The sequence below is a fragment of the Pleurodeles waltl genome, chromosome 8 (genome assembly GCF_031143425.1).
Source record: "Pleurodeles waltl isolate 20211129_DDA chromosome 8, aPleWal1.hap1.20221129, whole genome shotgun sequence".
Classification (NCBI taxonomy): domain Eukaryota; kingdom Metazoa; phylum Chordata; class Amphibia; order Caudata; family Salamandridae; genus Pleurodeles; species Pleurodeles waltl.
In genome coordinates, this window is record NC_090447.1 from 124,982,198 (window position 1) to 125,054,286 (window position 72,089).

Sequence of the window (72,089 nt, forward strand, 5' to 3'; positions counted from 1 at the left end):
TGGGATAGCAAAGTACACATCAGTACCCCGGTTTAGGCATGCCGCCAAAATACTTATTGACACAGGGTGCCATGACCTTAAGCAAAATCTAGAGCTTATGATGAAAGCCAGCAGTCAGCTAATCAAGGGCCAATAATGAGCCTTTATCCAGACGAGAGACCTAAGTAAAAGAAGTCACCTACTGCTGCAATTTTTGGAAATAAAAAAAAAAAACAATTATGAACTTATCTTGATCATATTTTTCTAGGGGGAAAAGGTAATTGTAGTTGTAATTTAGAACAGGTAACCTTCCTGTACTGGTCTATACTAACTCCTGACATAAGGATCGAGTTTGCTCCGACCTGAAACAAGTGTGCATGTTATGCTCCTTTGTGAAGTCTGTCTCTGTGTGAGGCGACTCTTTCTCCAGTCACCGTTCATAGTCATAACATCAGGCGCTGCAGGGAGGCCCTGCCACTTTCAGACACAAAAGCCATCATCTTTCCTGTAGCTGCCTTGATTTACGCAGCCTGGCAGGTCACAAGACTGATCGGACACGTTCAGCAGGAAGGCCGAATAAAGATGCCCTTTGGTTCTGTTTGCACTTTTGATCAATGCACTAAGGCGCTAGTTGCACTTTTGAAAATGCATTTTGATGTTGCACAGCCACGACGATGTACTGTCATTATAAAGATATTGCAATGTGAGGAGATTCTACCTGCAAACTATAACATTAGACACTGCACGGAGGCCCTTCCAGTTTGCCACTAATCTGGCTGAAAGGCTATCTTTCTATCTGCAGCTGCTCACATACATGCAGGATGGAAGGTTGTTAGAAACGAGGTTTCTGGTTGGCTAGGTTATGCACTTATGCCAGGCAGAACCCACCACTCTTGTTAGAGCAAGTACACACCAAAGATAACCTGTGCTCACCCCCTGGTAGCTTGGGGCAGAGCAGTCAGGCTTATACCCGTAGGTCATGTGTTAAGAGTTACGCAACACACACACATCAGTGGCACAATAAATACACCACAAGCAACTCGCTACAGGAATATATATAAAAACAATGTTTCTATATTATATCTATCTATCATAGACCAAAAGAGCAGAAATCATAAACATTGCGCATGTGAAGCAATCACTCCCATGGAACTTAGTAGGATGGCAATGCAAGTACCAACACAATCTGTATCCTGCAATCTAGAAATGCTGAGGTCCTGAAATTTCCTCAGTGCAACACATGAATCACCACATGGCATCATAAATAATATAAATCATAATTATTGCGAATACTACACCAACTCTGAGGTAAGACTTCTTTTCCCACACATGGCAGGACCAAGATCACCATCCATCACTTTTATATCATTTGCTGTCCTGTGCAAGGCAAGGACTCACAATATATACCAGTGAGTATTTAAGGCGTGTAACGTAAATCTGACTACAAAGAAAGGTATACATGAATGACCACCTTATTGCGAGTAGGGCAACCAATCATGAACCAGCACATCACATATATAAACCACTGTAAAGCTGTAGGGCACAGCGCACATACACTCCCCCACAAAGTGTTATGGTAATCAGCCCAAAAATGTAGGTCCATATGCACCTGGGCACCTACAACGTACAGTGCAGTAATGCAGTGGACCCCGTAGGCCACAGGAACCCCTGTGCACCTATTATGCGGATAAAGCAGTTTCCTGGAGCGCTGAGCTCCAGCCAAATCAACTTTATGAATAATGCGGCCGTTACAGGACTGCAGGGGGAGCTCAATGGTTGCGCTCTGCAGGAAACCTCAGCATTGAACACAGGTGGGCAAGCCACTGGGAAGGGAGCTGCCAACACTGGCCCTGGTCACTTTAGGGGAAGCATAAATCTCTCCACGTGCACTGATGTAGAAGAAGCTCTCACCTCGCACTAGACAAGGTAAAGAGGGGAAGCACTTTCCATACACTGTTCTGAAAAGTGGCTGCGGGTTGAACTCAGAGTCCTACGGTCAATTCTGGGGCAGTCAGTCCCAGGAGAACACTTGGGGGCCCCAAGGAGCAGGCAGGTCAGCACATAGAAGCAATGGTGGTGGTTCACCCTGGCAGTGCCTGGTGAACCCAGACTCAAGGACCATGCACTAAAAAAGATTTGCAATAGGAAAAAAATACTACATTTGTATTTGCAACAGTGACGACACAAATTAATCACTGAAAATACAATAAATCATTTCTTAGAACATATTTATTATAATTCAGACTCACGCAGTAGCCTACTGCTTAATTTACCTAGTACCTGAAATATGAAAACATTGTTTGTCCTTATGACTAATCACATACATCAGAAAACTCAAAGACAAACCAACACCGTACTAACCAATTTATCAATCAATGTAGCAGCATTTTCAAAATAATCCTATTGGTACAGTTCCTCCTGATGTGGAGGAGTTGTCCATAAGGTAAGTTCTCTTTCACGGTTCTGGGATGGCCACTCGAAAAATGCAATAAGCTATTGCTATCTGTGGGTTTGGTGTATAAGCGGACTTCTAACCTTCCTTCATTAGCTATTATCCATGAATCTAGGAAATTGATTCTTTTAGTATTGCAATGCATGGTAAATTTCAAATCAGGTGTACGCTGATTAAGCCACTCATGGAAAGCTTTCAAGATAGACTTTTCATCTTCTCTAATCATGAGAATATCACTGATGTATCAACACCACTGTACAATATTTGTTGTAAAAGGATGTAAATTGTTATAAATCCATTTTGTTTCAAAATAGTCCATGACCAAGTTATCTACCTTCGGAGAAAAGCTGCAACCCATAACCGCCCCTTTGATTTGTAAATATAGATTTTCCGTGAACCTAAAGAAATTACTCTTCAAACAAAAGTTGGCTAGGGCTACTAGGAAATCAGTGGGGACATTATGAGGTAAAGGCCTAGACTCCAAGGTTTCTCTGATCACTTCAATCGCCTCATCCTGTGGGATGTTGGTATACAGGACTTTTATGTCAAAGGCTACCAGATATTGTTTTTGTTTGTTGAAGGAGGACCCTTTTATTTTATTAACAATGTCCATAGTGTCTCAAATTTATGCTTGTGTATTAATATTAAACAGCTTGAGAAAAACATCCACGTATTGGGTGATTGGTTCCAATACGGAGCTGCACACAAAAATGATCGGTCTTCTAGGAGGGGCTTTCAGGCCTTTATGATTTTTGGGAAGCACACAGCTGAGTGATATCCTACCCTCTAAGTTAATTAGGAAATTGAAAGCTTTCTTACAGATCCACCCATTTTCTATTGCCTCTGTGGTAAATTCATTAATTTTCCCACATAGATACTGAGTGGGATTTTCCTTAATGAAACTGTAATGTTCTTGGTTATTAAACTGTCTCATAACTTCCTGTTCATATTTAGTCTTGTCCCATACAACTCTCCCACCCCCTTGGTCTGCTGGCTTAATGATAATGGATTTATTGTTAGCCAGGTTGCATATAGCTTCAATTTCTTTTGTAGTGCAATTTTGTCTGAACAATATTTGTTTTTTATTGTTAAGTTGATCTGTTTCACCTAGTACAGTTTCCTCAACCACAAGTACTTCTGGAGGCATGGTGGTTTTATCTGGGCAAAAAGTGGACGTGTGCCTTAAACCATTGACATTCTCCTCTCCGTCATCTGAGCCCCCAGAAAAGAAAACTTAAAATCTAATCTTGCATAAAAATTCAAGTATTTCTGCTTTAGTTGCCTCCGGGCTCAGAACTTTGAGAAGTACAAAGATAAACCTTTGCTTAATACTTGATTCTCCAATACAGTAAGGGCTTAGGTAGACAAGTTGCAAATAGTGATCAGGTCTTTAGAGACTGCCATGGTTTTGTCTACTGTCTGTATGTCCTTCTCCTGGTGTGCAAATCACCCTGTTCTTGATATTGGCCTCTTCCACCTCTCCTTCTGCGGCCACCTGTGCCAAAAAACAGGTTGGGCCCCTGGGTGTTGGTAACTGGGGGTTGATTGACCTGATAAATCTTGAACAAAATCTGATGATGTGTCCGACATCTAATAAACCTTCTATGTGATCTTGCCTAGTATTGTAAATTTAGATTACCTGGATTAGTATTTTTATAAAAATCTTCTCTGAGGAAGGGATAGATGTTCTCAAGTTTAATGTTTTTGATGTCCCTTGAGACTTTATTGGTTTTCTGGTTAACCGTATGGATTTTGCAATCGGCAGTAGTTTTATCAACACTTTCCAGTATTTGCTTTGAGTCTTGAATAGTTGCGTCATTGGCTAATTCCCTTTCTAGAGCTTCAATTTCTTTCAGTTCTGCTTCACTAATACTCATGCCATTTCTGTAGATAATGCCAACCAGTCTCTAGTGCACTTTGGGCCGACTCCACTAAATTGTGTCAAGTATCTCTTGTCAAAGATAAAAATCAGGGGTATATTCTTAACCTGCAATCGAATAGGGATTGTATTGTTCTTCAGATGTTCTAGTAATACCGGAGTGTGAAGTTATGTACATATATTTTGATTTTTCAATTGTTTCAGCCTCTCTACTGTATCTAAATTAGAAGAAACTGGGGTGACCTGGTCTCCACTTAACAATGAAGGGTGTTCCATCAATCGTGTAAGTTGAGCATCTGTATAACTGACCATATGGGGTTCTGACATGTCTAGGGTCTCTGTAACAGGCTATTTCGTGAAGTCCTCTCTTGATACTTTCAAATTTAGTAACTAATATTATGTCACTGAAAAGAACCCACGCACCTCACAAGGTGCAATCCATATTGTCAACAACAGGGGTGTACCTAAGTGACCCTATTACAACCGGGTACATCAACAGAGCATGCACTAATAAAGATTTATAATAGGAAGAAATACTACATTCGTAGTTGCAGCAGTGACTATATAAATTAGTCACTGAAAATACAATAAATCATTTCTTACAACATAATTATTATTGTTAGAACTGGGGTCTCTAGTTGGCAGAGGTATACACCCTTGTCCAAGTAGGGACCACAGTTCTAGTCAGGGTAAGACACACAATCCAAATTATCCTGTACCCACCCTCTGGTAGCTTGGCACTGAGCAGTCAGGCTTAGCTTAGACATCAATGTGTAAAGTATTTTTTCAATAAATCATACAGTAGCACAGTGAATACACCGCAAAAATACACCACACAGGTTTAGAAAAATAGATAATATGTATCTGGAGAAAATAAGGTTAAAACAACAAAGACTCAATAAGCACAAGTTGAAATATCACTTTTGCAACTTTTAAAAGTCTTAAATCCTAGAAATCAACAGTTGTCTCTTGGTTACACTAAGTACTTGGTTTACGTCGAAATAACACACACACAGAGACCGCAGAGGAGGAGATGCATGGAAAAATAGTGTGTGCGTTTGATTTTTCGGTGCGGCACAGATGATGCGTCGCTTCTTTCCACACTACAAGGGGCTTTGTGTCATTTTTCAGTGTGCAGTCTTGGTGCCTCACTGTGATGCAGGGATCTTTTTGATGCCCAGGGACGATGCGGGGAAATCATGGGTATGCGGGAAGAAGTCACAGGCGTTGCGTTGATCCGGTGTGGCGATGCATCAAATTTTCTGTGGCACGGCAGGCGCTGCATTGACTTTCTATTCGGGGAATCACTGCGTCATTCCAGTTCAGCTCTGCATCGGGCCGGTAGGGCTGTGGATCGAATTTCTGGTCACAAGACAGGTGCTGAGTCAAATCTTCACTCTGGAAGTTGGGCTGCATCGTTCCGGCTTGGCTGTGCGGTGATTTCTCGGTCGAACAACGACTGTGCGTCGTTTCCGGCAGGCTGTGCATAGATTTTCGGCGCACAAGGAGTTTCCTGAAGAGATTTCGTTTTTTTTGGCCCCGAGACTTAAGGAAACAGGAGGCAAGCTCAATCCAAGCCCTTGGAGAGCACTTCTCAGTAAAGTCAAAGGGCAGCAGGGCAGCAGTCCTTCTCAGCAAAGCAGTCCATATGCGTCCTTTGGGCAGCCAGGCAGTTCCCCTTGACAGTTTGCAGGTTCAAGTCCAGAAGTGTCTGAGTTGGTGGGGTCAGGGACCCAGTTTATATACCCAAAAATGTACTTGAAGTGGAGGAGACGTCAAAGAGTTGTTTTGACATGCACAAGTTCCCCTTTCAGTACAGGCCTGTCTGCCAGGGTCCCAGTAGGGGGTTTGACAGTCCATTGTGTGAGGGCAGGCCACTGTCCTTTGAAATGTAGGTGTCAGGCCCTCCACCCTTCCAGCCCAGGAAGACCCATTTAATATGCAGATGAGTGCAGGTGTGACTGAGTGTCCTGCGTTTGTCTGGGTGAAATGCACAAAGAATCTGTCAACCAGCCCAGCCAGACGTTGATTGGACACTGGCTGTAAGACATATATGGATTTTAAGTGCAGAGAAATGCTCACTTTCCAAAAGTGGCATTTCTAAAATAGTAATGTAAAATCCGACCTCACCAATAAGAAGGATTTTCTATTACCATTCTGGTTCATGCTCAGACCATATAACTCCTATTACCATTCTGGCCATACTAAATATTACCTATTTACCCTTTTCAGATCAGAATCTACCACTCAAACAGTATATGAGGGTAGTCCTAATGCTATCCTATGAAAGGAGCAGGCCTCACAGTAGTGGAAAACACATTTAGGAGTCTTCCACTACCAGGACATATAAAACACACATGTACATGTCCTGCCTCTTACCTGCATAGCACCTTGCCCTATGGGTTACCCACATGTCCTGCCTCTTACCTGCATAGCACCCTGCCCTATGGGTTACCTAGGGCCTACCTTAAGGGTGACTTATATGTAGAAAAAGGAGGGGGGTTTAAGGCTTGGCAAGTACTTTTAAATGCCAAGTCGAAGTGGCAGTGAAACTGCACACAAGGGACTTGCAGTGGCAGGCCTTGGACATGGTTATGGGCTACTTATGTGGGTGGCACAATCAGTGCTGCAGGCCCACTAGTAGCATTCAATCTACAGGCTCTGGCCACAGGTAGTGTACTTTACTAGGGACTTACAAGTAAATCAAATATGCCAATTGGGAATGAACCAATGTTACCATGTTTAAGGGAGAGAGCATATGCACTTTGGCACTGGATAAAGTGCACAGAGTTGTAAAACCAGCAAAAACAGTGTCAGAAAAGTGGAAGGAGGCATGCAAAAAGTTGGGGGATGACCACCCTAAGGCTGTCAGGTCTAACAACTGGGACTCTTGCAGCTACCAAGGCTTGTTTGTTCCTCCTCCAAGGGATCTTCCGCCTCCGTGTAACCCCAGCCTCCAGCACTCTTCCCTGCAAAGCAGTTTACTACCTGCTGCTCCAGCGACGTGGGACTCCTGTCCAGGTATGCTGAGTGGGCCTCAATGCGACTCCTGTGACTGCTGCCTGTGGGTCTCCTGTGGGGGCTGCCTCCTCTTCTTGTGACTCTCCCAGCTACTGGGTGTCACCTCAGACTCCCCTTCTTGGGTCGAGTCCCCTGGGCCTTGCTGGTCCTCTTCAGCCTTGCAAAACCTTCCCCTCCGACTCTTGCATTTGCCAAGGCTTGTTGGTGGTTTTCCAGCACCACTGACTGACAGCATCATGACCGCTGATGTGGGACATTACTTGATTCACTTCTGGAACTCTTCTCTTGTTCCTGAGTTGCACTGCTGACTTTCTTCATCCACTGTCGACCTGGTCCAGTATCCACAGAAGGGTGGGTAATGACGCCCCGGTACGATGAGGGAAAATCCTGGCCAGGGTGCCACAATTGCTTTACAAGAATTTGAAGTCATACTTAGATATTTTGCAGTAGTCCACTAAATATTTACCATTTACTCTTACCTGTAATGGGAGGAACGGACCGTCTAGACACTGAATTCAATATAAAATATTGTTGCAAGACAAATTTCTAGACCCAAGCCCAAAAAGAAATGGCTTCATCAATTATTTTTAAAGCTTTTGTTACCAGTTGGCCAGCAGGTGCTGGGCAGCCTGATCTTTGTGTGCATACATTCGTGAACATTTTGCAGCTGATTCAATATTGTTTGCACTGTGCAGGCTTGAACTCGCCAAACATGGGTAATAAATTAGCTGTTCCAAGCAGACGGACTCAAAATAGGTCTTTCCTTGGAGAACAAATGCAAAGCCAATTCTGAATACCTAGGTAGATCTCACAGGACCGACTCTACAAAACTGACAGGATAAACAAGTTCAAGTTAATTACACAAACCATGAAACTTGTTGGCTTATACAATAAATCAGAGAATCAATATGTTTTAAAATTGTCCCCATATTACCTTCTGGTGTACATATTTCACTGCAGGCCCCTAGATAAAAACAAAACTTGGACTTTCCATCTGAGACCCAGAGTGTGAAAATGACTCTAAGAGCCTAGTGTTTGCTCAAGGGCATATATATGCATGGGACAGAGCATCATGTTTGCCATCACCTTTTTCATTTGTTCTAGTCATCTCTCATTCACAGCTCTCAGCTAGCGAGAGGACTTGCGTGAGATTAAAAACCAAACTCTGGCAGATTTCTCATCTGACCAGCAATAGAATAAAAATTGTTGATTATCTTGCGATATGAATGTGTTTGCCATGGAGAATCCAAGTAATACCTGACTGAGACCGATACCTTTTTCAAGGATAAAGGATATACGTTTACTCGCCTCATTCTAGACTTCCAGTAGACCTGGGCACTTTGGATACATGTTAATGTTATCTGCATCCAATACATCACATTTTGGACAAAGAGCTCTTGTACCTCACCTGAACGTGGAGAGCTCCTCAGGTGTCCAGGAGATCTTGTGCAGAAGGTAAGTGTGTTCCTGTGTGTGGCCGACGTCACAATGGAGTGCAGCGTGCTCATCGATACTTGCCAGTTAAAGTAAGCACAATGCTGGACACTATGTCATCATGTTGTTTGTTTGACTGTTGCGTTCTTAGCTCTTGCCTCCCAACCTACCTCTGTAAGCAGCCTGGGGCTGCTCTTACCCACTACCCAGAGAGGCAAGTACTGAAGGGATGTACTTGGCCCAGTTTGCAAAACCAGAGTAGGGTGGACCCCAAGACACCAGTAGCAAACAACCTCAACTACTGTGTGGCCCAGGAGTCCTTGTCCACCCTTTGCCCCCACCCCCAGATGGTTTGATACTTGGCACCATTATATTTTTCCATTCATGTAATTTGTAATTTATTCCTTTTCTTGATTAGAATTGAACGTTTTAACTTTATTTTCTTTATATTTAATTAAAATTGTAACTGCACTATATTTTCTGTCATGAAGATTGAGTTAAAAAAGTGATTAAATAGAGCTTAATCTACTTCAATATCACTACATTATTGGGTTCTGTTGTGTGGTTGTTTTGACTATTAATTTCAGTTAGGAAACAGACCGAGATAAAGCACAGATAAAAATAAACCTGCTAGAGAGAGAGACCGTGTATGGTGGTGAAAAAAGAGACATGCTATGGGAACAAGCCGAGACAGTTTTGGTATTCTATTATTCTGCCGTGTGTCAGTGTCATTGTCAGGCTCAGAAGAAACACTTTAAGATCGTTCACTTATTTATTTTTTTCCAGTTAAGCACTGGACACAAACTACAAGCGGCTAATTTCGTCAAAGCACTTCAAACCCTAGACAACGGCTTCAGGGGAGGCCGCATAACTCAAGGGGAGGGGCGATGGAGGAGGGGGAACGGAGACAAGGTAAAAGTAAATAAAATAAAAAAAATAACTTACCTTGCCTCCATCCCTGCCGCCTTGCGCTTCTCTTCTTCCTCTGTCCCAGCATTGCAGGCTCCCCAGCAATCCTGGTGCTGCTTTCATGCAAAACCATGTATGAAAGCAGCACCAGGATTAGTCTGAGCAGCAGTGATTGCTGCCCAGACACAGCCCTAGGGTCTGTGCAGTTTCTCCAGCCAGCTGCTAAACACAGCCAGGCTGGAGAAACGTAAGTGCGCATGTATGAAAATAAATTCAGTTGCACACGTGACAATAAAAGAAAACCTATTTTCAATACAGTAATCAGATTATATTATATACACAAATTATACAAAGATAATTCAAAATTATACAGTTTAGACATCCATCAAATATTATCCTATTCTCTAGGTTTCCCAAAATCCAAAACAAAATGTATAGTTCCTTTGTTGTCATATCCTCAGTCCCAAAGTATATTGTCCATCAATCCAAGTTATGTGTCTTTATGTGGTTTAGTTCCAAAGTTACCAATTTGTGTCCTTGTGTGAACAGTTTCGAAATTATCAGTTCCATCCAACAACTTCCTCTTTTCTTTGTCTTTAGTCCCTTTGTCAACACGTGTTTCATCCAGGGAGTACTAAACTGTATAATTTTGAATTATCTTTGTATAATTTGTGTATATAATATAATCTGATTACTGTATTGAAAATAGGTTTTCTTTTATTGTCACGTGTGCAACTGAATTTATTTTCATGTTTTGACAATAGGTGGTTGTCGTTTTGGGTTCTTAGAGGGTGTGACCCTAGTCAGCTGCACCGTGAGACATAATAGGATTCATGAATATAGAAATAGAGTAGGGAGCGCTCAATTCTCACTATTCACCCTCCTATTGTATGTAAGTGCGCATGTATGTTTGGCTGGCCTCAAACGGCTGGACAAACACACATGCGCATTTAGGTGCACTCTCCCTCCTCCCATTGCAGAGCCCCTCCCCCCATTGCAGAGCCCCTCCCTGGTGGCTGTGCCAGAAGCAGAAAAATAAAACAGAGCCAGTGGGGAGACACTCCTTCACCATAGCGAAGGAGCCGCCCCTGAATGGCTTACATGGGCCAAGTTCTACTTTCTTTCTGGTATAGAACCAACTCAATTGTCAATTCAAAGTTCTAAGTATAATGTTAACTCTTTTTAAATGCTCTGAATAGTTTTGTTTCTATTTGTATCAGCTGCAAATTCCTTTAGTATCAACACCAAGACCTTCCAATGTCTAGAAAATTAAGTTGGTCTACTGTTAATGATATTAATTGCACTGCATTTCACATTTTCAGTGGAATCTTCCTAAACTATTACATGCCTATGCATGAGACAGTATTGTTAACGGGTGCAAATCTTAACATTTCCCTGTGATTGAAAGTCTATAAAAGGCGAATGCAATTATTTTCCATGCACAAAACAACTAATAAATTGAGTCTCCCTGAATGAAGGGGTTTTCAGTAAAACCCACCTTCCACTTCTGTGCTCTTGCACGGTTGATTTTTGGAAAGGTCTACCAAATATTGCCGAGACTATTAAAAAAAACAATTAAAAAAAAAACTCTCAAACCTAAGATATATTGTATTCTTTTCTAGAAAAAATAACATAAAATAGTGAAAAAACGGAAACATAGCTGGGGGATTAATTGGAAATGTAAGACAAATTTAAACTTTAAGGGTGATGATCTCAATACAGCACTGCAAGCCAGTTCAGTCGGTAGTATTTGTAGCTCTATTTTAGCAATGGAACAAAATGGCTTCATTCTGCCTCCTCTGAGAGCTGCTGCAATTGGAGTGTGAGTTGATTTCAGGCTGCAGTGAAACACTGCAGGAGAAAGGGAAGGTGACACGAAATACAGCAGTTCTACTTATTGTCTGGGGGACTCAGAGACTACCATCAAGTAATAGAAAAGTGCTTTGAGGACAGAAATAATTATAAAAGCCTTAACTTGCCCCATCGTTGTTACCTGGCCCTGCCCATCCTGTTCCTGCTAGCCAGTAGGAGGCCAAGGTGCTCTGGCTCAAAGGTATCGCAGCGAGAGGAAGAAGTAATTTCTCTATGGACTAAACCAGTAGAATGCCTTCCCTGCAACTAGGAGTTTGCAATATCAGGATCAAAACATTCAGGAAGATCAGGGCTGTGTGTATTCTGCGTGATCTCATCTCTCCTCCCAAAACAATTACACGAAATATCAGGAAACTTATAGAAAATGAGCATAATGTTTTTTGCTAGTATCTCAAGTGACGTTTCGAGGCAACGACACACCTTCCATAGAAAAGTTACTCGAGAGTCGGCTTTCAAGGAGAACATTTCTAACTCGAAACAGCGCTTCGATGATCTCTGACTAGGAACGCGCTTTATAAATCTCGAATTACATTACATTCTAAAGCAACCAGTATCAGTGGGCAAAACTCACATAAAATCCCATTAAAACTTTGCACATCTTGCGTAATGCAAAATTTAGGAATTACGCAAGATTACACCTGCTTATTGTACATTACGCACACGCCCAGTGAGTACCACGTTTGCTTTGTAGTTCATTCCATAGAGTTGGCCAGAGCTGAAAGCTGTTACGGGGTTAAATGTGATATACCGATTTTTTTTTTCCTCATTTCAAATCAGGATTGCAACCAAACCTAGAACAATGAAATTGGGATTAAATTTGGGAAGCAAATTCCATACATTTAATAATTGTGCACCATTTCAAATTTATGATTTATCTACATCCAAAACAGCCATTTATAGAGCAAGTATACCATATCCCAAGTTTCGGGAAAAAATAAAAATCACATTAATCAAGAAAACACTGAGACAACGTTGGTACAGGTTGCAGAGCTTATTGTGAACAGATAGGACCTGTGGCGAAAGGAATATGTGGGAATTCTGACTGGGGAGAAAAAGGAGAATGAGCCTATTTTCCAATGCTCTGTTACCAAATGACCCTGGGGAGGGGATAGAGGGTAATTTTGTAAACTTGTAAGTGGCAATGAAATCTCAAAGTGCAAAGAAAACATATTTGGTTGTAACTTATGCTGCTGCCTGAAACGCATATTTTACAAGAGAAAGAACATCCAACACTTTTACAAACCCTGTTTTCATGTCTTATAAAACCTTTTTAGGACTTGCCTAAGACAGTGTATGTACTGTAATTGCGACACCTTTTGTTACCTTTCCGTGGGCTTAGATGCCACCCTTGGTTGGTTTCACTGCCGCTCTCATTTCTTCTGATTTTCCAGCTTCCGTAGGCCTTCCTTCCTCTTCTCGAGGGTGTTTCTACACTGGAGCATGGATGCATTACTGTCTTTCTGCTGCTTGCTTTTTCAGGTACTACTTTTTTTTCTTTTGTTTCAACACTCTGCTAGGAAACACATGCACTCTCATAGCCTCCCGTGTGTACTTCTCCCTCCATGTTCCTCTTCCATTCTCCCCCCGCCCACCCTCCATTGTCCATATGCTTCATCCACTGTTCATTGGCTGTGTGCTTGCCCCCTCACCTCCTGCCCACCCTACATTGTCTGTGCTTACCTGCCTGTGTCCCAGCCTCTGATGTCCATGTATTTGTCCTAGAACCTACCACCCACCCTCCTTTGCCCATCTGCTTACCCCAGCCCCTTCCTCCCACCCTCCACTGTCCAGGTTTGCCTCAGCCCATTCCCCCACCTGATGCCCATGTGTTTGACCTAGCACAAATGTCCATCTGCATGCCCCAGCCCCTTCCACCCACCGTCTGTTGTCCATGTATTTGTCCTAGCAGGTCCCACCCACCCTACATTGCCCATCTGCTTGCCCCAGTCCCCTCCACCCAACCTCCGTTGTCTGCCTTTGTCCCAGGTCATCCCACCAAACCTCTGTTGTCCACGTGTTTGTCCTAGCACCTCCCACCCACCCTCCTTTGCCCATCTGCTCGCCCCAGTCCCTTCCACCCACCTTCCGTTGTATGGGTTTGCCCCAGCCCATCTCACCCAAACTCTGTTGTCCATCTGCTTGCCCCAGCCCCTTCAACCCACCCTCCATGGTCCATCTGCTTGCCCCTTTCTACTCACCCTCGATTGTCTGTGAGCTTCCTTCCCCCCCTTCACCCCACCCGCGTCCTTCTCTCTTGCCCTTGCTGCCTCGCCCCCCAACTGCTTTCCCCCTCCTTCTCCTGTGTTGTCTGTGCCCCCTACCCGCTCGTCCAACAGTTTTTTTTTGTTTGTTTGTTTTTACCCTCCCAAGAAATAGGAGTGGGTTGGGGAACGAACCAACACAGAGGGATGGGAGGGGCGGAGTTAAGGACCAAGGTAGGGAGAGAGGACAAACAAGAGGAGATGAGGGGAGCACCCTGCTAAGAACGGGGGGGGGGGGGGGGGGGGGGGGGCATAAGAATGCTTTTTTGTGGGAAGGGGGGGGTGATGACCGCGTAATGGTGCTTTAAAAATAATGTTTTAGCTATACTGCACAGCAGGGCTAAATATCATAGCCAAAGCCACAGGCTCTCATAGGTGAGACTTATTGACTTTTCTTCAATGCTTGTTATCATTTGCACAAAATAGCTGTTTCCCCTACACTGAAAGCATAGATTGGTTTCATGTACGTAATTAGCACATTAGCTTACGGAAGATAAGCTTCTTCTAACTGAGCTCACGCGGTAAATTATTTACAATATAGCACTGAAACAAAAGGGTCAAACGAATTTATGGATTTGAAAGGCTTTACGCTGTTAATGGCCAGCTCAACCATAAGAGCTGTGTGCGCAAAAGGCACCTTAAACACAGCACCCCTTTAGCATGGACAATGTATCTCATAAGTTTATTTTATTCGTTACTATTCAGACGTTTAAAGTACTTATCGTTTGCTTGCAGAAAATATGTTACAATGAAAAATAAACTTCAGAATCTGGCAAACGCAGGTAAAAGGATTTTTTTTATTCTTGGATTAAATTGTGTCCATTAATAAAGCATATATTAAGGACTACATGTGTCACCTTTATTCGTACTGTGAATTAGGAGGAAAGTCTCATTTGGCCAACATCAGAGGCCCTCACAGAGTTAACAGTGCAATTGAAGGGCTGCATTGAGCAAGCTTCAGGCTTCCAGTCGTTACCTAATGCAGGATTATTTACCAAGCTGTGAACGGTTCACGGGGAGTGTGTGTGTGCCCGGTCAAACAGACTGCATGATCTAACTTTTACAACTGTTGCAATATGTCTATTCCAGCAAAAAAAAAAGTCACGCCACCAGTTGCTGGTTTATGCTCAGACCATATAACCCCTGAAATGTCAGCAGATGCCCACACGCTCTTCGACTCACCAACCTGACAGCTGCCCTGTGGCTCGTGAAGGCCCCTGCACTGGCTTGAGAGATGCAGCACCCGAAAAACTGCCTGACCTCTGCCATGGCCAAGTTCTCCGAAGCTACTTGCAACATGGAGCAGGTGGTGATGTTTCCCTGCCTGCTGCGTGACGTCCCATTGGAGCAGCCGCAGGGCACCGGCTTCTCAGACCTTTACCAGAGCTACATCATGCTGAAGTCCATTCGAATGACTGTGGAAACTGGTCTGATACCTCTGGACGGCTGGCCGGCCAAGACCAACACCACAGACCTGCAACCAGAGACCGACGAGAGCCTGGACCTGGAAGTGCTCCTCCGGTCGCACACCCAAGGACTATTGCATGTTCTGAGCTGCTTGACCAAGCAGGCCCGCGCTCTGACCCGGAGATACGAGGACATGTTGGGGATGGCTCACTGAGGACTGGTTCTGTGTGCAGAGCATGCACCAGAGGCCCAAGACCCAACCAAACTCACGGAAATGAAGGCGGGATCTCCAACAAGCAGCACAGAATAGTCCACTGCAATCCATGAACCATGCATTACTACTGCCAATAAATGTGGACTATTTTAACCTTTAAATTTTATGAAAAGCATACTTGAGCCTTTATTGGGCTGTGCTGCATCTAAAACTAGGTAAAGTAAAACTATCAAGTTAATAGCAAAAAAGTTGATACAAGACCCCTGGGCCACTTGTTTTAAGTCTCTCGTTTGTGTAAGCCTGTCTGTGGGGTGGGGTTTGAGACTGAAATTAGTTCTGTGCTTAGGGGTCAATAGCAAACGTGTTAATGCTTAAAAGACAATGTTACAGCTACAGGGATGCTTGGGGTGGGGGTGGGGGGGGGACCAGTGGATTTATATGGACAGTAAAAGACTCTTAACTTCCTGGATTAAAGCTCCATAAAAGAGTGACGCCTCGGCATCAAACAGGAGCTCTGCATCCGCTTAGCCACACATGAATGAAAACCAGACACGAACCAGAGGGACTTGTAATACCGCACTCAAGGTAGAGCCGTTATCACAATCCGAGGGTACAGTCGGATGGTACAGAGGGAACACCGAGGAGGACACACTTCACGGCAAAGGAACCCCCGCAAGACTCTTTAGAAAAGAAAAAAAAACTAGACCCAAACGCTGGATTGGCAAAGTATCTTTAAGCATTAATAGACTGTTGGTATAATTATGTGTGATGCAGTAAGGTGTCACATGAGAGCACCAATGAAATGAGCTGTACAGGAGCAGCCAATCTTAGCCACAACTGCTGCCTGATCCCTTCATGACCGCCTGTTTACTTATCTGCTATTACCACAAACTGTGCTCATAAAAGTCTCTATCGTCTAGCAAAAAAAAATATTGTAAGACCAGTACGGTTTTATGCTACGTGTTTACATGTTCTGCACAGAGGGCGAAAGCAAATTCGCGTATTTTTAGTTGTACCTCGAACGGAGTATCACTCAGTTCCACATAATAAAGAGTTGATGGATACATGCTTCCTTGGTATTTCATTAAGTTAAATTATGTTCCAAGACCACAGCCTTCCCATTCAAACTCTTGGACTAACCTTTTAAGTTCTCCTCCCTCACCCCCCAATCAGTCTGTGTCTCCTGGATGTAGTGGGACTCCTGAAACCAGGAGTCTCGTGGAGGTGGGCACTGGCGGCTCATCAACAGGGGCTCTAGGGGCACAGCCCTGCCACCCAACGCCCAGTCTCGGTCCGTACTGTGCCAATTATTTAACCTAAAAGTATTTGTGAGAGCACGAGGTTTCTGTTTTCATGAACACTGCCAGTGCGCAGGTCAGCCCCCGTGGTCTCCCTACCAGGCTCCCGATGGAAGGAGGAGGACCTGGGCTGACCCATGAGCCAGGTAGAGTTTGACGACTGCGCTTTGCATACGAATGTTTGGATTGCATATGTGAAGATCGCTCTAAACTACAATCCCATCAAACATGCACAATCCATTGTATTTAGTCTACTGGGCATGCCTCATGCGGCACACTACACATGGTATAATACGGCTGTCAGGACGCACATCCGTGCAGGGGGAAATGAGGGGCCACACAGAGCGAAAGGCGCAGAATCCGGGCAGGTGGGATACACACACACACACATTGTTTCACACACAGACACGTACGCACATCCATTAACAACACTCATACCATTCAAACATGCACGCACACACCAAACATTCACTTTAAATGATCGCACACACTCATTCTTTCACACACACGCATGCACACCCATTAACAACACTCATAACACTCAAACATGCATGCGCGCACTATTCAATTTAAAACATCGCACACACACACACACACACACACACACACACACACACTTACCTTCAGCCTCAAGATCCCAGGAAGGTTGGGACTGCTGTCTTCCCTCATTGGCTTAGGTCAGCCAATGAGGGAAGGCAGCAGTCCCAGCCTCATCACAGAGTGGGATGGGGTCAGGGAGACTGCTAACCCCACCCTGTGATGAAGTGTCACTGATTGACACTCGCCCTGGGCACTTCAGGGCTTAAACCAGAAGCGCCCAGGGAGTGTGTCAATTGGTGACGCTTTCCTCGTCACCCAGGGGAGGGCCTCGAGGCACCTTTGCTGAGCCGAGGAGGTCACACCCATAGGAGCTGTGACCTCCTCAGCCCAGCAAAGTTCAGCTCAGGCAGCCAGGAGTCTGCGCAAATCGCGCATGTCTCGCTCCTGGCTGCCTGATCTGAACATGGAGAGTGTCAGGCTGACCTTTGCTGAGCCTGACAGGCAGTCTTTATGAGGGGCAAAAGGCGGGGGTGGGGAGGGCGGCCCTTCCGCCCTAAAGGACGGGCCGCCACTGTTAGTGACAGAGAATGAAACTGAGTGAGTGCATGTAAGTTTGGTGTATTTGAACATGTCAAAGAGTGAAGTGAGAACCAATGAGCAAAAATGAACAAGTGAAGGTGAGGGAGTGAGTCCAGGAGTGAGAGTTAGAATAAGTGAGGAGGACATTGTGTAAGGGAGTAGAGGTTAGCGGGGTAGTTATCAACAGTGCAGCAGGTGCCGTTGCACCAGGGTCCAGAGGCTTGAGAAGTCTACTGATACGGAATTTTTTTTTTTTTTTTTTTTTTTAAAGCATAGCCCCCAGTACACCAACCGCTGGAAGGAATTGTGCGGTGCCCTGGTGACTGTTACAGATGTTCGTCCACCTTATTCTGCTGTTCATATTCCTTCGCGTGCCATACTGCAGAGATTGGAGTGCCTTGATCCATACCTTTAACAACGTTACGTTGCAATCCCCGGCAGGGATATCAATTGCGGCCTTAGGGCGTCTGCTCTTATCGGGGATGAAAATAGTTACCCGGGAGAACTCTTATTTTTCACGGTATAAACGCTATTCGGCAGGTTTGCTTTTCTGAGAATATATTTGTGTGGCAAGTCCCGCGTCCTGCAATCCCTATAAAATGGTTAATGTTTTATAAATGTTTGGCCCCTCTGAAATCTTTGTTTTGTTATTAAATCAAACTATGTCCTGTTGACCACATCTTTAACTCGCCCCGGTCATTTCCTTTCAAACCGACCCGGCAGGGGTGGGGAAGAGGAATTGGAAGAGAGGATTAATACTTTCATGCTGCTGTTTAGGGGTAACGCATAGCAAAGCATATTAGTTAAGTAATATTGTAAGTTAAGAGCGCGCTACGCTATTCAGTCATATGCAGTGAATCCTTGAATCTCTGCTCACCCAGGCGCTCCCTTTTCCTTGGTCTAAAAGTGCGTTTCCAAGCTATTGTTCTCAAAACGAATATACAGCCTTTCTCCATCCTCCTCTATCAATATCTTTGTCTCATCCCACTTTCTTGGCTACCTCTAAATGCAGATTTTTTAAAAACTTTTATCTGGCGCTCCAAGGGCGCGATCTTGTTTTCTAACCTTTGTTGTCTGGGTGGTTCAAACAAACTCAAAATCGAATAACCAAGAAAAAAAATATATATATATATATATATATATATATATATATATATATATATATATATATATATGTTAAATTCAGGCTCATACATTCACCACATCACACTATCCCACTTGCTCAGCAATATGAACATTAATCTGCCTTCTCTTGCTGTATGTTGAATCAGCATATGAGGGGGAGGCGGGGGGGTGTACACTACAGGCCGTGGTCTGTACCCCAAGGGTGTGATTTTGAGTGCTGCTCAGCACTTAGAAGTTTGAATGTGTGCATTTCTCACCCAATGATGCACTAAGAATCTGATCTCTTCTTTGAGATCCTATATTCACGCAGAATACCACAATACAAGCGTTATCAAGAGCGTTCCAATTTCATAAAATAACATTTCTTTTCTGCTGTACTTGCCCTGTAATTATTTCTCCAGGACTTGGGTTACTGGAAGAATGAACTTTGTAATGGGCATTTAACTGGGCATTTACCTGTGCATCGTTTTCTCGGAGCTTTAGGGAAAATACTTTACAAATTAAGTAAAACAAATGTCCCTGCCCAGTCCACGCGCTGTATATGTTTATGGTTATTAAAGCAACCAATTCCTTTATTAAGACGCAGTGAATCCCTCTTGAAATAACCACTGTGCTGCAGTGGGGCTCATGGTGAGAGCTCAAAAGTAATCTCAACCTGGTTCTTAAGACCGCAAAGGTTTTAGTTTTGGCCTTTTGGTTTCCCAAAGGTAATCCCCTTTCCTCTCTCCAAGGACTGAATATTTGCTTATCTCACTCACGTAGGATAAAATCCGCTGAATGAATTTTGTAATTCGTGCATTTATTTGAAAGCATTCAAGAGGTGCTCATTGTTCTCTGCCTTGCTGACCTTCAGTATCGGGATACATGTGTGGTTAAGTTACAATACTGAGCCTGTAGGTGGCGCTGTGGTTTTTACCCAGGTGTCATGAGGTAAGGTTCAGGCAGGCCAGATCCATGTCCTATCGTCAAGACAACCACTCTGTAAATTAGTTCCATTTATCTTTAATTGCACGTAAATGTATCTAATGAGGATGTCCTGAAAATGTGACATGGACCAAGCCATCCTGTACCTACAGTGGGCCTGCTGTGACCCACGTAAATCAGCATAGCTTATCCTCGATGGAGGAACTGTCTAGTTCTTGGTCTACGTGAACCCCATGTATGGTTACCTTTTCTCCCACAGAAAAAAAAAGAAAAAGACATCTCATTACTTTCCCTGGTCACTGTCTCCATTATATTCTATTTTAAGTGTGCTTCTTTTCCTCTGGCAATGTAAACTTTCTAAGTGAAATCAGGTCATTAAACTTTGGTGAAAGTTCCGTCACTACTCTTCAATGCGCAGAGCAGATCTCAACAAATGTTTCCAGATTTAAGAATTTGCACCAAAAAATATAGGCTTTCTTCAGATCTGGGTTTAGCAGGAACACATACACCAGAGAAAGGCTCTGAGGTCATCAGTAATTTTAATGCCATGAATACAGTTGGTTCCACATGGATAGGCATCATCCGCTTATTAAATACAACTTTCAAAATAGGGTCTGTAATCTAAAGCTGTAATCATGAAAGGGGTCTGCGGGTCTTGAGTGGTGGATGGAAAATCCTCAACGAACAGGATGAAAATCGTCCAACACCTCGGCCATTATTTTTCTTTCTGCAAGGGAAACAAAAAAACATCAGAAAATCACGTGGATACTAGAATCCATCTGACTGCTTACTCCACAACTCAATGAACACATTTAATGAGATGCTATCACCCTACTCGTGGTGTCCCTTATAAGACCCACTAGAGTTTTCTTCTTTAAGTATTAACAGAGGAAGTGACAAGACGAAGCAAAGAAGAAACTACAAATCAAAACAAGCACTGGTAAAGTCAACAGTTTGTGTTTAAGATACTACCACACGCAAACACAGTTATGTACGAATGCACAAAGGCTATTTATGACTGTAGGTGTTATTGTAATCTGAGTGTGTGTGGCTCTCAGGCCTGGGCTCCGTTTTGTATTCCTCAAGCTTGCGGCGTTGCGGAAGTGCAGCACAGTTAAGAATGGGGGAAAAATACACATAGGGCACAGACATGTGCATCCACACATTACAATGACATTCAGGGATGTGGAATTCCTATCGCCCGACGCCCAGGACATCTTGTTTGGGGTCAAGGGCAACAAGTTTTTATGTTTCCTTTGTCCTTGGGACAAGTAGGCCCAACCCCCTGCAGCACAAACCCATTGGCTGCCTGTTTACAGAGAGTTGAACTCTCTGCAGTTGAGGTAATGTGTTTCCAAAAGATAATGCTGTTCGAACTTGTATTTATGGTTCATTATTTGAAAGCCTTCATTATTAGGGTGCGTGCTGTAAATAAATGTTTTAAGGTCACACTTCACTACTGACGTTGGTTCCAGTACAAAAAAAAAAAAACGTGTACACACATGTTTGAAAAGTTTAGGCTAAGAGGCTAAGTATAATGCTCCCAGAATGCTCTCTGATTATATGCAAATGAAGTGTCATTTAGTAAAATGTGTTGATGCATGCTAGTATTTCCCAAAAATATTTCTAATGGAAAATCAGTGTAACCATTTTCAACACGATTATGGGAAGCATGAAAATAAACAAACACTGACAAAGCCAACTGATCTGACATATTTTTATAAGTCTTTTAGTTTCATCAATGCATGTCTTGTTTTGACATGGCTTTTGTAACACTTTATTGTTGTGGGAGCTACCAGGCCCTCAACATTGTAACAAACATGGGCAAAACCCCCCCAAAAGGTTTTTGAACTCTTAAAGCACACGCTGCCACCAGCAGCATAACAAAGGCCCCGCAGCCGCCCTCCAGGGGGCCCCGTCAGCACAGCACCTGCCCTGAGTGAGTCTGGAGAGGGTGCTCCTCCATGTTCTTTGCAAAGGGGCACCCTCCAGTTTCGTTACGTCACTGATTGCCACTGTAGTTCCTGACACTGAACAAAACTACTTTGTGTGGCAATATGCTCCTTGTGGAAGAGCAGAATGCGATCACTCACAGTAAAGCCAGCCGAAAGAGAGAGAAATAGAAGTTTAATAAAAACAAAATGTCTTTGTTAACACCAGACCTAATTAGGGACCAAGACCCACATGTAGGTAGCTTTTTGCATGTCGCAAACAGCGACTTTCGCTGTTTGCGACGTGCAAAAAGCACATTGCGATGCACAAACCCAGTTTTGCGATTCAGTAACCTGGTTACCGAATCACAAAACGGGTTTGCGACTCGCAATTAGTAAGGGGTGTTCCCTTCCTAATTGCAACTCGCAGTGCAATGTAGGATTGTTTTGTGACCGCGAACGCGGGCGCAAACCAATCGCAGTTTGCACCCATTTCAAATGGGTGCTAAAACTTTCGCAAAAGGGAAGGGATCCCCATGGAACCCCTTTCCCATTGTGAATGTCACTGTAAACATTTTTTCAGAGCAAGCAGTGGTCCTGTGGACCACTGCCTGCTCTGAAAAAATGAAACGAAAACGTTTCATTTTTCGTTTTTGTTATGCATCTCGTTTTCCTTTAAGGAAAACGGGCTGCATTACAAAAAAAAAAAAAAAAAAAAACTGCTTTATTGAAAAGCAGTCACAGACATGGTGGTCTGCTGTCTCCAGCAGGCCACCATTCGTGAGGGGGTCGCAAATTGCGACCCACCTCATGATTATTCATGATGTGGGCATTTGCGAAGCCCTTGCGAATCACAGATGGTGTCAAGGACACCATCCTACATTCGGATTTGCAACTCGCAATTTGCAGGTCACAAATCTGAACCTACCTACTTGTGGCCCCAAATTCTTAAAGAAAGTCACAAAAGTGCACCCATGGTATATGTCGTACCCCTATAAAATATTTGTGAACTGTATTTTAGCGTGGGTAAATACGATGTGTAGATTTGCTCATGTGAAAATCTATTGAGCATTTGCAAGTTCATTTTCCCTCCAGCCACTTTCTTCCCAACCCTGGAAGAAGTTCTAATTCTGCCATTGTCAGGAGTAAATGTCCAACCTTTCTTATTATGGGAAAATATTAGAGAGAAGCTGGTAAAAATCTTTAAAATATGCAGGTTAGTAGGTTTGCAGACTCAAAGGCATTCCAGCCCTGGAACTATTGCTTACTGCTTCCTCCAGCCCCAGTATGCAGATCTGCAGAAAGGTGGCAAAATAAGGAAATTGCTACAGTAGGGATTGAAACTCCAAGTATTCAAGCCCTACTATGGTAGTAGCCCTGGCATAATCAGAGAGGCTATTAATTGCTGCCATAATTTGTCGCCACACTACATGGCACCAAAGGGACAAGTAGATCTTTTTACAGGACAAGTAGATTTGAGAAGCAACCTGTCCCCTGGACAAGTAGATATTTTAATAAATTCCACACCCCTGGACATACTGGCTTTGGCAATGCTTAATCTTCTTTCACATGAAGAGAAACAGGTTGTCTAGGACAGGTGGCTTCAAATGGGTGCACATACTGAAGACAAAGCAACACCGGTCGGTCTGTGGTGCTGAAATATGGTTAGATAGCTGTAGGAGGCTGGACTGGCTTGTAGTGAGTACCAAGGGGTACTTGCACCTTGCACCAGGCCCAGTTATCCCTTATTAGTGTATAGGGTGTCTAGCAGCTTAGGCTGATAGATAATGGTAGCTTAGCAGAGCAGCTTAGGCTGAACTAGGAGACGTGTGAAGCTACTACAGTACCACAAGTGTCACTTGCACAATATCATAAGAAAACACAATACACAGTTATACTAAAAATAAAGGTACTTTATTTTTATGACAATATGCCAAAGTATCTTAGAGTGTACCCTCAGTGAGAGGATAGGGAATATACACAAGATATATGTACACAATAGCAAAAATATGCAGTATAGTGTTAGAAAACAGTGCAAACAATGTATAGTTACAATAGGATGCAATGGGGACACATAGGGATAGGGGCAACACAAACCATATACTCCAAAAGTGGAATGCGAACCACGAATGGACCCCAAACCTATGTGACCTTGTAGAGGGTCGCTGAGACTATTAGAAAATAGTGAGAGTTAGAAAAATAACCCTCCCCAAGACCCTGAAAAGTGAGTGCAAAGTGCACTAAAGTTCCCCCAAGGACAAAGAAGTCGTGATAGAGGAATAATGCAGGAAAGACACAAACCAACAATGCAACAACAATGGATTTCCAATCTAGGGTACCTGTGGAACAAGGGGACCAAGTCCAAAAGTCACAAGCAAGTCGGAGATGGGCATATGCCCAGGAAATGCCAGCTGTGGGTGCAAAGAAGCTTCTACTGGACAGAAGAAGCTGAGGTTTCTGCAGGAACGAAAAGGGCTAGAGACTTCCCCTTTGGTGGACGGGTCCCTCTCGCCGTGGAGAGTCGTGCAGAAGTGTTTTCCCGCCGAAAGAACGCCAACAAGCCTTGCTAGCTGCAAATCGTGCGGTTAGCGTTTTTGGACGCTGCTGTGGCCCAGGAAGGACCAGGATGTCGCAAATTGCGCCAGGAGGTAGAGGGGACGTCGAGCAAGACAAGGAGCCCTCTCAGCAGCAGGTAGCACCCGGAGAAGTGCCAGAAACAGGCACTACGAGGATGCGTGAAACAGTGCTCACCCGAAGTTACACAAAGGAGTCCCACGTCGCCGGAGACCAACTTAGAAAGTCGTGCAATGCAGGTTAGAGTGCCGTGGACCCAGGCTTGGCTGTGCACAAAGGATTTCCGCCGGAAGTGCACAGGGGCCGGAGTAGCTGCAAAAGTCGCGGTTCCCAGCAATGCAGTCTAGCGAGGTGAGGCAAGGACTTACCTCCACCAAACTTGGACTGAAGAGTCACTGGACTGTGGGAGTCACTTGGACAGAGTTGCTGGATTCGAGGGACCTCGCTCGTCGTGCTGAGAGGAGACCCAAGGGACCGGTAATGCAGCTTTGTGGTGCCTGCGGTTGCAGGGGGAAGATTCCGTCGACCCACAGGAGATTTCTTCGGAGCTTCTAGTGCAGAGAGGAGGCAGACTACCCCCACAGCATGCACCACCAGGAAAACAGTTGAGAAGGCGGCAGGATCAGCGTTAGAGTTGCAGTAGTCGTCTTTGCTACTATGTTGCAGGTTTGCAGGCTTCCAGCGCGGTCAGCAGTCGATTCCTTGGCAGAAGGTGAAGAGAGAGATGCAGAGGAACTCGGATGAGCTCTTGCATTCGTTATCTAAAGTTTCCCCAGAGACAGAGACCCTAAATAGCCAGAAAAGAGGGTTTGGCTACCTAGGAGAGAGGATAGGCTAGCAACACCTGAAGGAGCCTATCAGAAGGAGTCTCTGACGTCACCTGGTGGCACTGGCCACTCAGAGCAGTCCAGTGTGCCAGCAGCACCTCTGTTTCCAAGATGGCAGAGGTCTGGAGCACACTGGAGGAGCTCTGGACACCTCCCAGGGGAGGTGCAGGTCAGTGGAGTGGTCACTCCCCTTTCCTTTGTCCAGTTTCGCGCCAGAGCAGGGCTAAGGGGTCCCCTGAACCGGTGTAGACTGGCTTATGCAGAATTGGGCACATCTGTGCCCAAGAAAGCATTTCCAGAGGCTGGGGGAGGCTACTCCTCCCCTGCCTTCACACCATTTTCCAAAGGGAGAGGGTGTAACACCCTCTCTCAGAGGAAGTCCTTTGTTCTGCCATCCTGGGCCAGGCCTGGCTGGACCCCAGGAGGGCAGATGCCTGTCTGAGGGGTTGGCAGCAGCTGCAGTGAAACCCCAGGAAGGGCAGTTTGGCAGTACCAGGGTCTGTGCTACAGACCACTGGGATCATGGGATTGTGCCAACTATGCCAGGATGGCATAGAGGAGGCAATTCCACAGGGATGTGGAATTCCTACCGCCCGACGCCCAGGACATCTTGTTTGGGGTCAAGGGCAACAAGTTTTTATGTTTCCTTTGTCCTTGGGACAAGTAGGCCCAACCCCCTGCAGCACAAACCCATTGGCTGCCTGTTTACAGAGAGTTGAACTCTCTGCAGTTGAGGTAATGTGTTTCCAAAAGATAATGCTGTTCGAACTTGTATTTATGGTTCATTATTTGAAAGCCTTCATTATTAGGGTGCGTGCTGTAAATAAATGTTTTAAGGTCACACTTCACTACTGACGTTGGTTCCAGTACAAAAAAAAAAAACGTGTACACACATGTTTGAAAAGTTTAGGCTAAGAGGCTAAGTATAATGCTCCCAGAATGCTCTCTGATTATATGCAAATGAAGTGTCATTTAGTAAAATGTGTTGATGCATGCTAGTATTTCCCAAAAATATTTCTAATGGAAAATCAGTGTAACCATTTTCAACACGATTATGGGAAGCATGAAAATAAACAAACACTGACAAAGCCAACTGATCTGACATATTTTTATAAGTCTTTTAGTTTCATCAATGCGTGTCTTGTTTTGACATGGCTTTTGTAACACTTTATTGTTGTGGAAGCTACCAGGCCCTCAACATTGTAACAAACATGGGCAAAACCCCCCCAAAAGGTTTTTGAACTCTTAAAGCACACGCTGCCACCAGCAGCATAACAAAGGCCCCGCAGCCGCCCTCCAGGGGGCCCCGTCAGCACAGCACCTGCCCTGAGTGAGTCTGGAGAGGGTGCTCCTCCATGTTCTTTGCAAAGGGGCACCCTCCAGTTTCGTTACGTCACTGATTGCCACTGTAGTTCCTGACACTGAACAAAACTACTTTGTGTGGCAATATGCTCCTTGTGGAAGAGCAGAATGCGATCACTCACAGTAAAGCCAGCCGAAAGAGAGAGAAATAGAAGTTTAATAAAAACAAAATGTCTTTGTTAACACCAGACCTAATTAGGGACCAAGACCCACATGTAGGTAGCTTTTTGCATGTCGCAAACAGCGACTTTCGCTGTTTGCGACGTGCAAAAAGCACATTGCGATGCACAAACCCAGTTTTGCGATTCAGTAACCTGGTTACCGAATCACAAAACGGGTTTGCGACTCGCAATTAGTAAGGGGTGTTCCCTTCCTAATTGCAACTCGCAGTGCAATGTAGGATTGTTTTGTGACCGCGAACGCGGGCGCAAACCAATCGCAGTTTGCACCCATTTCAAATGGGTGCTAAAACTTTCGCAAAAGGGAAGGGATCCCCATGGAACCCCTTTCCCATTGTGAATGTCACTGTAAACATTTTTTCAGAGCAAGCAGTGGTCCTGTGGACCACTGCCTGCTCTGAAAAAATGAAACGAAAACGTTTCATTTTTCGTTTTTGTTATGCATCTCGTTTTCCTTTAAGGAAAACGGGCTGCATTACAAAAAAAAAAAAAAAAAAAAAAAAAACTGCTTTATTGAAAAGCAGTCACAGACATGGTGGTCTGCTGTCTCCAGCAGGCCACCATTCGTGAGGGGGTCGCAAATTGCGACCCACCTCATGATTATTCATGATGTGGGCATTTGCGAAGCCCTTGCGAATCACAGATGGTGTCAAGGACACCATCCTACATTCGGATTTGCAACTCGCAATTTGCAGGTCACAAATCTGAACCTACCTACTTGTGGCCCCAAATTCTTAAAGAAAGTCACAAAAGTGCACCCATGGTATATGTCGTACCCCTATAAAATATTTGTGAACTGTATTTTAGCGTGGGTAAATACGATGTGTAGATTTGCTCATGTGAAAATCTATTGAGCATTTGCAAGTTCATTTTCCCTCCAGCCACTTTCTTCCCAACCCTGGAAGAAGTTCTAATTCTGCCATTGTCAGGAGTAAATGTCCAACCTTTCTTATTATGGGAAAATATTAGAGAGAAGCTGGTAAAAATCTTTAAAATATGCAGGTTAGTAGGTTTGCAGACTCAAAGGCATTCCAGCCCTGGAACTATTGCTTACTGCTTCCTCCAGCCCCAGTATGCAGATCTGCAGAAAGGTGGCAAAATAAGGAAATTGCTACAGTAGGGATTGAAACTCCAAGTATTCAAGCCCTACTATGGTAGTAGCCCTGGCATAATCAGAGAGGCTATTAATTGCTGCCATAATTTGTCGCCACACTACATGGCACCAAAGGGACAAGTAGATCTTTTTACAGGACAAGTAGATTTGAGAAGCAACCTGTCCCCTGGACAAGTAGATATTTTAATAAATTCCACACCCCTGATTCCATGATCATAGACATGTTACATGGCCATATTCGGAGTTACCATTGTGAAGCTACATATAGGTAGTGACCTATATGTAGTGCACGCGTGTAATGGTGTCCCCGCACTCTCAAAGTCAGGGGAATTGGCCCTGAACAATGTGGGGGCACCTTGGCTAGTGCCAGGGTGCCCTCACACTAAGTAACTTTGCACCTAACCTTTACCAGGTAAAGGTTAGACATATAGGTGACTTATAAGTTACTTAAGTGCAGTGTAAAATGGCTGTGAAATAACGTGGACGTTATTTCACTCAGGCTGCAGTGGCAGGCCTGTGTAAGAATTGTCAGAGCTCCCTATGGGTGGCAAAAGAAATGCTGCAGCCCATAGGGATCTCCTGGAACCCCAATACCCTGGGTACCTAAGTACCATATACTAGGGAATTATAAGGGTGTTCCAGTAAGCCAATGTAAATTGGTAAAATTGGTCACTAGCCTGTCAGTGACAATTTGAAAGAAATGAGAGAGCATAACCACTGAGGTTCTGATTAGCAGAGCCTCAGTGAGACAGTTAGTCACTACACAGGGAACACATTCAGGCACACTTATGAGCACTGGGGCCCTGGTGAACAGGGTCCCAGTGACACATACAACTAAAACAACATAGATACAGTGAAAAATGGGGGTAACATGCCAGGCCAGATGGTACTTTCCTACAATAGCGTTGTTTACATCTTCAAAGGATCAGCAGGTTGCAATAGAAACACCACCTGAAAATGTAGACTGCCTTCCTGAACACAACTAGGGCCAATATGGTAAGGGTACAACATAACGTGGTTTTACAGTCGTTTCCAGTGTTTATCAGACAACACATTGTGAATATTTATTAATGAAACTAGTGTTCTACCATTATTTTTTGCCCAACATAACGGTCCTTTAATTTTCTTCACACATTCTGTTTTGTGTTTTGGTTGTTAACAAAATATTACTTAATTTTCTACGCAATCTTACATTTTTATATTGCTGATCTTTATATTGTTACTGGACGCCTGACACACAGCCTGAAAATGGACTATTTGCCTGCAGTTACTACACTTAACCAAAGCCGGACAAGATGCATTGTTCCCAGAACCACATCTATAGCAGGTTGTCTGACCCTCCTTATTGTAGAACTTTTAGTATTAAGTGCACAGAGCTGTCATCGGACGTGCACCCCCAGGAGATAAATCCTCTGGACCCGACAAAGCTTGTGAAAAAATGATTGATCACTCTATCTACTCTTAGCAAAATCAATACCTTTTGGCAAGAAAAGATTCCTGCAAGTTAATAATCGTTCCTATGTTTTTTTGGATAAACAACTAAATACAAACTGGTCTAGGATATAAACCTCAAAATTATTTTCAAATTCACGGGTAGATGCCAAAACATGTAAAGCAGCAATTAACTCCTCCATCAATTCATCACTGTCCTGTTTGCATTTAAAAAAAATGTGTATCTGTAACAAGATACTAGTCTCTTTAGGACCTTGTCTCCACATTCTCTCTTTTGCTACAATGTAGACATCTAAATCAGCATTCTCGTTGTTTGGTGCAGTCACCAAAGGCAGACTGTCAGAACCCTTTGGCTAGCAATACCAAGCTGACTGACCAGATGAGCCACCTTCCTTGGTATTTCATATCCAAAGGCATCAATAGCTGTCAAGTAATTTTCAAAAATGTGCAGCCCTGGTTTCCACTTGCTTTCCCGTCTGCATGCCTTAAAAAATGCTGGGGCATGTACCACATTCTGATGTGCGGCCATGTTAAAATTAACTTAGAGAAAATAGAAGTCAAATAATACAGTGGTTCCCACCCCAGAGAAAGCCTTCCAATGAATGTGGGTTGAAGTGTTCCGATAAGATGCTAGAGTAGGATAGGCAAAACTAATAAAATTGATCCCACCTTACGTGAATCTTCTTTAGGAAGCTTGTGAAGACTCCTCAGCTTCACAAAGTACACAAAAAAGTGCCACTAAGAAATCAACATGGCTGCTAATAAATTGACACTCAAAACTCTTGATATTGGGCTCGAGAAAGCTTCACACCCAAAGTTCTTCTTTCAAGAAAGCTGGCAGACCTTCAAAAGCATACAAGGAAGCCTGGCTACACACCAGGACTCAACTTCCTGCCTCATGAAGGGTCAGCCATGCACTACAACTCACGTGTGCAAGACTAGAGACAGTTGGCATGTGAAGGTAAATAGGTCCGATGGGCAGAAGTTTCACAGAGAGAACGAGAGAATCCCAAAAATGAACTCAAGAAAATTAAAAGTAGACTCCTCCATACTTGTAGGCACTAATGTAAAGTCCTCCTTGCTGGTTGTTGGGCCACATGCTCCAGTAGAGGGATAATTTACCCTCACTCCAGGTACCAAACTATGTCGGAGGGAGCATGAAAACACGAATCAAGTTGTGTCATACAAAAGGTACAGTACATAGTAAGCACAGAACACAAGAGTACAGTTACTAACCTATACTACAGCCGGTAAAGCTTGAGCGCAGAGAACCGTGTTCCTGGGATGCCCAGGAGCACTCCTGGGATGCCTGCTTCCCAAACATAAGCAGAGTTGGTGAAGCTCAAGCACAAAGAGAAAATAAAACTGTTCCCAGACTGCCTGCTCCCTCTCGCTTCTTTAAAGCGAGCGGGTCAATTGAACCATATTTCCGAGATGCCTGCTTCCTAAAACAAGAAGGGCTGTTGAGGCTCAAGCAGGGACAGAGAACTATGTTCTGGGGCTGCCCGCTTCCCCTCGCCTCCTAAAACAAGCAGGGCCTTTGAAGCTCATGCAGGGTGTAAGGAAATGCCTCCTTGGCACGGTTACCCCCTGACTTTTTGCCTTTGCTGATGCCAAGTTATGATTTGAAAGTGTGCTGAGGCCTGCTAACCAGGCCCCAGCACCAGTGTTCTTTCCCTAACCTGTACCTTTGTCTCCACAATTGGCACACCCTGGCATCCAGGTAAGTCCCTTGTAACTGGTACCCCTGGTACCAAGGTCCCTGATGCCAGGAAACGTCTCTAAGGGCTGCAGCATGTCTTATGCCACCCTGGGGACCCCTCACTCAGCACAGACACTCTGCTTGCCAGCTTGTGTGTGCTGGTGGGGAGACAATGACTAAGTCGACATGGCACTCCCCTGAGGGTGCCATGCCAACCTCACACTGCCCATGGCATAGATAAGTCACCCCTCTAGCAGGCCTTACAGCCCTAAGTCAGGGTGCACTATACCATAGGTGAGGGCATAGGTGCATGAGCACTATGCCCCTACAGTGTCTAAACAAAACCTTAGACATTGTAAGTGCAGGGTAGCCATAAGAGTATATGGTCTGGGAGTCTGTCATACACAAACTTCACAGCACCATAATGGCTACACTGAAAACTGGGAAGTGTGGTATCAAACTTCTCAGCACAATAAATTATTGTGAAATACACCCCAGAGGGCATCTTAGAGATGCCCCTTGAAAACATACCCGACTTCCAGTGTGGGCGGACTAGTTTTACCAGCCTGCCACACACCAGACATGTTGCTGGCCACATGGGGGGGGGGGGTGCCTTTGTCACTCTGTGGCTAGTAACGAAGCCTGTACTGGGCGGAGGTGCTTCTCACCTCCCCCTGCAGGAACTGTAACACCTGGTGGTGAGCCTCAAAGGCTCACCCCTTTTGTTACAGCACCACAGGGCATTCCAGCTAGTGGAGATGCCCACCCCCTCCGGCCACGGCCCCACTTTTGGAGGCAAGGCCGGAGGAGATAATGAGAAAAAAAAAGAAGGAGGAGTCACTGGCCAGTCAGGACAACCCCTAAGGTGTCCTGAGCTGAGGTGACTGACTTTTAGAAATCCTCCATCTTGCAGATGGAGGATTCCCCCAATAGGATTAGGGATGTGCCCCCCTCCCCTCAGGGAGGAGGCACAAAGAGGGTGTAGCCACCCTCCGGGCTAGTAGCCATTAACTACTACCCCCCCTGACCTAAACACACCCCTACACTGAGTATTTAGGGGCTCCCAGAACCTAGAAAATAGATTCCTGCAACCTAAGACGAAGAAGGACTGCTGACCTGAAGCCCTGCAGAGAAGACGGAGACACCAAGGGCCAGATGTAGGAAGCCGCTTGCATGGTGCAAACTGAGAAAATCGCAGCTTGCGCCATGCAAACGGCCTAACGCGATGCACATTCACAAATTGCGAGTCGGTACCGACTGGCAATTAGGAAGGGGTGTTCCCTTCCTATTTGCGACTCGCATCGCAATTCAGAATTGCTTTGTGACCGCGAATGCGGTTGCAAAGCAACTCGCAGTTTAACTCATTCGCAAAAGGGAAGGGGTCCCCCCCTTTGTGAATGTTGCCCAGAATGCCCAATAGACCACTGCCTACACTGAAAAAACGAAACCAAATGGTTTCGGTATTTTTTTTCATTTTGCAAATCATTTTCCTTTAATTAAAACGGGCTGCAAAATGAAAAAAAAAAAAACTGCTTTATTTAAAAAGCAGTCACAGACATGGAGGTCTGCTGACTTCAGCAGGCCATCATTCCTGTGAGTGCAGGGACTTGCTATGGGGTCGCAAAATGCGACCCACCTCATTAATATTGATGAGGTGGGTCTTTGCGACCCCATAGCGAGTCGCAGACGGTGTCTGAGACACCGTTCTGCATCCGAGATTGTGACTCAAAATTTCCGAGTCGCAATCTCGGAGTTTGCTACATGTGGCCCCAACTGCTTTGACCCCAGCCCTACCGGCCTGTCTCCCCACTTCAAGAGAAACTGCGACGCGCTCCTCAGGGTCCAGCGTCCTCTGAAGCCTCAGAGGACTACCCTGCATCTAAAAGGACCAAGAACTCCCGAGGACAGCGGCCCTGTTCCAAAGAAACCAACACTTGGAACAAAGAAACAACTTTAAAAGGACTCCACGTTTCCTGCCGGAAGCGTGGGACTTTCCATTCTGCACCCGACGCCCCCGGCTCGACCCGCGCAGAAACAACACTACAGGGAGGACTCCCCGGCGACTGCGACCCTGTGAGTAGCCAGAGTTGACCCCCCTCAGCCCTCCCAGCGACGCCTGCAGACGGAATCCAGAGGCTCCCTCTGACCGCGACTGCCTGCTTCCAAGAACCCGACGCCTGGTAAAGACACTGCACCCGCAGGACCTGAAGGATCCGACCTCCAGGTGGCCCTCTCCCTTGCCCAGGTGGTGGTTACCCCGAGGAGCCCCCCCTTGCCTGCCTGCTTCGCTGAAGACACCTCTGGGTCTCCCATTGAAACCTATTGCAAACCAGACGCCTGTTTGCACACTGCACCCGGCCGCCCCCGTGCCCCTGAGGGTGTATTTTCTGTGCTGACTTGTGTCCCCCCCGGTGCCCTACAAAACCCCCCTGGTCTGCCCTCCGAAGTCGCGGGTACTTACCTGCTGGCAGACTGGAACTGGGGCACCCCCTTCTCCATTGAAGTCTAAGCGTTTTGGGCACCACTTTGACTTCTGCACCTGACCGGCCCTGAGCTGCTGGTGTGGTAACTTTGAGGTTGCCATGAACCCCCAACGGTGAGCTACTTTGGACCCAACTTTGAACCCTGTAGGTGGTTTACTTACCTGCAAAACTAACAAATACTTACCTCCCCCAGGAACTGTTGAAATTTGCACTGTCTAGTTTTAAAATAGCTTATTGCCATTTTGCCAAAACTGTACATGCTATTTTGCTGATCCAAAGTTCCTATGATACCTAAGTGAAGTACCTTTCATTTGAAGTATTGATTGTAAATCTTGAACCTGTGGTTCTTAAAATAAACTAAGAAAATATATTTTTCTATAAAAAAAACCTATTGGCCTGGAATTGTCTGAGTGTGTGTTCCTCATTTATTGCCTGTGTGTGTACAACAAATGCTTAACACTACCCTCTGATAAGCCTACTGCTCGACCACACTACCACAAAATAGAGCATTAGAATTATCTCTTTTTGCCACTATCTTACCTCTAAGGGGAACCCTTGGACTCTGTGCATGCTATTTCTTACTTTGAAATAGTACATACAGAGCCAACTTCCTACACAGGGACACAGAACTGAGTTTCCAGGCTGCCCTCTTCCCCTCGCTTCCTAAAACAAGCGGGCCTTTGAAGCTCATGCAAGGACAGAGAACTGTGTCCTGGAGCTGCCCGCTTCCCCTCGCTTCCTAAAACAAGCAGGGCCTTTGAATCTCATGCAGGGACAGAGAACTCAGTTTCCGGGCTGCCTGCTTCCCCTCGCTTCCCTAAAACAAGCAGTAAGGCTTAAGTGAGGACAATTCTACTGGGCTGCCTGCCTTTCCCCACACCACACCTCGTTTTGGTCATGCAAGCAACAGGTGGTCCCAGGATGCACAGCAAAACACGAGCAGGGATTCACTTTCCCAAATTTGTTAGTCCATTGTGGAAGCCGACTCACAAAATGACATCCTGCTATAGGATGCCCAAACCCACTGTGTTGGTGCTAGAACAACTGTGGAACAGGAAGCTCGATACCCATGAAAACTGCATTTCAGGCTGGCCGGAGGCATTGTGCCAGGTGAGAAGACCTTGAATCACACTCATGCACCTAATGAAATACTAAAATAGCTGGGGTCCAGCAAATAGGAAATATCCCTGTGGGCTGGCCTAAAACTAAATCAATTTATCGACAAGCAATGGCTGGCACTCAGAGAGGACAGACAGATGAGCACCAGCTGCAGACTTTATTAGGTAACTTGTAGGTCACACAAGTTTCCATCCAAGTAAGCTAGGGCAGGTGGTTAGTCTTCCACTGCAGAAACCCACATGCAATCTGTAGAAAGTCACATTCTCACTCCTTTCGAACACTACAGAGGGTTGAGTGACTAATGCAGAGATGTGTTTAACAAGTCGGACACGTTTCAATATGAGGAAGAATTATCATTCACTCACTGAAATTCGCATCCAAGCTGTGAGTTACATCCCAATCCTAATAAAAATTCTCAGTGGATAGAGCACCAGCTGCAGATGTCTCTATAGCCTTCTGTATTATTTACATCTCATGCTACTCCTCTGAGCGGTCACAGCTTTATTAGCTTGCAGGAACAAAACGGGATAGTTTATCTGATCAAAGTAGCCCCCTCTGTCACATAAAAGGCACTAATACACTGCTTTGAGACAAATCACATTTTCTATACTAGCGATAAAGACAGACAATGTGTGGTTTAGACAAGACGTCATTTTAGGTAGTCTTGCTGCCATGTTTTGCAGTATCTTGCATACCTTATTATGTGAGTGGATAAACCACATGAAGGCTATTTACATTATCTTAAAATGACAACACCAAGGCATGTTCAAGTAAGCCAATAAAGGAGAGATTCTTTAGCGGCCCTCAAATGAGTATAGTGAGCATTTGATGCAATTTGTAGCACAATATGTAATTTAGGCAAGGGCTAAAGGCTAAAGTTGGAACAAATTGTCCAGAGAACGACAAACCTAACAGACATAGTTCCCTCCTAAAAGTCTTTTCACTCTTTACACTGCCTATTGATCTCAAGGCCCTAAATATGTACCAAACCGACACTGCGTCACTGACCTACTCAAAACTGGCAAGTCAATGGCCACCCGCTGCACAAACCCACCATTTACCAAAAGACAGTAATAAATAATAGGGTAGGCTCACTGGCAGCTCTCAAGTGGGAATCTGATCTGGGGGATCATTGATGAGGATGATTGGAAAGATCCTAAACTAGACTTACCACACTAGAACCCGGCTGTACAGAATTGGCAGGGTTGATAATGACAGACGCCTGCAGGGATGTGCCTGAAGACTATCATTAATTTATAACCTGTTAGGTTGTCCAAAAACACGGCCATTTTGGAGTGGCCCGACACAACTCTCACACGAGTTCTGGGGCTGGAGATTACACCACAGGTGGCACTTCTGGAGATGTGGAGAGAATAAATATTGTCCAAATATGATCTTTTATTCTCCAACATGGCCCTGTTGGTCGCAAATCGTAACCTGGTAAAATTGTGGGGTAGTGCAACTGTCCCGTTGATATGTAGATGGGCCCAGGTGCTGGACTGGTGTATGCAGGCAGAAAAATCAACTTACAAATCACGGGAATGCCTACGAAAATGTAAAGGTTTGGGGGAAGGTTGCTAAAGTACAGAGAAGGGCCTTGAATTACAGGGACAGTGGGGATTGGACTTGGTGAAAGGCAGGTTAAGGAATATTGGGGAATGTATATTGGTGAAAGGCAGGTTAAGGAATATTGGGGAATGTATAAGTAGGTTAACAGAGGCTGGGTGCTACCGTACCTAAATTTGGTGGGGAAGAAATCCTCCACCACGGATTAGTCATAGTAATCTGTGCTAGTTATTTACTGTGTATTAAATGATATGTCCAATGAATGCCAGGAAGTTTGGTTTATTTCAATATAAAACTAATAAAATATTAAAACAAAACACTGGCAAGTCAAAATCAAGACTGTAATTTTCTATTGACGTTCCAGGATTAAGCCTATGAACATTTGCTATACAAGGTTTGGAACAAGTTGAACCCACAAGAATCCAGTTGAATCCAGGCTGGAACAAGAGAACTCCAGCCTACAAACTGAACTGAAAATGTATATAAATACCAATGCTAAGGGAAGGGTGACCGAACTAGTTTCTACCAAAATTAGTCAATTTTAATGGAAAAGAAATTAGCTCTGTGACGATATTTGCAATGTGAACCATTCCACAGGCGCAATGAAGAGATGTTATAAGGGTCCTTCCGTTATTTCATGTCTGTGTCCAAAATCCTTTTGACCTGATTGACCGGTGCGTTTAAGACAGATCCTCAAATAATATTGGGATTGTGCTAACTTTATCAAATGGATTATACAGCCCTCATTTAAACGTTTATGAGCGGGTCCATGTTGGAAAATGGAGTGAGATGCAAAAATGAGGACTGCTCCTGGCCCCCGCTCTCATTTGATCTTGTAATCTATCCCTATAAACCATGCATACATGACAATGTTAAAATAAAGACTAAGCAATGCTGTGAAAAATCCTACACCAATCTAAATTTACAGACAAGTAACTGCAACAAAAAAATTAGGCGATACCGTACTTGAACTGATGAGGGACACGCCACGTTGGGTGTGGCAATAGGGTTTATCCATAGCTTGAAATCATCAACTTAAAGTGTGGTTGTTTCCAGTGTTACTTTGTTACTATTTGTCCAGGACCTGGTTTGAACTGGCCCACGAACGTCCTGTGTGCAGCATGGGTAGAGTAAGAAAAACGTTTCCTACGGTAGTAGCTGTTGATTTTCAACTTTGATTATACCACATTCAATTAATAACGAAAATGAAGAGAAATCCTGGATAACTATATGATATAGGTAATTTCTGACTACTTCTAGAGGGTATATATCATTTGAATTGCTTCACACTAAATGTATACAAGAATAGCAAAGACACGGTTGCAAATACTGAAGAGCGTGGAAGCGGCGCACTGAAAAACTGCAAATAATAATATATACAGTTTGAAAGGATAATGGGCAATAGGGAACAGACAGTTCTATATCCTCTGCAATTCTCGCATAAGGGAGGCATGTTAAACGCCTTCAAATAATTGCTATCATTCAGATGAAAAAACGGTGCAAAAACTTCACTCCTTAAAACAGCAGGTGAAACACTGTACCATTTTATGTATATGTTCTCTGACATATCAATCCATAATCCTACACCCATAATACACCCGTGAGAAAATTCAAAGATCTACTGCTGATAAGAATTACATACAGAGGGATATAATAAGTTGGCTGGTTAAATAAGCAGAGGCTCTTTAGCGTACCTTTCTTCTTGAAATCTTCTGGGTGTAACTTCATGTACTCAAACAGGTCTCGGTCTTGTTTTGCATTGAAGTAATTTTCACGCCTAGTAAGATGATAGCCAATAAACCATCCAATGGTAAGCGCCAGAGCCTGACGATGCAGACCTTAAAGAAACAAAAAAAAGGCTTTTTACACTGCATAACACAGGGAGTTGGCCTATTTTCAAATATGCCAACTAGGTCAGATATGGGTGGATTCATAAGCACAGGGGAAACAACATTGTTGCCCTGGGGGAATCAAGTCCAGGAATGCCGAGTCAACCAGTTAGAGCTGACAGCTTAAGCACAGCAGAGGGCATTAATGCTCACTCAAACAAAACATAACTGTTCCAATTAAAAGCGCAGAGCATCTTTCGTGCAAAGGTCTAGTTCTGGAAGAACAGGTGATAAAGGTCCCACAGGCTAAGGCACTAAAACCTATGAAATCAACCTGAAAATAGTTGTATCACTGTGTGGTTAGCTCCTTTTGCAGCCTCTAATCAGTGTCTAAAGTGTGTATACCACACACCTCGTCTACTCTAGACCTTCCAGTACTACCCAAAGCCAGAAAACTCAAACATAGGACATTTACACTACAGCCATTATCATGCATGTCATTTTGGGCACTTTGCAAAAGAGGACTTTACTATGATGGTTCTAATTATATTAAAGAATGGAATTAAGGGGAATTAAGGGAAAGTAAGAGGTGTAAGGGGATTTAAGGGTTCAGTGATGGGTAAGGGTACAGGGTAACTAGAGGATTTTAGGGTTTAGGGATAGGCATGGGCTAGTGAGAGGTTTAGGAGGCTTTTAGGGATCTAGCTGAGCCCCAAGAAAAAACATTAAAAAAAGACAAATGGGGCAGAGTTTTTTTTTTTTTTACTAACTTTACCGCAAATTTACTGAGGATCCGTGACTTTGCAGTAAGATTAAAAAGAAGAAAACAAATTACACTGAGGATCTGACTGCAGTAAGATTAAAAAAACATTTAAAAAATTATACACACACACTCCCCTCCCCCCAACCCCTCAGGTGGGCCAGGTCTAGGGAGCAGATTATGAATTCTAATGGGGGTTGGGGGCACGCGTGGCCCCCTTCCAATTCCGCTTTCGGCCTCGGGCACCCCACCATCCAATCGATGAATAGATGAAGGGGGAGGGCCAATTTCAGCCCTAGGGACCGCCACCACCTCAGGCCTGGGCATATATATATATAAATAGGAGGGGGGCTGTGCATGCTGCCTCCCAGGGCCGATTTCTGTCCTGTGTGCCCCCACTCCCAGGGTCGATTTCTGCCCCAGGGACTGCACCCCCATGGCCCTTCCATATACAAATAGGGCTGTGAAATATTCAGCCCGGCAAAGTTCAGTTCAGGCATCCAGGCGCCTCCACATTAAGCACATGTACAGTGCCTGGCTCCCTGACCTGAACATCAATAGGGTCTGTCAGGCTCACGTTTGCTTGGATGGAGGAAAGGGGTCGGGCCACTCTGCCCTTAAATACAGGCTACAACTGTATTCTTATCACCAGAGGACCACGAGGTATCCTTTTGAAATGGAACCAGCTAGAGCACCTTCAAAGACCCAAACAGTCAAAAGATGAAGACGAAGAAAAAGATGCTATCCTACAGCATATGGGGAAATGTGCCCCATTCATTTTTATTTACAAAGATTGTATATCTTCCAGTACTAAACACACAAACACGCACACACACACCTCGTGCAACTACAGTGGAATACCTTCTATGACATCAAATCAAAACTATGTCAAACTTAAATGTCATTATAACCCTGCTGAAAATCAGGCCTGGCACCACATCTTTTTTCGTTGACAATCCAGGGAGTTGCCAGAACACCATGGTAAAGCTGGAAGTGCGAGAACACTTAAGAGTAGAAAGCAATTAGACGGGAATGCATTACATTCACTGAACAAGTACGTTATGCTATCAGCCACTGTGTTCATCCTCAAGAAGGCTGCGTTGTAGTAAGTAGGATATGGAGATGTAATCTTGGAGCTGGTTGTGCAGGAGTTATCAAAAAGGTCTGCTATGAGTTTCAAGACCTGAGCCTGGTGTGCTGTGAATAATTATCCAATTCAGGTTCAGAGGTCTCACTGGCCACGCTGAAATACTTTGTAACCCTGCCCGACCATGCATTTTCATGAAACTGTACTAATTGATTATTTAAATAACTATCCAGTTAAGTTTATTCAGTGAACAGCCCTCTTCACAACACACGCTTATAGGAGGTCAGTGATAGATTACAGAGCCCTGCTGTGCATCTAGCATGAAAATGTACTGCTATGGATAGTGTAACGCTAATATTTTTTGTGGAGACTGCAGGTGAGAGGGGTTAATCAATCTATCTGCTGTGGGATTAGAATTAAACTGTTAGTGGAAATTCAATAAGGGGTGTAGAAACGTCTCGGGGAGAAGGCTGGGTGCAGAAGTTCAGAGAGATGAAAGAAGCCTGGCAGTTGGTGGGGCCTGACTCCTATGACATGATCTTAAACAAGCAGATGGCAGTGGTCGGGACCGGCAGATATTCGATAGATAAAAAAAAAATTAAAAAAAATTAAAAAAGACACCCCAGGAATGTTTGAATAAATGGGAGCTGGTGTGCAGAGTGGAAGCCTATTAAAAACAGAGGAAGCGCAAAAACCATTGCTACATGAAACTGAAAGAAGAACATCATAAAGTAGGTAAGAAAAGGAGAGGTGCAGCACGGAGCTTGGCATACTCCATTCAAGCCAGAGGGGTACTGATTAGAGAGGCAGAGGGGTTCCTGTTTGTTCAGAACGCACAGCAGCATGGTACGTCATCATTGTGGGGAAATTCAACACAAGAAAAGACTTGTCTGGATAACGCACATGCCCACAATGTTGACAATTTTAATTTCTTCCCATACATTACATCAATTTGCAGCCAACACAGAGGTGACGTCATCATAGGAGGCTGTAGATTTTAATTGACTAGAAGATCATCATTCTGATAGATCCCTATAGCCATGGCCCAATTACACTCCAGGTTGCCTAAAGAAATTATGACCTATTTTACCATCAGGGATGCAACAAGGACGCACCACGTGCACAGTTGACAATCCACATGGTATTTGATTATAGGTGTCGAACATTTTCACTGCTTCAGGGAAGGTAAATAAGTTGGTAAAACAATCAGATGGCACAGCACTGCCATGTATAAAAGCCCGAAGGCAACCACAGGATTATCACCAAGCATTTTGAGAACTGAGAAACCCACAGATTTAGTTTTTGAAGGCACCCATACACAAGCCACAGCGAATTACTTCAAGGGCCAAACAATGCCAATACCCCATCCAGTCCAGGATAGCACCTTCTGGAATATTAACCCAACCAAAACAGAATGAAGAAAAAGGACTGAAAGAAGAAGAATTTATAGAGCACAACTGCTGCTTCTTTAGAAGCTGCCTGGCTCTAAGTCGGTAATGGAAGTAAAAATCATAATTACACCTCAAGGAACAAAAAAAGTCTTCCGCTGGGCCTTAAACAGACTTTTACTTGGAAAGGATCGCAGTTATAAAGCATTCCAAAGGCTGGGAGCTAAAAAAAAAAAAAGATCAACCACCAGATCTATTTTTCTGCACTATAGGGACGCACAGCAGATTCCCATTGGCTGAGCGGAGGCCCCTAGAAGAAAAATATTTTTGAGCCTGTCTTGAATATACCTATAGCTGTTCTGATGAAATGCTCTGTGCATAACCAAGTGTTTGAAACTTGATTCTAGATTTAACCGGCAACCAGTGAAGTTGCTTCAGGCCTTGCATAACAGTGTCTCTTTTCGGAATATTCAGAACAAGCTGCAGCATTCTGGACGAACTGGAGCCAAGTGACCAGGTCCTGAGAGACTCCCAGATACAGTATGTTAGCATAGTCTAATCTGGAAGTCATTAATGTGTGTACAATACCCTTCCGAGTGACCAGGGGAAGGTATTTTAGGAACTTTCTTAATGGATTTCAAAATCTCAAAACAGGTGGCAGCAGTGACCTGTTCCTGGGGTGTGAAAGAGAGCCGTATCCAATAAAACCTCCAGATTCATGGCAGCAGTTGAAGGGATGGGTGCGCGCCTGAACTCAGACGGCCAAAATCCTGTAGCATTGACTGGGAAAGGAGCACCAAACCCCTACATTTCTGATTTGTCAGGATTGAGATGTGGGCAGCTGTTATATATCGAGTCAGCAACTGCAGTTAGATAACTCTTGAAATCACCAACCACAGTTTCACTGAGCTGCTGAAATGCCAACGTAAGCTGTAAGTCACCTGCATATGATACGATGTTCATACCCCACCTTTGATCTATCGGGGATAGTGGCGCCATAAAGATGTTAAAGAAAGAGGGCTCAATGCTGATCCCTACTGGACTCAACAACTTATGGCTCTGAACTGGGCCGTGAACTGTGATGAAAAAAAAAATGAAACAAAACTGCTTGTCGTCAGTCAGATAAATAGGAACAAAGCCAATCTAAGGCGCTGCGCACTACTCCTACCTTCTCCAGTCAAGGATTTTATGGGACACAGTGTCAAATGGGGCAGAAAGTTCGAATAAAATAACCAAAGTTTTAAATCCCAGGTCAAGATTTCCTCCAATATATTCAGTGGCCTCTAAGAGGGCAGATTCAGTGCTGAACCCCTACTGAGAGGAGTGAAATTATTCCACTCAACATGGCTGGTGATTTCACAGTTCAGAGATAGCACCATCTTCCCCAAAACAAGGAGGAGGGAAACAGACCAATAGTAGCTCAGAGTAAGCGAATCAGTATTATTATTTTTTTATTTTTTTTTAAAAAGGTACAAGTGCTTTTTTCCAAATGGATGGCACCTCACTCAGTTCGAAGGATAGGTTAAAAAGAGCATTCATCAGCAGGCTGATTGATGTAGCTGCCTTAGATAGCATATAGGGAGGACATCAAGAGAAGATCCAGATTTCACTTTTTGGATTGTATGTTCAGATTCAGTTAGCATGATCTCCTCGAATGGCTCAAGCAGCAGACATCCCTTACCCTGAAAAGGGTAAGAATAAAACCCCAAAGAAGAGTGTTCCACAGACCTATCATAGATAGAGCAATTTTTTTCTACTTTAGTGTGAATAAAAAGGAGAAGCCAACAACTGGGAGGTTGGAATGGCTTGTTTGCGAGCCTCCGGCTGCAGGAATGCTTTACCATTTTAAAAACTATTACTGGGGCATTCTCGGAGGCACCTATTTGTTTAGTAAAGAAGTCTGTTTTGGCTTTCTTAATAGTTTTACAAAACTGCTTAAGAGAGATACTGTATGCCTGCTTTTTCTCAGTGTCGTAATTCAACATTCATTTCCTTTCAAGTTGTTTACATTTAAGTTTTTCTGCCTGAAGACTAGAGGAGAACCAGCCTGCCAAGGGTGCAATTATTTTCCTAGTACAGTTTTTAGAGGTGCCAAATTATCAAAATCTAGTAACAAGGCATTGTTAAGGGAACTGACAGCTCTGTCTTTTACCACTGACATGCTTAACGGAATTTGGGAGTTCATGTTGGCCACACGTGAGTCAGAGATGGCATGCCAAGGCCTAGAAATTCCTGTGACCTTAACGGTGTTGGTCTGGACAAAAGCATGAGTCACGTAAAAGGGAATTAGGAAGTGGTCACTCCAGACTAATTAAAAGGGTGTCCCACTAGCAATGTAGGGATAATTAGAGAAAATCAGGTCCAGGATATGTCCACATTTATGAGAGGCACCCTTGAAAAATTGAATTAAACTGACATCAGTCATGAATTCCTTGAACTTTACTGTTAATCTGCAGTTGGAGTCATACGTGTGTATACGGAAGCCCCCGAAATCTACAAAATGAAGACTACTGCAGACAAAAAGGGGTGATTGCATCAGTAAGTACATCCAAAGCAAAGACTTAGGAGAGACTTTAGGACAGTAAACTATAGCACCCGAAGGGGCTAAATTGTATGAAATCTTGAGCGAAAAATCCAACCCCTTGATTGACTCCAGACCCTCAAGCTTAGCAGTGGTGCAGCTGAAGTTTAAACAATAAATAATGACCACCCCGCCGCCTTGTCCTACCAGTCGATACTCTTAGAGGAGGACAACTTATGGTCACGCCGAAATGCCCACGAGGCATCACACAGCAGGACATGCCATTCAAATCTACATTTAGCACACAGCGTCCTGAAACTTCTCTGTGAGGAACAAAACAGTGTATTACCACAATACAGCAAACATAGGGCTAATAGAGCTTCTTTACCAAAGACTAGTCTCCATGACTGGGTTGGGGAGAAATGGGCAGCATGGCTGACGCTGGTCGCATTCCGGGTGCCTTCAAGCAACAAGTCCCCAGCTAGCTCAACAACAGGAACTTGGATGGATTCGAACACCATCCTTCAGCCAGATACCACTCTCTGGGATTAACCATTGTAGGAAACTGGACTTCTCTTTGCAGATGTCCCTCCACTTTTTGCCCCCACTGGAACTAGCAGATGCTGGTTTTTGAAGCAGACAGTGCACTGAAGCCTGCTAACCGGGCTCCAGTGCCAGTGTTCTTTCCCCCTAAAAATAAAAAACTGTATTGTGTACAGTTGGCACACACTTTAGCACCCCTGTAAGTCCCTAGTAAATGGTATCCCCGGTACCTAGGGCATGGGTACTAAAGAGGGTCCCTAAGGCTGCAGCAGGTATTATGTCACCCTAAGGGACCCCCATACAAATGACATGCAAACTGCCATTGCAGAAGGGGTGAAATAGTGCAACTCATTGTGAAGACACGACATTTCACACACCTTGTGTGCAATGCCCAAATACACAGCATGTCTTATGTGAAAGTCACCCCTACAGCAGGCCTTAAGTGTCCTAAGGCAGGGTGCATTATAATACATGCGAGGGCATATTTGTATGAGCAGATATGCCCCTGTGATGTCTAGTTCTGTTACTAGATATTGTAAGTGAATACGGAAGCCATCTTAAAGGTATGTAATGGGCACTGGTCATTACGAGTTAACTAACCACAGAATGGTTTCACTGAAACCTATGGTGTTTGGTATCAAACACCTCACCTTAATACATCCATACTGATACCAGTATTGGATTTATTATGACAGCCAAGAGGGCACCTTAGAGATGCCCCCTAAAGCCTACTAGTCCTCTAATGTGCTGGCTGACTGGTATTGAACAGCTTGTCACCAAAGTTGAGTTTCTGAGCCCCTGGAGGCGAGGGTCCCTGCTCTTAAGAGGCTAGAAACAATGCCTGTTCCACAAGAAGGTGTTATCACACCTCCAGCAGAATGGCCAGTAAATCAGCATACCAAGGCCAGAGTCTTCAAAGCCTCCACCACCTTTGATATGCAACCCATGCTTCCCCTAGACCTGGGCAATGTCACCCCTCCACCCTGAGGCCCATTTGGCACCAGGACAGGTGGGAAATTAGCTTTGCAGGAAGGCGTGTCGCACTACCAGGCCAGTCACGCCTCTAATGTGGGCTGCCCGATGTGCTCCACAAAGGAAGGGTTCCACTATCTTGTTTTTGGTGGAAATAGAAACTGAGTCAGGGAAATACCCACTCCCCACAGCAAGTGGTCACAAGGGGGTGTAGTCACCCCCGGAGGTAAGTAACCCAATGGCTGTTACTCTACACTCCCCTAAATGCCCTAAATTCAGTATTTAGGTGGCCCTCTGACTGAAGGAGAAGCGCAAAGAAGAGCCGACCACGCAAGAACTGAGAACCAGCCTGGAATTTTGGCGCCAAACCCTGCCTACCTGATGCTGGCCCGAAATTTGACTCGACCCAACCCGTCCTGCAGCTGTGAATCTTCCAAAAGCCTCAGAAGACTGCCAGCACTTCACCAACTAGCCAGCATCTGCCTTGGAGTGGAGGAGCCACTACCCAGCATCTGCAGGCACTGACTGCACTTGCTCGGTCCTAGGTTTTGCTGGCTATCACCCCTCCCCACCCCCAGAGGAGCAACTCGCCAGGAGGAGTTTGTTGTGTGAGCAGGAGACCAGCCGCAATGCTTCTACCAAGCCTTGAGACACTGCTCCCTTCAGGAACCTCTCAGCACCAATACCAGGGGGCACCAGAGAATTTGCTGCAATCATGGCTTGTTTGTGTCTGGACCAGACACCACACCGCTGCAAGAAGATGATCTGCACCCAAGGTACGATGAAACTGATGAGGCTGTTTTTATGAGTGGCCCGACTGTCTGTTTTTCTTCCCCCGCTGCAGGTCTAGCCAATCACCGTGAGCGCCTTTGACACACAGGACCAGCCAACCAAAACCCTCTGCGCTATCGACTGTACCCCCTTGCTCCCAGGACCATCACGAACTGAGCCCCATATGGGGAGCTCTTGACTTGTTCCCAAGCCCCCCCCCTGCAGCCTGTTTCTAGGTGCCCCCGCCAACCATGCAGTGTGCAAAGCACACGGCCCGTCCAGCACCGCTCCACCCGGACTCCCCAGGGCAGGTAAAACCCAACTGCTGGTGGTTCCTCTGACCTTAGCCCTCTAGCACTTTAAAACTCCAGTTACTTCTGCAAATACGCATATGCAGTATATGTACTTTTCCCACTGAAAGTCGTTACTGCGTAAAAGCCCATGTGTGGGATTTACTTACCTCACTGTGAAAAATAACTCTGCCAACATACTTACCTTCATTTTAAGATTTCTTGTGTCAAAACGTATTATAAAAAGTATATTTTTCTAAAATTGGTTTCGAGTTTCTTCTTGAGTGAGTCTCATTTATTGATTCTGTGTATTCAACAACTGCTTAGCAATACCCACTGATAAGCCTAAACTGCTCGCCCACACTACCTCAAAAGAGAACATTCAGGGTTATTACTTTAAACCCCTGTCAGACAACAAAGGTCACCTGTAATATCAGCAAAGTGTACCCCTATATTTAGTACACTGCAGAGATAGCCAACTTCATACAACCATCACGGACTACATTGTACGGTGTCCAAGCATCCCGGATTTGCCAAGACAGGGACGGTTTTTCATCACCTGCTCAGCAAAATTAAGTAAATATAACACATCCTGGACATTACGTGTGGTCCACGGAAAATAGAGGGAAGCAAGTTTTCATACACCTCAGAGCAGAAAAAGCCTTTAGCAAAAAGCACTTTAGTTAACCCAGCTGATGTTTTTAAAGGTTGCATTTAGTCGCTTTATTGCCCCAATGTGTCTCTTGTTGAGCATAGTCAGTTACGTCACTCTATGCACTGCAGATTAACAAAAAGTGTAGTCCTACTTCTATGTTTGGGAATGCCTCAGTTCTTCGGTTTCAAAATCTGGTCACCCTAACACATTGCTAAGATACTCAAGCTGGCCAGAAATCAGCTTGCTCTACTTAAGAAAGTGAAACCGGTCAACCCAGATAGTAAATTCAGAACTGTTGTTCAAGCCCTCATACTCTTGCTTCAGGCCGGTGCCAATGCCCTGTTCCATGGTGTCTCAAATTGCACAGTGACCTACCCTTTTAAGAGGACCCAACATGATGCAGCACATCTCATCAAGTGCCTAAAGAAATACAACTCATCACTGCACCCCGATAGCACTGCTTCCTCTTGCCAGCCACATCATTTTCAAAACCAGCTGTTTCCTTTACAATGCCACCAGGTTCAGCCTTTTGCCTATCGGACCAACAAACTCATCATCTCCAGTGGTTCTTAGCAACCCCGCAACCAGGACACCATCAGAACGGAGACAAAGAAGAGCATAAAAGAAAAAATACAAAGCAACATGCATTTTTATGTAGGTACCAAGGATCTAGAACACCAGCCCAGAGTCCAGCAGCATTTCCCTTAACCAGGTCCAATTTAGGAAACATCTGGTAATGGACCCTTAAAGAAAAACTATGCAGTATCCTACATGTATAGTATGGAAGGCCTTTAAATTAAGGGAACGAGAGGAATGCAACTGTAATGTTACTGAGATGTGTGACACTTTGAAGTGGACAGTAATAACAATGAAATCATAGGCTTGGAGATCAGATGACTCAACAAACCCATGACAGGTATCAAATTAAGAACAAAGAAAAAACAACGAGAAAGCACTGTGACATGGGACAGTGATATAGGTTTACAGGCTGTACTCATCCAGCACCTAGCAATAGGGTATCAAGCTGGTTTAGTAAGAGGGAAGGCTAGCACACAAACATCCCCAACTCACCACAAATTCTTGACAATTTCTAAGCCCAACAATCTAATCACTTTCAACCCCAAGATACTTAAATAATCAGTTCCTTCTTTTAAGAAAAAAAAAATCTATTAATTTTTTTTTTTAAACTTATGAGCATGATCAACAGTTCCACGTGGATAGTCAAGGAGCCAGGACACATGCATTGTATTACAGCTGTGTGTGAAATTTCTGTGCATAAACCTTTGACAGACATTTATGTCCCTCCTGTGCAACCTACAGGTTGTCAGTCTAGCCAGTGTATTGGCACATCAACTTATGATTCTAGTAAGCAGTTCACCCCAAATTATCCAGTCCCTTGTAACTGCCAACTGTATTTAATATGTTACAAAACAGTTTAACCCAGTCGCTGTTTCCTCAGCGCCCAGCATGTGTAATGGCAACTTTGCGCTAATGACATACAGCAGCCTCCCCCATGCACTTGGTAGGACCAGCAACTCCCAAGGCGATGTAAACCAATACTGAGATGAAACCGATGCAGACTATCTTACCATCTCAGTCCCCACTACCCTCTTCAGCATGGGATGTGTTATGTGGCCTGACATCTCTCAGCAAGCCATTTAGTGTCATGACGTCAGTGATTTGGCGGAATGGCTGAAGCCAAACCAGAGGTAGGGACCTGCTAAATGGCGGATGCTTAAGCACCTGTCAAATCACTCTGTCCCATATCATCGCAACCTACGCACCCATCGCTGGTACTACTAGGTACTGTCCAGGGGTGTGGAATTTAATAAAATATCTGTTTGTCCATGGGACAGGTTGCTTCATAAATCTACTTGTCATGTAACAAAATCCACTTGTTCTTTTGGTGCCATTTAGTGTGGTGACAAATTAAGGCAGCAATCTCATTATATAAGGGTTCTGATAATAGCCTCTTCGATTATGCCAGGGTTCATACTATAGTAGGGTTTGAATACTAGCAAATCCCTTATTTTGCCACCTTTCTACAGATGTACATTCTGAGACTGTAGGTAGCAGTAAGCAATAGTTCCAGGTTTGGAATGCCTTTTTGAGTCTGTGCAAACCTACAGACGTGAGTGTTTTAGGGGTTTTTACCAGTTTTCCATGCTGAGAAAGCTTGGAAAAGTATTCCTGACAGTTGGAAAAAAATGTAATTGGAAGGGAAGCGAACTTGTAAATGCTCAACAGATTTTTGCATGAGAAAATCTAGACATACATATTTGCTCGAGTTAAAATGTAGTTCATAAATATTTTTTAGGAGTACCATTTCCTAGTCGTAAATCTGCACTAATGCAAGGGCATATGCCATGCATGCACTTTTCTGACTACCTTTAAGAACTGGGCGCCTAATTAGGTTGGGTGTTAACCAAGAACTTTTGTTTTTATTACAGTTTGGTCTCTCTCTCTCTCTCTCTATTGGCTGACTTCATTATAAGTGACAGCATTGTGCTCTTTCACATGGAGCATACTGTCACACAAAGTAGTTTTGTTCAATGCCAGGAACTACTGTGGCAACGTGTGCTTTTTTGAGACTAAAAAAATATATATTTGCTTTTGCCAATGTTTGTTAGAATAGTGATGATCCGGCAGCTTCCGCAACAATACTTTTTTTTAAAAACATGTCAAAACCAGACACGCATTGACAAAACCAAAAGGCCGACGACCAATGTTGAACGTACTGACTTTGGCAAGGCTTGTTTATTTTCATGTTTCCTATAATCTTGTTGAAACTGGTTACAGTGATTTTCCCGTTAGGGATATAGTTTTTATATATAAAACGCATCAACACATTTTACTAAATGATGCCTCAAAGAAATTGTACCTAAAATTATACAGCAGTTTAGCTAACCTTTTTTCCCCTCTTTGCATTTTTTAATGAACATTTTGATTTTGAAATCAAAGAATCCTCAATAATGCTTTTAAGCTTCTGAAAGTATTTGCATCTTATCAGAGAGCATTCTGGGAGCATTATAAGTAGCCTTATATTGTTCAACTTTGCACACAAGTATACACTTTTTTTATTGGAACTACAATCTGTAGTGCTGCTGTTCGAGCATACAACATTCCCTTAGCGTGCTCACCCTAATAATAAAGGTGTTGCATTAATGAACCATAAATACAAGTTCGAACATTAACATATGGACACAGATGTTACCATTTCAGCAAAGTGGACTCTCAGGGAATTGAAGACTATCACTCAGCTAATTTGAAGAAAGACTAAGATTGGACCTTGATCGACATATTGATGCACATCGGACCAGGCTATAGGATAAAATGACTCAAAAGTCAAAATTGTAAGTCGAGTTAAAAAAATAAAAAAGAATGCCAATGGCAACTTGCTGGGTTTCTTTGCAAAAAGAAGAAAGCAAAAAAAACAGATGGTCTAGAAACTACCATATCCCACAAGTACTAAAAGGGCATTCCATCATCAGCAGTACTGAAGGCAACTGTACTGTCCTTAGTCTTTTCATAAGGAACTTGTGAATTTTGTGCAACACCCATTACAATTTACAGATGCAAAAACACCTATGGGTCCCGAGTTAGCAAGAACACAAACCCAAAGACACTTAGCACAGTTCTGTCCTCACATGCACAGTAGAGCTGGGCTATCACAACGGGTAAATAATTATTATTATTTATTTTTTACACCACTCTTAGCAATCTGACTTACTGAACAGTATCTTAGAAGCTTCCCTGAATATTTCAACCGAACCCTGAATGAAACTTTTAATGACCTGGAGTACATGAATTAACTCATAGATAATTGAAGTGCCCTGGCATGTCAGTCGTCTGATATGTAACATCATCAGTTCCAACAGCACTGATTTTTCTGTCACATACATTGTTATGGAATATTGACTGGAATAGAAACAGTTATAGGTGATGTGCCTCAAGCACACAATTTTCTCAATGACATACACATGATTTGCTGCTATGGGGGAATGGTGCACTCGCTCCACTAGCAGACTGTGTAGAATTAGGAAATATCATTAATACCCCTTCAGATCAACATGTAAAACATATGTATTTCCAGCAAAAATAATGTAAACCGTAGATTTTTGTCTCTTTTTCTACATTAATTTTGTGCAAGGAGAACCTTCCAGATCCCACTTGAGAAGGGTTAGACTCGTAGAGTGCTCACTTTTTGAAGTGGGGTGGAGGTGTTAGGGATAAGTCGGTACTATCAATACTAAACGAACTGTGGCCTAACAGCCACTGGCCACACAGTCAAAAAAGGTTCACCAACCAAGGGCACATGATAGTAGACAGCAGAAGTCAGTTACACATACAGGGAGTGCAGAATTATTAGGCAAGTTGTATTTTTGAGGATTAATTTTATTATTGAACAACAACCATGTTCTCAATGAACCCAAAAAACTCATTAATATCAAAGCTGAATATTTTTGGAAGTAGTTTTTAGTTTGTTTTTAGTTTTAGCTATGTTAGGGGGATATCTGTGTGTGCAGGTGACTATTACTGTGCATAATTATTAGGCAACTTAACAAAAAAAAATATATACCCATTTCAATTATTTATTATTACCAGTGAAACCAATATAACATCTCAACATTCACAAATATACATTTCTGACATTCAAAAACAAAACAAAAACAAATCAGTGACCAATATAGCCACCTTTCTTTGCAAGGACACTCAAAAGCCTGCCATCCATGGATTCTGTCAGTGTTTTGATCTGTTCACCATCAACATTGCGTGCAGCAGCAACCACAGCCTCCCAGACACTGTTCAGAGAGGTGTACTGTTTTCCCTCCTTGTAAATCTCACATTTGATGATGGACCACAGGTTCTCAATGGGGTTCAGATCAGGTGAACAAGGAGGCCATGTCATTAGATTTCCTTCTTTTATACCCTTTCTTGCCAGCCACGCTGTGGAGTACTTGGACGCGTGTGATGGAGCATTGTCCTGCATGAAAATCATGTTTTTCTTGAAGGATGCAGACTTCTTCCTGTACCACTGCTTGAAGAAGGTGTCTTCCAGGAACTGGCAGTAGGACTGGGAGTTGAGCTTCACTCCATCCTCAACCCGAAAAGGCCCCCCAAGCTCATCTTTGATGATACCAGCCCAAACCAGTACTCCACCTCCACCTTGCTGGCGTCTGAGTCGGACTGGAGCTCTCTGCCCTTTACCAATCCAGCCACGGGCCCATCCATCTGGCCCATCAAGACTCACTCTCATTTCATCAGTCCATAAAACCTTAGAAAAATCAGTCTTGAGATATTTCTTGGCCCAGTCTTGACGTTTCAGCTTGTGTGTCTTGTTCAGTGGTGGTCGTCTTTCAGCCTTTCTTACCTTGGCCATGTCTCTGAGTATTGCACACCTTGTGCTTTTGGGCACTCCAGTGTTGTTGCAGCTCTGAAATATGGCCAAACTGGTGGCAAGTGGCATTGTGGCAGCAGCAGCACGCTTGACTTTTCTCAGTTCATGGGCAGTTATTTTGCGCCTTGGTTTTTCCACACGCTTCTTGCGACCCTGTTGACTATTTTGAATGAAACGCTTGATTGTTCGCTGATCACGCTTCAGAAGCTTTGCAATTTTAAGAGTGCTGCATCCCTCTGCAAGATATCTCACTATTTTTGACTTTTCTGAGCATGTCAAGTCCTTCTTTTGACCCATTTTGACAAAGGAAAGGAAGTTGCCTAATAATTATGCACACCTGATATAGGGTGTTGATGTCATTAGACCACACCCCTTCTCATTACAGAGATGCACATCACCTAATATGCTTAATTGGTAGTAGGCTTTCGAGCCTATACAGCTTGGAGTAAGACAACATGCATAAAGAGGATGATGTGGTCAAAATACTCATTTGCCTAATAATTCTGCACTCCCTGTACATGTGCTTAACTTCTGTGGACTTTGACAGATTAAGATTTATTTAGCGTATAAACTAGACCAATCACTTCTTGATTGATTCCAAGAAAAAATTCTAGATATATATTTTTTTTACATTTTGCAATGCAGTCTAGCCCTTTTCGAGGTACGAATCTGCTCTCTTCATAAGCAACAGTAATTGGCAAAGCCAATAGGTCTCGTCAATGTGACCGCTATTGGCCGTGTCAACGTGTTTTAGCCATGCTGTACAGCAGCATGGATGCTGTGCAGCATGGCAGAAAGTAAAGAAAAAAGTGATATGACTGTCAGAGCTTGCCACATCATACTGCTTTTTTAAATTTACTTTCAGCCATGTTGCACAGCAGTCGCAATACTGTAAAACATGGTTCAACAAAACACTTAAAAAGCCAGCAGCTTTTGTAGGTGATACCTATTAGTTTGCTTTCATTCAGGTACCAAATGAACCAGAAGTGTAGGAGGATTTACTTGTGTGTAACTCATGAAAGAATTTGGCATCCCATATTTAATGTAGCTCATCACGGCCACCCTGGTATGTGTTCCATGAAGAGACTGTTGAGGAGGTTCTTTTGGTGGCTTGGAATAGATAGCACTGTGGATCGAGGAGTATGAGACTATGTACTAGAGCCATTCTTGCCCCAAAACGTCTCTGGGTGTACCAACAAGTTAGAGATGATGGCACACTTCCATTGTCAATGAATGAGGAAATGAATGTAGTCCTCCCTAAACACGGGAAGAACCCGCAAGAGGTGTGCTCATACAGACCCATGTCCCTTCTGAATACGGACTATAAGATCCTCGGTAAGGTCAATGCCAACACACTTCAGCCATGCCTCCCCACTCTGGTTCACGTTCCAAAACCTGACATCTTTTTTGACTCATGGAAGAGAAACTACAGGCGACACCCCCGCACACAGCCCTTTCTCTTGATATTAAGAAGGCATTTGACACTCTTGGCTGGCCCTACCTGATGGAAGTGTTGAAGAGAATAGGGCTTGGTCCCAAGTCAGTACGGTGGATAGCCCTGCTCTACAACATTTCAGCGGCTCAGGTCTGAACCGGCAGAGAGATCTCAGCTCCTTTTAGAACACACAGGGGCACTAGACAGGGCTGTCTTTTCTCCCTGATTATCTTCGCATTGGCCCTGGAGCCACTAGCAAGCCTATTTTGCCTGCAGGGTCGACAATGAGGTTCTGACATAGGTGCCGTCTCACTCTATGCTGATGATGCACTGGTATACCTCCAAGATGTGAATAGAGACTAACCTCAGAACTAAAATTGAATTGGGTAAAGTCATGCCTGTCCCCATGCACCAACAGAGACGGAGAGGGAGCCATTGCCTAACCTAACGGTGGAATGGCGCCCTCACACCTTTCAGTACCTGGGTGTAAACATTTATTACACCAACAACAACTTTATACAGGGAAATCTGGGGACTGTGCCGGTTAGCACCCACAGCTCACTAGTGTTCTGGAAATCCTTACCGCTCTCACCAATAGGCAGAGGGGCCATAGCAAAAATGTCCATATTACAATGACCATTGCATCACTTCTCGGCCCTCTCGGTTTGTCTGCCCAAGCAATGTTTCCACAACTTGGGCTCCGTACTCTCCAAACGGATTTGGGGTCCTGGTCGGAAGAGGGTGGCACTGGGTAAACGCTATATCCCGCTAGGATGTTTAGGCCCAGGAGCCCCCCCAAACTATGAGCTTTATTATGCAGATGCACAGCTGCAAAGGCTGATGCGCTTGTTCTCGGGAACCCCACAACAGTTGTCCATACAGAGAGAATTAGAAGACTGCCCTATAATGGACTGGCTTATGGGACACTAGGCGGGCTGCATAACAACGTGGTCGATTGGTTAAGACAGCTACGAGGTCCTGGGTTGCCTATGTCCAACCCAAACAGCACCCGCCTCATAACTCGCCGAGCCTGCCGATATGGCTACCGCTGGCTCAACCCACAGTGGGTGAGCAACACAAAACTAGAACATGACGAGAGGCCGGCCTCATGATGCTGGTTGACCTTTCATGCATAAAACACTACTACCCTATCAGCAACTTACTGATGAATATGGCCTGAGGAGGACCAGTTCTTATCATACAATGCATTGTCAGCCATGATCGGCACGATGTGGGGGCCGGAGTTAACATAGCTGGTCACGTTCCGTCCTTACACACCCTGCTTACCTACTGCCACAATTGGCGTGCGTTTACCACATTTTATAGAGCATAGCTGGACACCCATGTTATGAATTTACTTACCATAAAAGACAGGTGGGCTACTTCAATGGGTCTAGATCTTACAGACGGACAGAGGAGTATTGCACTCAGGAAGACAGGTAATGTGTCCAGGAACCCCCGCCTGAAATACACCCAATTATTTACATCAGACAAAACTTACTCCTGTACAGATCCATCATATCTCCGACAGTGGCCCCTTTGTACCCCCATTGCCCACACCAGGAGGCGGACTTCCACCATATGGTCTGGACCTGCCCACAATCAGACGATTTTGGGAGGTAGTGTTGTTCACACTAACAGACGTTACCCACTGAGCATTATCCGTTGATCCCCCGGGGTGCCTCCTGGGAATCAAAGCGGGCACATGCAAAAACAAACATGCCATTATGTTCACTGACATGGCAAACATTCAAGCAAAAAGGCACAATGTCATGGCTTGGAAATCCCCAAAGCCCCCCCACCAACATGACTCTGGCTACGAGACTTACTCAAATGGGTGAAGGCGGAAGTTGCGGCCTGGCGCACACAGACATCACACCAGGAGAACGCACAGAAAATAGACGTCCGAGATACATACCTAGAAAATTAGCAACTAAATCTCACGTCAGGCCTCCAAGACAGATGATGACCAACACTACCTCTAAGGTCTGCCAAACTGGAGCCCAAAGTACTCACCCCTCCCCCCCCTCCTCTTTTGCCACTGTCATTTAAAACATAAAAGTCCTTATGGGAAGAATCACAAACCTCCAGAAAGAGGTATTTACATCCCATCATGGTGTTTTGAACAATGCTGCTGGCTACGTCTGCATAAAAAAAAAAAATCCACTACTAATGTTTCAGAACAGTGCATTAGTGACAGGGGGTTGGCACAAACAGGATACCAAATAATAGCAGAGGAGCAAAGAAGATATCCTGGTTGTATGGGTGAAGAAAGTCTCTTGCATTTAAGGCCAGGAATATTTTAGCTAACGTTTTAGAGGTTACTTTTAAAAGTGGCATTTGGAGCTCTTCATAAAAGGTCATACAAAACAATTATGACAAGCAAGCACTTAATGTGATAGAAGATAGGGGGAACTCACCAGATCATGGTTCCGGTAGCTATTTTCCCACAGAAACATGCTGAATTTGTTCTGTTGTCACATTCTGACACCAGGACACAATTCTGAAGCACCTACATATTGTCTGCATTCAGTAAATGGGGGCAACGTGCAGGCAATGAGGGAGCTTCCTTATTTTAACATTCAGATGGGCAAAACAAAGACCTAATTTAAAGCCTTTCCTGAAAGCACCTGGAGGCTCACACATACATGCCAATGCATTGGAAGAGAACAAAGGCACACAGCATATTATTAATTCACAGGTACTCAAGAGAAGCTCATAGAGGCATGTTTTAATTTTGTTCAACTCCCTATGTAAGATGTGCAATCAGTCTAAAAATGAAAGATGCATCTGTCTGCAGAGTAAATATACAAATATTGCTTTCAAGGACACCCGTTTTTTTTATTTAATCCCTTTTATAGTACTACTTATCCCATTGTATGTTATCAGGTGCTTTACTTTACAAACACACACAGGCAGAATAAAACATAGACGTATGTATTTCAACATACAGAAAATGTAACATAAAACAATGATGGTTATAAGGAGCAGAAATCACATATCACCCATAATTGTTGACATTACATATTAAGAGAAAACGGTCGGCAGAAATCCAGTCAGGAGATAAAACATAACGTGGTGATTGTGGCTGTCTATACTAACAAGGCTTTATTTATAACTTCACAATGGAACCTAATCTTAGAATTAAAAACAGATTGATAAAAAAAATATGTAAAGATCAAACCCCACGACTTACAGTTTGCAAGCAACTTGATGCTGGTAAATAGATCACTGTACTATATTAAAGAGCTTGCAACTTATGAACTGCAAGTAAAAAAGATGACCTCGGTGTCAAAAGCAGTAGCCCACTTACCTATGTAAATAAAATATACTTCTGTGATGTGCATTTTACACAATGTGCTTTGCAGCAGGCACATTAACCCTTTAAGCTACTTTATGAGTCAAAACTGTGACTGGAACAACACAAAACTCTCCAAGAATTGTGTTAACTACTAGAGTTACCTTTTCCGCTATCATAATCCCCCCAAAATTGCTGGGCAATCTCTTCAGTAGGTGTGTTAACCCTGTAAGTTATTTTAAAATCGGGCCTCTTTGTGAACAATCTAGTAAGCTTTTTACTGTCACTTATGTCCTCCGATTTAAAAAAAAATGTATAAGTAAACTGTCGGATTCTACTTTTCAAGGTCCACCCCTCGTGTTTCCACTTTCTTTCCTCTGCCACACGCTGACCGCCAATTTATGGGTTTCCAGAATATTTTTCCCCAATTCCAGCACTGCTCCAGTTAGGATCAAGTTTATGCTTTCCGTCCGAGTCCCTCTGGAAGATGTTAAACTTGACACCTATTTATAATGTAAGACTATGACTTGCAAACAAAAATGTGGCTCCCCTCCTTTATATTTTTAAATACCTGATTCTTAACAGCCCTTGCTCTCCACAATGACATGCAATAAAAAAATGTTTTCTCGCTGTTATAATGTATCTCTTTCGGGCTCTGAAAAGCTTTGATTCAATGCGAATACCAGGTTCCGATCAACTTCAACTCTTCTTGCATTTCCTCCTCCTCTGGACAGGAGAGAGACGTGCGTTATTAGCGCCCCCGTCCTGTACCGGGCCTGCCTTTCTGTACCAAGGTGCAGCAGAAATCTTACGCCTTTATAGGCTACATATGTATATGAGTTTTTGTAGGCTTATTACTTTGCACTTGGTAACTTTTACTTGTGTCATTTCCGAAATATACGCAGCCGCAGGGTGAAAGAAAAGATAGCGGCCGCCAATGTCACGGGCACCTTAATAGTTGCGAGCTCGCTCAGCGTGCATCTTAAGCGTATCGCAGCAATGTGTCCGCTCTCACCTGAATACAGGGGCGGGCGCTGGTTCAGTGCGTTCCCCAGGATGGCCGAACACCAGCCCATGAAGCCGCACCACACCGAATTCCTATTTACTATGCTCGGCGGAGGCAACCGCCGCGCCTCGTCCGCCACCATCCCCGCTGCAGCGACAGCCTACAACCTCGGCTGAAGGACAGCACCGGGGATCCGCAAGGGCGACGCACTGAGTGTGCTTCTGCCAAAGCCGTCCGGCAACGCCACTTCCGGTGTGCACACGTGAAGGCCCTATGAAGGCCGAGCGAAAGAGGCGGCCATCTTGGAAGGGCAATGTTTTAAAGGCGAGTGTTAACCAGAGGCATTCCTACCAAAGCCATTTTTAGTTATTATACACCTTTTCTATTACTTGAAAATCGTGTTTCAAATACGCTTTCTTTATAACATTTTATCATCAGTTGGCGAGCACAACGGCAAACTGCGATAAAGATGCACGCAAAGGTGGAGTTCCACAGGTTTATTTCATATATCTGCATGGATGTACACAGCATAGCACTGCGCACTAGCTCTACTGATCTTTACATTCCATGTTATCACATAAATACTGGAACCCCCTTACATTCTACACGTTCTAATAGTTTTATTTAAAGAAAACACAATATAATACTAACCCATTACTACACATCCCACAAAGAGATGGTAACCAACTGCTACACAAACCATTTAAGACACCAGGCCTATGTCAAGTGACTGTAGTAATGAGGGCACACAATATGTAGAGAGTTTATTGGAAGCGCAATCATACACACCTTCCTTGTCTAATGCCCCAACCATCTGTCCCTCACTCACGGTTCCAGAGTCAGAACCATAACTATATCACCACAGCTCTGACAACAACTACATAACACAGCAACACCACAGTGGCAAATATGCAAATTGTGCTAAATGTTTTATACTACCCTGAAGCTTTAATCTTTTATTTTAAAAATGTCTTCATTTACTTTATGCAAATGAAGCATGTGCAATGTAGAACCATCAGGGTAATGCCCTGAGTCAGAACAAAGAACAATCAGATAGCTCTGTATCATGGTAGCTGTATAATTTCCTCCAAGAGGGGGTGGTTGTCCTATAAGGCTACTCGATGAAGCTTTAATGTAGACCAGTGCCCAAACTGTTAAGAATCACGACCCACATTTTAGAACGACAAACGTTCGTGACCCACCTACCTTTAATGGACATGAAGTGTGGCTCATATAACTAAAACATTGTGTGGTAGTGGATTGACATTTACAGACAGCACATTTTTAATTAAAACTATACATGCCAATAGAACAGATTCAGGCGCACACTCACAGTTTTTGAAGCAAAAAAATCATACATGCCAAAAGACCTGATTCAGATGGAAAGATTAATGCTTTTTAATACTAAAAATTGTTCTTTCTCTTTTTGGCTGTCTTCCGCCTGAAACATACATGTCAATAGATCCGATTCAGACTCTCAGTCTTTGAAGCCAAAAATGTATTTATTTTGGTTGTCTCCTGCCTGAACTTGCCTCTGCTTCAATAGAACTCAGTGGAGGGGGGGGGGGGGGGGAATTGCCTCTGCTTCAATAGAACTCAGTGGGGGTGGGAGGGGGGGGGAATACATTCTCCTGATTATTTTTTTTAAATCTCCCACATTGCTCTTCTAAATGTTGGCCTCTACGCTGAATTTACCTCTGCTTCAATAGAAGTCAATGGGGGAAATACATTCTCCCAATTTTGTTGTTATTGTAACATCTCCCACTTTCTGCTTCTAAAATGTTGGCTTGTAAAAACAGGCATTGGAAAAGCCAATAGGTCTCGGCAATCTGAGAGCTATAGGAATTGTCAATGTTAATGCACTTGTATGCAGTGCTATATTTAGGGGAAGTCCACAAAACAACACAGTCAAGTCACAGAAATATCAGGGGCACACTTTCTATCAGTTTCACACCGATTCTGCATTGCACTGAATTGTGTATTTTTTTTTTTTTTTAGGTTGGACACTGTTGACGGCGATTATAATATTTTCAGCATGCACAAGATAGTATGGGTTTTACTAAAGTGCTCCAGGGTTTGGTAATAACCATTGGAGAGCTGTTGAAAAACAGTAGGCTAATGAAGCTGTATTTAAGTACAAAATTATTATCCCTGTTCGAATTTGTAGTTTATTTTAGATAGAAATTCATATTTTTAGACAAACCATAATTAAAAGTGTACAGTACAGACATGAAGTGCTCATGTGAAAATCATTCACTGGAAAATTATATGATGCCATAGTGAACTACTGCACATATAGAATTGTTGTTGTGACAAGTGAGAAACATAGTTACAAAATGAATAGTGAACTATTGAGAGGAAAATAAAACTAGATTGAAAATATAGCATTAAAAAACTCCAAGAAGAAAAATTCAAAGACAATATAAAAGTGTTCTTAGGAGCTGCTCTCCATAGCCGTCATTTTGGGAACACCTCTGGCTGTATGGACACTTACTGGTCTCGGAAAACAACTCTTGAATGGTGGTCAAAGTGTGTTAAAAAAAGTATGGGAAATGGGATGCTGCATGCAATGGGGGCAGGGTTAGCGAGTGTGGGGTCAAAGGTGTGACTAAAAAAATGAAATATTCTGTAAGTGTTTTTGGTGTTTCCCTCTCAGGTAGCTACTTATAAAATAATATGCATCTTAAATGAAAATTACATTTTAAAAAGTTGTTACTGTGGGAAATGTACACTATAAAACCTGTATTAGTCAATGCCCCTTAGATGTATGTGTGTAACCAGAGAGCCACAGAATTAAATCTTGGTTGGTGAAGTGGAGAATAGTGACCTGTGTATTTGTAGTGCTACAAGGTCACAGCCTGTGGCAGAACACACTGTGAACATGTGAGTCATTATTTTAAACTTGCATTGCACACATTATAGGATAGACTGCTACAAAGTGCACATAAAGGTTTAAGGTAAAATACTGCTTCCAAAATAGGCATTCACTTCACAGCTCAGTTGTTAACTCTTTGCACTACCACTCAAAAAGAATAAGTCTTTGTCATCATAAAGCTTCAAGTGATTCAATCAATTAAAGCCAGTACAGGCTACCAGGCATCCCTTGCATTTACAGATTACCCTTTATGTTTGCAGATTAGCTCGTTGCACACATTTGCATTTCTTTCAGGTAAGCAGGCACCCTGGCAGGAAGGCTTGTTTAGCTGAATGCTCACAGGTCAGGAAACTCCCTGAATGACACTTTAGCTGAAGCATTGAAATGATCAGAATCAACTGTCCCGGGACGGTTTTCTTTTTATAAAATAATTCCTTCTGTGCCACAATCAATGTAACGTCCCATACAACTCAAAGCACACAACTTTAAACTCCACATATAGGGAACAGTACAATAACTTTGCATGAGAATGACATTGCAAAATGCAGCACAGGCCATGAAAACTAACACACCATAATGCATGGCTAAATCACTATAGTGGCCTTGCGTGCTACACATCTGCAAAGTGCTTCAGCCCATTGTAATGGCAGTAAGCGCTACTCATACTATACATACGTCTTGCTTTTCCTTTACCTACAACTCCATGGTGATCTATACAAGGAGAAGCCAAAAATCTGTGCTGTTTTCGATATTCAGACCGAAGACATTTTCACTTGCCTCCGTTTGATGCATTACTAACGCAGTGCAGAGCTAAAACCACACTTTTATCTGACTGCCAACGTATTACATAATCTACACATGTGACTAGGGTAGGAGCGGCCTTGCTGTGCATTTTTTAATGCTTACACCTTCAAATGTACCCGATGCACAAATAAAAGTAAAATACTAGCTGAAACACGCATGTGCAGCAAAAAATGCAGTTTCTGAGCTGCGATGCTGACAGGGCTGCCTGCCTGTGATGCAATACCTGTAGCTTTTTTCGGTTAACCACAAAAAGGCTTGTCAAATATTGGGTCAGTTGCATGTTATCACCCAGGAGCTGTCACTCAGAGAGCAGTGCAGATGCCGGCACACCTCTCTGCGCAGAGGACAGATGCAGGTGTAAGTGAAGTTGAGCCTGGCAGCACAGTGAACCACATGCCCATACATGTCGAGCAGCCTCAATGTGCACAAGCAGCGGCTTGCATCAAAAGGTCCCAACCCTGGGAGCCTCCCCAAGGCAAACAAAGATGCCCCCTGCATGCAAATGTGTAACACGATCTCACACTGACAAAAGAGCTCATTCTCGGCTACAAACTTGATCTTGAAAGTGTCTCCCTCACAGACAAAAGAGCTCACCCTCAGCTGCGATGTTATTGTTGTGGCATGACTGTAGCTGAAAACGGTGGCAGGGGGCCTCAATCCCTTGCTTATCATATTCCTTTTTTATATGAATGAACAGCAAATGTGACTAGATAAGAACAAGAATTACAGTTCTGTTTACAGAAAAGCTCTGTCGACAGTGAGATGTGTTTCTAAAAAAAAAGATGCCCTCACCTAACACTGGATTGTTTTGAAGTGGCTTCTAAATTTGAACCACTGGCCAATGGGGAGGGGTTAACTAAGTATTTCCAGATTTAATGAAGGCACAAGATGAGCGTCTGACATTTGATCTCAGTCTTCGAATGAACAGCAAATGCGAAGAGATGAAAACAAGAATTGCAGCCCCATTTACAGAAACGCTCACAGCACAGATCACTTGTGTCAACTGCTCTTAGCCAAAGAGAAAAGAGGTTCCTAAAGCAGTTGCTAAAATGAGCCAAGCATAGGGCTACAAGTAATAGGGTGGTGCTCCGTGGGAGGGCACAATCCACAAAAAGGAGGGACAAATAGGAAAGATTAGCCACTTGGAAGCTGGGCTTTTTAAAGGATATATTAGCTATTTGGAAGCAAGGCTTTTTAAAGGGCAGTTGAAGAAACCAAATAAAAGCAGTGGGGTGGAGGGTGCTGTAATCCCAAAAAGTATATACAACATGTCTCAAAGAGACAACACAACCGCTGTGTAGCATAGACCTAAAAATGGCTTCATTTGGGCAGTCTGTTAACAAAAGTCTATTGGTTAAATACATTCTCTATATTATGTTTTTAAAATCTCCCACTTTCCTCTTCTAAAATGTTGGAATGTTTGTGAAATGACCACTTCATTTGAAAAGACATAGAGTTTTACGGATAAAACTATATAGCACACAAATGATAATCTGTACAACCGCGTTTCTGGGAATATTTGTCTTTGTGCATCATCAAGTAAAGTGGCTTTTGGTGATTTGTTTTGCTCCTATTAAAATCTGTTTCCAGCACACTTCAGAATAACAATATGTGCTTTATGTTTGCTTTTCCAACTGCTGAATGCATACAGTTCATTTACGGGTATTTACTTTATGTTGTGTGTTGTAAAAAACATTGTACATGCAGCCTTTCTTTTCACTTTAAAAACGTCTCTCATTTTGTAATAAGAGAAGAAAAGTAAACGCCAATCCCCCATGTTAAAAGTATAAGCAGTAATTAGTCAGGAGACATATCCTGACCGTTGACATCTGTCTTTGAAGCACCAGCAAATGAGAAAAGATAAATGCATAAATTAAAGACATCTTTATTTATTGCTTGTAATTTCCTGACCAACCAAAAATTGACTTGCGATCCATAGTTTGGGAACCACTGATCTAGACAACATGGCTTTAGCTTGGGTGGTCAACTTTCCCTTATCACTTTGCAGTACACTTCAAAAGTGCAGGCATCATGAGATGTTTGTAAGGGAGAGTGGGGACTGTATGTGTGTCAGGCAGATTTTTAGGGCTTGTCCATAGCTGTTTTCTTAGTCCATACTTAATCAGCTAGTCCAATCCATTTTATTTCTTTGAATTCTGGGACTTGTAGTCCTCTTTTATAATGGAATAAGCAAGACTAGAAGTGCGGAATTCAAAGAAAAGAGCCTGGTCTGGACCTACACATGGACTTTAGAAACATCACATGGCTATTGCAAATAGACATTTTTAGCTATCTGTTGTCGAAAGATCTTTTGAGTACAGTATCAGTAATTATAGTGGGCTGTAGGTCAGCTCATTGCTTATTACTGGAATGATTTATTGTCAGTCTCATTTAGTTACTTCTTATTCAATGGCTTGCCTTCTTGTTTTTGTCGCTCCATCACAGCATAGCCTTTTTTACCACCCTTTTGATGGGATAACTTGTAGCCTTATGCTGCTTTAATTCAGAGAACTTTCTCTCTGCCCTGTGTGTTGATTACCACAATCCTGCCCCCCCTTTTACACCCACCTCAGCTCATCTATTCCCTCCCCTACCTCTTCCCATCCAGCAAGATCACTTAAAAAAAATGTGCCACTTCCTAGCTACTCTGCCTATTTTTCTCCTACACCTTATTTTTCACATTCATCCATGCCACACTGCTCAGTGGTATTATGTTGCTCCTCTGCCCCTTTCCACCTCGTTTATTTATTTATTTATGGCCCAGCAGCTGCAATTTGCTTCCAGGCTTCTACTTTTCAGATTATGCACTTGAATGTGTTTAGTATGTCATACTGTATTTGAGTTCCAAAACCTTTATCAATTCCTGGAGTATGCCTTGACTGATTGTTATTGTCACTTTTGCGATACAGGTGTGCAAAATTAATATCTCTTTAATCCAAATGCATCTATTCCAACACACCCCATTCAGACGAGGACCTTAGATTGGTAAAGGTAAAGATGGCTTTTATTTTACCTTGGCCCACCCAAAATTGCCTCCACTTGAATGCAAATCAAAAGGGAACATAAATCCCCTGATTAATCTGTCACAATCTCTTCCCTGTTTCCAAACCTGGCAAATAGAATGAAATTGTCTTAAACCCTGAAACACCAATGGTAAATATCAGTATCCACCACAGATACTTCCCCATAACAACCTACTATACTAGCAACAAAAGAAAAAGTCTTGCAATCTATGTTTGTATTTTTCCTTTATATAAAACTATTGATGGAACTTAGACCCAGGCTCAACACAGTACCCCTAACAACATGGGCACGTAGCTGAGGTGGGCAGACAACAGAACTAGATATGATCCAGTCGGTATGTTTTAGTTATGAATCCAGGACACTTGACATCTAATCTCAGCTTCACATACATGTGCTGGAAATAGACACTGTAATCTAATTTTGGGTAGGACCACAACACAATGACATTTCTCTGGAAAACAGAAACCATTGTCCTTGCCTTCAGAATCACTGCCACCACACATGTGCTCTTGAGACAGTTGGGAACTCAGGCATTAGGGGACATGGTTTTTAAACTCAGCCTCTCCATCTGACCAAATTATGTGCTCTTGGGCAATCACTTATTTCTCAGTTCCCTTTTGGAAAGATTGGGAATATTTAAAGTCAGTCTAAAAGTTGCTAGTAAGTGTGTGTTTTCTCTTTGACAGCTCATTCTCTACCCATGCCTTCGTCCAATAACCAGGAAGCATGTAAGCCCTTTGAAACAGTTTTAATGGATGTAATAAATACTAAGGCATAATCCCAGTACAGGAGCGCAGTATAGTTTTTCTTCGCATATTCAGGGCTGTGTCGAACACCAAGTGGGAGCAGTCTGTATTTGCATCTCAAAATCTAAACATGCTCAGGAATCTACATTGCAGGTCACCTCCTGTGCTGAAGCTCCATCCTTCCAGCCACTGATAGGTGTTTTTTTTTACAGCTAGAATAGGGCTAAAAGAGTGAGTGTTGGGCATTCTACCAGACTAATTATAGTGTCCCTCCTGACAGCTCTAATCCTACACTCTTGCTTGTCCCGGGAATACCAAAAAGTGAGACATTTGGCATCCAACAGCAGCTCATTGTGGGCGGTGGCTTGGATCACTCGAAGGTGGAACAGACCTACAGCAAACAGGATGGCCAGCGACCCTTATTTCAGCTACTTTTGCCATTTTGCCTCACCTCAAAAGGACATATTGTCAGAAGTTGTGGACTTCAGTTCAGTGGGAGCCAACCAAAGTTACAATTACTAGAATGCATTAGGTTTTACCTTTCTTATGATATTCCAGAACTGGCCGCATTTGCATACACACCAGCATTTGGGAATAGAGATGAGGAAGGTTCACAAAAATATAAAGGAACTTACTTTCTGTATAGATTAGCATTGAAGCAAACAATTTCATAATAGAGAGAAATGTGAAGTAAAGCTGCATCTTATCATACATGCCATCATTAAGGAACAGCTAAGAGGGAGATTTGGAAAAAAAAATAGTGGGTCCCTAATTTCCCAATTAATTTGCATTTGAGTGTGTGGAAGCTAACATAAAATCAATATTGGCTATAATGTTAAATCTTGAGGGATGGTGAGGAAATGTAGATAGTTAATTGGGGTGGACGGTAGTCCACCAAAAGTAATAATGGCACTATTCTTGGTAGGTTTGGTAAAGGTTTCAGTAATTTAAACCTGAGCTCAACCCCTGGTATCTATGGCATAGAGCAGCCAGATTTAACTGAAGAACATGCTTAAAGCATTTAGAAGTATCAAAATAGGTATAAAGTTGAAAACACAACACAACAAAAACCGACCATCACTGCGTCCATTTCTCCTATAAGAAAATTACCGAGCAGCACCGCATCCATCTACCCCCCTACCGCCGCTGGGGCAAAGTCACCCAAGACCAACTGACCAGCACCCTCGTTAAAAACCCTCCACCCGACGCGACCGACCCGAGCACAGCCGCCATCAACCTCCATCAATGGATCCTCGACTGCGCCAACACCTTAGCCCCACTCAAGAAGCCCACCGCCAACCAAGGAAAGAAAAAACCAGCCTGGTTCACAGACGAACTGACCACCTCCAAAAGCCGTTGTCAGAAGCTCAAAAAGAAATGGATCCTAGAACGCACGCCCGACAACCTCGCCTCCCTCAAAGACGCAAACCGTGAACACCACCAACGGATCCGTGTCGCCAAGCGCGTCCACTTCACCGAACGCATCAACAACAACGCCCACGACTGCAAAGAACTCTTCGGCATCGTGAAAGAACTCTCAAATCCAAAAGCCAACGCCAACGACATCCCGCCCTCCCAGAAACTCTGCGACGACCTCTCCACCTTCTTCCACCAGAAAATCGCTACCATCCACAACAGCTTCAACACCGGCCCACCGCCAGATCCCCCCCCGACGTCTCCAACCGCGACTGCCGCCTCACCGCCTGGACCCACGTGGACAACGCAGAAACCATGGCAACCATGAACACCATCCACTCAGGCTCCCCCACGGACCCATGCCCTCATCATGTTTTCAACACAGCCAACGCCACCATCGCCCCCAAACTCCGCAAGATCATCAACCTCTCCTTCACTTCCGCCACCTTCCTGGACAGCTGGAAACACACTGAAATCCAACCCCTCCTCAAGAAACCCAAGGCCGACCCCAACGATCTCAAAAACTTCCACCCGATCTCTCTCCTCCCTTTTCCAGCAAAAGTCATCGAGAAGATCGTCAACACACAACTCACCCACTTCCTCGAAGACAACTCCATCCTGGACCCCTCACAATCCGGATTCAGACGAAACCACAGCACGGAGACTGCTCTCCTCGCCGCCACAGATGACATCAGACATCAAATGGACAACGGCGAAACCTCGGCACTCATCCTTCTCGACCTATCAGCCGCTTTTGACACAGTCTGCCACCGCACCCTACTGACCCGCCTCCAGGAAGCCGGCATCCAAGACAAAGCCCTCCACTGGATCTCATCCTTTCTCTCCGACAGAACTCAGAGAGTCCGACTCTCCCCCTTTCGCTCCAAAGCCACCAACCTCATCTGCGGCGTCCCCCAAGGATCCTCCCTCAGCCCTACTTTGTTCAACGTCTACATGGCCCCCCTCGCAAAACTGGCCCGCCAGCATCACCTCAGCATCATCTCCTATGCCGACGACACCCAGCTCGTCCTCTCCCTGACCAAAGACCCACTCACTGCCAAAACAAACCTCCACGAAGGACTAAAATCCATCGCCGAATGGATGAACAACAGTCGCCTGAAACTCAACTCCGACAAGACGGAAATCCTCATCCTCGGGCGCTCTCCTTCGGCCTGGAACGACTCATGGTGGCCCGCCGACCTCGGACCCCCACCCACCCCTGCCAGCCACGCAAGAAACCTCGGCTTCATCCTGGACTCTGCACTCACCATGTCCAAACAGGTCAGCACCGTCTCCTCCTCCTGTTTCAACACCCTCCGCATGCTCCGCAGAATCTTCAAGTGGATTCCAACAGAGACCAGAAAGATGGTGACCCAAGCCCTCGTCAGCAGCAGACTTGACTACGGCAACGCACTCTACACAGGCATCCCAACCAAAGACATCAAACGACTCCAGCGTATCCAAAATGCCTCCGCCCGACTGATCCTCGACATACCTTTAAACTCCTCACCCACGCTCACAAGGCACTTCACAACGCCGGACCCTCCTACCTCAACTCCAGACTCAATTTCTACGCACCCACACGTCAACTTCGATCCGCCAACCTCGCCCTCGCCGTCGTCCCCCGAATCCAGCGCAAGACCTGCGGCGGCAGATCCTTCTCCTTCCTCGCCGCCAAGTCCTGGAACTCTCTCCCCACATCTCTACGCCAGACCCAGGACCTCCTCGCCTTCAGGAGACTCCTCAAAACCTGGCTCTTCGACCGCTAACTGCAGCACACCTCCACTCCCCCCCCCCCTTACCCCCAGCGCCTCGAAACCCTGACGGGTACATAGCGCGCTTTATAAATATCGTGATTGATTGATTGATTGATTGAAAAATCCTACTTCAATTTATAAAAATAGACAATATTTAATGAAGAAAAAGAGGCCAGACACAACAACAACATAAATCTTATAAGAGGAAATAGAGATATGATTTTGTAACATTTGAATTAAATTTTAGCGTAAAAAAGCACGAAGCACCAACTGCAGGCAACTGGTTGCGCTAGACTGAGGGAAAGTCAAAGTTAAGGCCGACTGCAGTGAGTCATCTGGTCGAACCAAGGACTTGGTTGCCTCGGACATAAGTTCCCTTCTTAGAAACAGTCCTTGCTGTTGATGGATCGCCAACGGTTTTGTTGGCGTCTATGACATCAGGGATCCACGTTGATGGGCTGCACTAGGACAGACTCTTGATGCAGATGTCGAAAAATTTGGTAAACGTTCTGGGTTTCAGTGCTCTGGAGGTGTTCTGTGTTAATCAAGTTCTCATCAATGGCAGCATTAAGGGAGCTGCAGAATGGAGACAAAGTGGCCCGGGTGTCGATGGACTCTGACGCAGAGTAGAGGATGTGACAGGAGCTACAACAAAGTCAGGGTGCACTTTAGGCAGATCAACTTGGCAGGGTGCTCCAGGTCTTAAGATGGTTCTCTAGGTAAAAAGGTCTGGAAAAGTTTCTAAATCCCAGCGTTCAGCATTAGGTGGGAGAAGTACACTCTGACATGTTTCTAAGCCCCTTGACCTTAAGGACACCACTTAGAGGTCAGGACTCACTCCAGGAGAAGCATGAGCAGGGCCCAGGGCAGGTAGAATTGGGCAGCTGGGTTCTTCAGGAAAGTGGGATTCTTTCAGTTTTTATTTTCATGTAGCTTAACAGGAATTCTGCCAAATGATCCTTTGCAGTCCACTTTGTGGTCCTGGGTACAAGTGGGAAGAGGTTCAGCCCTTGGAGTCCTCCTCACCAGTCACAACAGCAAGTGCAGCCCCTCTTCTGTCTTCCACAGTCCCAGAGTTGTTCTGAGAAAGGTCTGGGGGTGCCACTTGTATGCTCAGCAGCAGCCTGTGAGTTTGGAAAACTCCTGGCTACTCCCCAGTCAATGGGGTAAAAATTCCAGTGGGTCACTCTTCCCACATTGCCAGAACTTCTACTATGTTTTACTGTAAACTATCTCACAGTGCCCCTCTCTACCTAAAACAAGCATTGCAGAACCTTTCGCCCCCTGTGCAGAGTTCCCTGTGCACCACCCAAGGGTTTGGCTATGATAATGGGAAACCCTCTCTTGTGGTCACTCAAAACTGGTTCAGGGGTACAGGCCCTCTACCACTGCGATTAGTATCTGTCTAACTAGCAGAACAATAGGGGGTGCAGGCCGACGTGTAGGCAACAAGGTAGACACCCTATAAAGGTAATTAGGTTCCTGGGCAAGCCCAAATAGCCATCCTGGCAGGGAGAAAACATCAAAACATCTCACCACACTCAAGCCATTTTTCCATTGTCCGGGAACAAGACTTATTTCACCGCAGAGGAGCCATGAAGAGTCAGGTAATACTGAACACTAGCAGAAAGTCCAACCTCTGCGACTACCCCTCTACGACCCTCCTTGCTCTCAACTCCTGCCACCACTTCACACACACTGCTGTCTTAATGTTCTCCAAAACACAGAGGGAGCAGTCTCCTGTGATTCCTGCAAGTTTTCATGCACTTACCCACCCTTGACACAATGCACCCGAATTGAAAGCACCCAACACCCTACTCTCTCGCACTCACACAGTCCCGCAACCACATACACAATACTCTGCACTCACATGCATGTTCCTCAACACCCGCTCACTCACCAGTCATGCTATAGAGATCTGGCACCTGCTTGTCCCAGACCTACCTTTCCTCATGGAAACCTGGCTGATCCCAGCATCAGCACCTGACATCGTCACAGCCATGACACACCCCGGCTAGAAGATCGCAAGGCAAGACAGACTTCACAAGCCTAGAGGCAGATTCACCATCATCAACTTCAACAAGAATACCATCAGCTGCACCACCTCCATGGACACATGACGCTCATAAGGAACACCGGTTGTTAAAGCTCCTCATCACAGCCAACTTCACCCTAAGTGGCATTCTCATCTACAGACCACCAGGACCGTGCACCAGCTTCACTGGCTTCATCATGGACTTCATCGTACCACTTGCCCTCAACACTAGCAATTACATCCTAACTGGAGGTCTGAGATTCCATCTAGAAGACCACGCCAACCCTAACTCAAAAGCACTCATCGAACATCTTGGAAGTCTAGGCCTCATCCAATGAGTAAAGGGACCTCACAGGTTGCTGGACACCTTCGGCACCCTATTTTTACCACCTTCTACAACATCAGAGTCGAGGAGCCCACACCAGCCTCCTTGACAGACCACACCCTCATCAAGTTCAGCATCCAAGTCCAGGTCCAATGTACATGCACCACCAACCCCACTCAACAATTGGATCATCTCCTGTGCCAACTCCCTGCCACCCTTCAAACACGGCAATACAACAAGATGTAGACCTGTTGGTACATGGAGGAACTCAGACTGATGAGATGCCACAGCAAGCAACTGGAGCACAAATAGAGAGTGAGCAAGGTCAATACAGACAGGAGCAAACATTCAGATTTGTCTGAGATGCTACCACCAAATGATCGAACCACCAAACACACCGTTCTGGTGGACCGCATTGATGCAGCACCAACAGAAACAAGGAAATAATTGCCATTGTGAAGGATTTCACCTCACCAGCAGCTGCCTACAATTCAATTATCCCCTCGCAGGAACTCGCAGGGCCTTTCCGAATGGACTGCATTTGGGGTGACCCCTATTGGTGACTTTTATCAGGACGGAGAATTCCTTACTTTTGATGACCTTTCTACGTTTGAATTCCTGAGGGGCCAGTTCCTACCACCCCACCACTAACTGGGGCCAACTCCTCCCCAAGCCCTTCACTGCCCACTCCAAGTGGCTGCCCACTGGTGGATGCTGTACCCGCTTAGGACACTTTGTACTCCCTCTGATATCCCCTTCCTGACCACAGGCAAAGCACTTGATGGGTCCCTTCCCTGCAGGCTTTCCTGAAGAGAACCAACTCTTCTTTATGACGGGGGCTGGGAATCTTTATCCTGAAAACTAGTTTGGGGCCCGTTAGAGAACTCCTTACTTTTATCCTTGTCCCACCCCTCCTTCTTTTGTTGGGGACCCTGCCCCCCCTTGGCAGAG

The 72,089-nt window shown here is 44.2% G+C and overlaps 2 protein-coding genes across 2 annotated transcripts; one reads left to right on the forward strand and one right to left on the reverse strand.

The window, feature by feature from the left end:
• Positions 1-14,871: 14,871 nt before the first annotated feature.
• THRSP (thyroid hormone responsive) lies at positions 14,872-16,696 on the forward strand. Its single transcript, XM_069203925.1, has one exon. It carries the CDS (start codon positions 15,042-15,044, stop codon positions 15,426-15,428), a length of 387 nt encoding a protein of 128 aa, XP_069060026.1. The 5' UTR covers positions 14,872-15,041; the 3' UTR covers positions 15,429-16,696.
• A 3,720-nt stretch (positions 16,697-20,416) lies between these two features.
• NDUFC2 (NADH:ubiquinone oxidoreductase subunit C2) lies at positions 20,417-58,380 on the reverse strand. Its single transcript, XM_069203926.1, has 3 exons — positions 58,166-58,380; positions 37,898-38,041; positions 20,417-20,621 (listed from the first exon to the last, which is right to left on the reverse strand). The coding sequence occupies exons 1-3, from the start codon at positions 58,296-58,298 to the stop codon at positions 20,572-20,574; spliced, it is 327 nt and encodes a 108-aa protein (XP_069060027.1). The 5' UTR covers positions 58,299-58,380; the 3' UTR covers positions 20,417-20,571.
• Positions 58,381-72,089: the final 13,709 nt, after the last annotated feature.

Coding starts and splice junctions, on each gene's coding strand:
- NDUFC2 (XM_069203926.1), bottom strand. CDS start 58,298: ATGGTGGCGGACGAGGCGCGGCGGTTGCCTCCGCCGAGCATAGTAAAT. Junction 38,042..58,165: donor GCGCCCGCCCCTGTATTCAG/GTGAGAGCGGAC, acceptor TGTTTCTTTAAG/GTCTGCATCGTCAGGCTCTG. Junction 20,622..37,897: donor AGAAGATTTCAAGAAGAAAG/GTACGCTAAAGA, acceptor TTTCCCTTGCAG/AAAGAAAAATAATGGCCGAG.
- THRSP (XM_069203925.1), top strand. CDS start 15,042: ATGCAGCACCCGAAAAACTGCCTGACCTCTGCCATGGCCAAGTTCTCC.